The sequence below is a fragment of the Tachysurus fulvidraco genome, chromosome 19, assembly GCF_022655615.1.
Source record: "Tachysurus fulvidraco isolate hzauxx_2018 chromosome 19, HZAU_PFXX_2.0, whole genome shotgun sequence".
NCBI lineage: Eukaryota > Metazoa > Chordata > Actinopteri > Siluriformes > Bagridae > Tachysurus > Tachysurus fulvidraco.
The window spans coordinates 6,524,656-6,596,744 of record NC_062536.1 but is presented as its reverse complement, the minus strand read 5'-3'; the positions used below and the strand labels follow the sequence as shown (position 1 = coordinate 6,596,744).

Genomic DNA, 72,089 nt, shown 5'->3' with positions numbered 1-72,089 from the left:
ATCATGATTTGTTTTGCCCTTTCCTTGTTATGAATTTAGACTCAAACACTCAGACACCAGTCTGTCAGTTCAGAGGTTTTAATTTGAAAAAACTGAATTATACCTTATTTGTAGGTGAAATGCACAAAGGTAAAAGGCAGAAAATCAATGTACCATTTTTTTTGCCCCCATTTAAGCATCATATCGTGTTGCTGGCTTTGGTATGAGAGGAGTTGTGGAGATTTATATGCATCATTAGCAGACACCGATCCATTATATAATAATGCACTGATGACAAATGTATCTATCCTATAGCCATGGGCATGTGTATTATTTGAGGAAAGGGGTACAAGACCAAGACCAGTTTCTTGGACTACTGAATAGATTCACTAGTCTTTTTTTTTTTTTTTTTTTGCTACAGAGGAAATTTAATTGCAAAGAAGTGACAAGTGAACTTTAAAATATTGAAACCATATCCATTTAGATTGACAAATATAATGTTTATTAAAAAGGGGGGGGGTTTGATTGTGTTGCTCAATTATACTGCTTATTCCTATATTGTATAATCACTCTATTACCACTTTTCATCAAATTCTTCTAGTTCAAGAAGTATTAATGTGGCACATGGAGCTCTTAGACCACTTAAAATATTTATATCCATCAGACGCATCAAGGGATGACTACACTGAAATGCATGAATTAATTAAACTTGTGTCAACTCATTAAAACCGAAGTCTAGTTTTATATTATGTATACACACACATTATATATATTTATATACCCCCAAATCTAGAAATGTATGCAGTTAAGAAATCTGTTGTATCATGTGCAATGCAAAAATCATGCAGATACAGGTCAAGTAATATTCAATTTATATTCACAACAAATGCCAGAATGAATCACTGGCCTGAGTTTCTCTTGGGATTTACACACTTGACAGTTTCTAGAGTTTAAAGAGAATAGTGGTCAGAAAATGTATAAATCTGGAAAAAAAAATGTTATTGAAGCCAAGACAGAATACAGACAGAATTTATATTTATCATCATCATCACTGTCATCACTACCTCCACCACCATCATCGCCATCATCAGCATCAGCTCCATCCGTGGTTTCCTGATGAAACAGCATGTTTGTTTTCAGAATCTTCAAAACTAGGTTTTTATTTCTATTCAGTTTACTTTTATCAGTGGCACACTTCACATTTTTCTTCCTCTTCTCCATTCTCATCACAAAGTCCAGTTCCTGTTCATTATCTAGGTTCATATGCCTGAATGTTTTCTTGTCTTTAGCCAGTTTAATGTTTATTTTATATACAGCTACTGAAGGTGTGTTATCCTGGGATAAGGGAGAATGGATGAGCAGGGGAGTTAGAGGAGACAAGACATACAGTTATATTACCACACAAAATGAGTACCAATACATCATGTGTATTGAACAGATAATATGTCCTAAATGAATAAAAATACACACTTGAAAAATAGGTGGAGTATTTAAGCCACAGGGACTTGCTCTATACAGCTTGCTCTATACTACATGCACCTTTCTAAGTAAAAGATGCATGTTTTACTACAAGTGCAAAATCTATACCATTGAGGTTACCACACCAGTGACCCTGAAATGTACAGTTTATTATTATTTTGTGTGACAAGTGTATGACATCTGTACAGTACACTGCAAAATCTATGTGGGCTATAAAAAATGTTCAGCTGATTAGTAAATTTGATTTGAAAAAAAAAAAAACATATCAAACCCGATATCTTTAATATATATATATATATATATATATATATATATATATATATATATATATATATATATATATATATATATATATATATATCTGTATCTTTTATCTTCTAATTTAATGGATCATCTGGTGAATGTGTCATTTGATTAAAAAAATTAGAAATGATCAGATTAAATGTATTTATAACACTCAAGCTTTAACAGACAATCTCTAGCTTGCTAACATATATATCATTACCATAGTGTTGTAAGAAAAGCTGTCTGCTTTAGTAATGATGTGCAGTATTGCTGTAAATCATGGTGTTATTTAAAGAGGTGCCTAGTTACCAAGCTACAGAATGGTGCTTTATCAAGAACATTTGAATTTTCTCGGTATATCTAAAGCACCATCTATTACGGTGTAATTGAAAAGCCTGTGATTGAAAAAGCCTTTTCTTTGACAAAATATCTTTCTAAAAACCATTTGTTTCCTTTTACTCTGCCTGAAGGTTCCCTAAAAATGTGAAACAAATGGACAGGGAAAAATGAACTTTTACTAAAATAGGGCAATCTGTGGCGCACTTACTCGGTTCATATGTAATAACGCAAGAGCTCCATCAAAGCAGTTCGAGGGAAAATGTCAAGAGTTTCTAAAACTCTTCCCCAGGACTGTAGCGTCAATCTTTCTAAAATTGCTTGTTAAGAATGAGGACCTGCTGTAATGGAAAGTGAATAATCATTCATTTGTACTGAATGGTACTGTATGGTCTGAGAGAAACTCATAGAGTCCTGCTGAATCAGACTAGCCTAGAATTTCAAGACAGAACAGCTTTAACATTCCTATATCAGAAGACCAAACAGAAAACTCTTATTATATGTTGTCTGATTGGGTTTACTGTGGCTGTATTGATTTACGTGTATGAGCACAACTCAAATAATCATTTACAAATATCTTTTGAACCTCAAAATGTCTATCACGTTTTTTTTTCAATATTTTGAGTTATCAAAGCATCTTGTAAGCATTTCTTTATTCATCTTATTATTAATATGGTCATTTTAGTTTTACATCACATATATAATCTTTAAAGCCTTAATCTTTTTAATCTTGTAAGGTCCCTGCAGAGAAACTCAAACTGTTGCATGGACAGTGGACTTGGCATGTTGCTCCCACAGGCTGCAGAGATGTTAAATGTTTTACAGAAAAGACAAGAAGACTACGTGCCCTGCCCTGGTCTGCCTAAAGGTTGTGGTTGACCTGTAGAAAAATACCCTGCAGGATGCTTGAAAATTTAAACACAACCACATATTCCATTGAAAGACTGTTCCATACATGAAAGCCAACCCTATAAATACTGCATGTTTAGGACTGAATTATTTACGTTTATATGACAGAGTATGTTTGTCTCACTAGAACACAAAATAACAGACGGTGGATTCTCTGGAGCAATGATTAATATTCATAAACAGTATAGATGGCTATTCCCAGTAATATTATGATATAACACATTTAAATTGTATTGCATTTTGAATAATTTAAGTTCTCACTTGTCATATGTATTTTTATGTCTATTACAGTGCATCATGTACAATAGTTCATAGCATAGTAATGCTGACGTTGCTGAAAACGTTGATGTTACTATAAGCTAAAGTAATTGTATGGAAAATTTATAGCCGACCATGTCCTTGGGTGGTGGAGATGATCATGTAGGCTTGAAAATCTATAGTGATGGATCCCAAACAGTCTTCTGAGACCACAAGAGTAACAACAGCCAAAAGGTGTTAGAACCCATGTTTGGCGCATACCTCTAGGCTTGTATAAATGACAGACATTGGAACATGGTGCTCATTTCTATGTTTATCACCATAAATAAAACAAACCCGGCAGCAGCCGGATACCAAAAGGTGAGCAAAGCACCTCCTGGTCTTGTGAGTTCATGAGAATGACAATTCTGGCTCAGTGAGTTAAGATAACCAAAAAGAGCTGATTCATTTGTGTCCCAAACTTCTCCTTGCAAATTTCTGACAAAAATCAGCTAAAGTTATTTTTCCTGGCACTTAAATTGTTTAGTCTTGCTATACTATTTGATGAATAGTATAACACTAAACATCGCCTTGCATTTGCCATAAAGTGGTGGCTCAAGCAGTAAAGGCTCAAGGATTGTGGTTCAAACCAGAGTACTGCCACTGTCGGGCCCTTGATGTGCCCCAGGGGTGATGTATCATGCCTGACTCTGTACTGTGACCACAATCTTTGAAGTTGGGATATGTGCATTAAGAATTTCCCTGTGCTGTAATGTATATTTGACAAATAATGGCTTTTATTCTAAAGTCCATCCATCTTCAGTGCTTTGCTTTATTTATCAAGAGTGAGATTATTGCAGGTGATCTTTACTCTGCATTACAGTGAACCCAATTGTACATGTTGTGTCTGTTCATAAGTTTCATTAACACTGATTTCCAAAAAGATTCCCTATTTTTTATCCTGATATTTAGTTACTTCAATCCACTCCACAGAAATAAACTAGAAGAAGTGCATTCGAACCTTTGATGTTACCTCACTCACACAACTGAAATAAGAAATGTCAGTATTCTAGCTAGAACTGACTCTAAATATTTATGTTGATTCATCTTATGCATTTATGTCATGATTGCAGTATAACTGCTGTACAGAACCATGAAATGATTCACATCATGGAAATCAAAATTTTATTATTTATTCACCTATCGTGATTGCACATTTTGAACACCAGTGGTGAAAATCAGCACAACCCATGGGGAGCATGCTGGTCATGGAGAGCCTGCAAGATTACTGGGAATAATTTGTTCCTGTATTTGAAGAGAATGATAGCTCCAAACCACATTGACCAGCATGCATTATAGGTTAAAGGGTACACAACCACATTATAACCATTAACAAGAGACCTTTATTAGCTTTTGTTTTGCCTGAGAACCACTGATGCTTCTCCAGAGCACATTATATTTCAATCAATAATTTTCCCCCAGATAAGAATTGTTTTTTTCAGCCAAACTTATGGTAGAATGTATAAATATTTGTAATTATTTTTAAGATATTAAACAATTTTAAACCTTTGTTTCTGGCCATATATGATTTGTTCAGTTTCATACAAAAATGTATGCAATACTTTTACACAGGAATAAAGAATGAGTCTTTTCAGTTATACTTTTATCCAATTGAAACAAATGGAATCATGACCTGAGTATATCCTGCTTTTGGAAGGGGAAGTATTAGGCAGTAGGTCAATAATGCAATCCCATTGGTGGTGTGGGGGCACGAGGCCTCAGGGGGCTTCGACCAGGTAAGCATTAGTGACCTAAAGTGCTGAGAGTTGTTCCTGGTAGGTTGCAAATGCTTCATCTTGATGATCCACAATGGCTAAAATATCACTGTACCTTTCCCGAATCCTAATACATTTTCAGCCAAAACAATATACTTTTTTTTTTTTTTTAGATTTTTGTCAGCTTTCAATTTTCATGTAATAAGAGCCAGCTCAAGATGTCAAATAGTTTGCACAATGCACATTACTAGTTGGGTCACACAATTCTACTGTTGGGTTGAAAAAATATCACTATGACTGAGGACAGCTAGAGGCAGTTTGTAATAATCTTGGCTTTTCTGTGCACCATCTTCAGAGGGCTGTATTCTGTTCCCTAAACATCTGCTTTTCATGAGAACAGAAACAGTTGTAGAAAATTCTTCAACTCAACCAGACCATGATTGTCCCTTTATCTCTTCCTGGCTTCACGCTAATGAAAAGTGACATTATGAATTTGGTCTGTCCTGTCGTTGGACCTATTTATCATGATGTTTCTTGTTATTATGAGAACACAACATGTATAGCCATTTTATCTGTGCGTTATCTATAGCTATTTTGTGAATCCTCATTTAAATGGTCTTATCCCACCTGAGCTAAAAGAAAAACAAAGAAACAAAAAGTACTCTAAAATAGTTTACAGACCTTTTAAGTAAAAAAAAATTTGGCTGTTTCTAACTATTTTAGCATAAAGACAGAAATTAATGTTAAACAATAATATAATCATAAATAATGAGTTTGCTACGTGTTTATAATGTGGACAAACATTCAAGGATATGTAAACTTTTGATCAGGGTTGTTTAAGTGATTTCAGTTATCATTAGTTTTTAAAAAGAAGTCAAACAACTATGTGATAAATAATGACTTCACATGACCTCTATCCTTTAATAAGAAAAAAATATTTTGCATTATCGGTCATATTTTCCAAATAAATGTCAATGTTTAACAATTTGTTTCATGGTATGCAAACTTTTGAGCACAAATGTAATTGCAAATACTTGCAGGAATATACTGGAATTTATATTATGTAATATTATATTACATAGTCCTCAGACTCACAGTTTGACATAACGTCATTACAAATCAGGAAGTTTGATAGACAGAAAGTTTTTTCGACTCATATCCGCTAGTGAACTTCCACAGCTATTGACTCCTACAGTTCTACAGTTTACCATTTATTATAAAAGCACTTATCAGTCCATCAGTAAAAGCAGGGGATATTGATCTAAGCCATTTGTTAGTCAGAATCAAATGCACATTACAGGAGTGATACAGGACACATTAATGGAGTGATAATGGTTTTCAATAACAAAAGGATATTCATTCTCCATGAGTGTCAACTGTGCTGCTTAAAGAATCGGCAGTCACTTCAAATTTCCTTTTGACGTTGGCCTACTTACTTTGTCTGTAAGAAAACTTATCTGGGTTACATCCATATTGCGCCATCTCATACATCTACCATGATGTGATTCAGGGCCGAGGAGCCAATCCCTGCTGACAAAAAAATATATACCTAAGTAATCAGTAATGGTAAAAGTTATTTTACAGGCATTTTAGATTACATGTATTGTTTTGGCAATGATATCTCTTCAACTTGCTTTGGTAAATGATATCTCTTCACTGATATCGCTTCAACTCGATTAATTGGTCATATAAAGAATTGAAAATGATTCATAAGCCAATCATCATTATGAGCCAAAAATCCTTACGCTCCTAAAAACACACTCTATCTTTTGGTGGATTGGCATGCCCTCTAAGAGACCAACACATTCACTGTCAGCTGTACTAAAACACCAATGCATCACTTTTATAGCCACACTCTTGACTTTATTGGAAGGTACAGTACTTGAATTGTATTGACAAAGTATTACATCTGGGTGTTGATTAATGCCGAATGGAATTGTGAGGTCTTTTTTAATTGACTAAAAGTGTTCTACTTGAATCAGAACAGGGTAGTTTGATTAAAAAGCATAAATTAGTTCACACTTTTTGAAGATTGGATCACTTGGGAGATAGCTAGATGGAGGAGACCTTAGGAAGTGGCATCACAGGCAGTGTAGCAAGACAGTATGTGAGAATGCTGGTGATAGCAGTGCTAAAGAGATATGATGGGCTATTTTGGTATGTAGCCAAGGTTTCAGACAGTCTGCCAGAAGTGTGAATCCTTAAGTTGTCTAGAGGTTGCTGGTATGGATGCACACAGACAACCTAACTGTAGCTGTTCATGAATTTTTAATTGTTTTTTTTTTTTTTCAACACCCCTGAGGATTCCTGTGTCCTCGGTTGTAACCCCAGGCCTAGTGGTGAGGAAGCATTGCCAATCATTAATTCAGGTTTTTTTTTTATTATTATTGTGCACTGGGAGTTTTTAAAATGATTTGTATTGCATTATTCATTTATACAGGCAAAAGAGACAAACATTGCAGCTATATGTTTTTTGATATATGTGAGCCTGTGTCCATGATAGCCTCAGATCTACTGTATATGGCTGACAGTAATGGAACCAGATATGGTTTTCTGATGTTGTAGTGCTCTCAAAATTCAATGTGTTGTGATGCTTTTCTGCTCATCGTGGTTGTAAAAAGTGATTATTTGTGCTAACAGTGGTTTCCTGTCAGCATGCACAGTCTGCTGTCTCCCATGAAAAAGACATTTCCATCTACACAACTTCTACTGGGACAGTGGATTTGTTTAGCACTTTGTGTGTGAAAATCCCAGAGTGTGACCTATAACAATTACTCAAATTGCTCAATACTGTATCTATATGACTGATGTGATATGATTAGATGTACAAGGGTCTCTGTTAAAGAAGCTTGTGAATGTGTATAATTCATGTACTTTACATTGTTGTAAAACCCAAACAGTGTTTGCTCAATGGTTAACTTGTTGAGTTTACTTTTACATTTACGGGATTTGTCAGATGCCCTTATCCAGATCGACTTACAGCAGATCTGAACTACAGCAGTTCAGAAGGTGCTTACAGAAGTCTCATATCAATGAACACACCGTTACCGGCTCACTAGGTTACGGATTAAGAATACCGTCAGTCTCGAAACCCTGTTGGGAGGAAATACAGCAAGAAAGGCAAATAGAAATCAAGTTCGTTTTTAAATACTTCAGTGCTTGGTGGGTCTTTAGGCATTGCTCGGTGACAGATTGTGACTTTATTCCTTGCAGTACTTGAAAAGTGAGGAATCCCAGTGCTGACAAGCTGTACTTATTTATTTCTGGCCCTTAGTTCTCTCTGCTCCAGGGTGCTGTATAACAGATCCTAACTAACTAACAAACTAGGATAAGAAACTGTGCTGTAATGTATACATAAGTAAAGGCTTTTTCTTCTAAATGGTTTTCTGCTGTATTAAAAGTGTGAACTGGATATTCTCTGATTTGAGGATCTACAAGTACTCAAAACAGGAGACCTGTATGGAAATTAATGCACTATGTAGTGAACATGGCATATTTCTGGACACCAAGCTAGATTTTTGAGTCATCACAGACATTAAGATGTTTAAGCAAAGATAAACTTGTCAGCCATATACTTCATATTGTAAGGGTGTGCAATATGATGATCAGCAATAGGAAACAATGTGAGCAAGAAAAAAATCTGTTTAATTGTCTTTTCATATCCAAATAGTCATTAGTCGTATGTATCAAAACCAAAAATACTGGCTGTTCTTTTATATTTAGCCACAGTAATCACACAGAAGGTATCTGTTTTATTTGGGTATTGTCACTAGAACACCTGTACTGTATGATTTATCACCAAAACCAACACAGTAAACTCTACAAACAGCAAGTTTAGGGCAGCAACTTAGCACCAGCAGCAAACAAGAAGTAACGAGTCAAGTCTCTCTCTCATCGGTAAAAACAAAGGAAGTGTATCTTCCAAGCCTTTTGAAATACGTACCTATGCCAAGTCAAGACTGGCTTGCATCATTAAGCGTTTACTTAGCTAACCCTAGCCTTAACCCTTGTTTATGAAATATCTGCACATTTTACCTTTACTTTAAACCGAATAATTCACATCCCATCATTTTGTAACTGTGTGTCTGCTAAATATACACTCTACGTAACGATTACATTACCATTAAATGTTCTCACCATGACTGTGATCTGACTTTGAGACGTGTGTGTTTGTTTTGTACACAACTGTATTTGTGTTTACACAAGAAACATTATGTACTTCAACACACAGCATGCTCACTGGAACCTTTCCATAAGACTATAAATCTCAAGGACAGGACACTATTGTCTCCAAGGCTAAATTTAGATTCAATTCAATCTGTTTAAAGGATGTCCCAAACATCACCAGCCATTGTAGTAATTAACATATTTTAGAAAAAAAGTCTTCCAAAATGTGCTTGAAATCATTCCCATTGCTAGATCAAGAACATGTCACAAGTTTGCGATGGGCTAACAGTAAAAAAACAAGTCAAGCACATCACACATGACACTGTTGCCAAATCTATTAACAGATTCCAAAAGCCTGGAAGTGTTGAGACCAAATGAGAAGTGCGCATTCATAAACATCCACTGCTGATGGCAAATCTGGCATGGTGCTGGAAGACACAGTCCTCTACTGTATGTATGAAGACTTTTGGGGAATCAAGAATAGTTAAATAGATATTGTCCAAAGCAATCTTTAAGAATTCGTTACTATTTACATATTGCAATTCTGAGAAAGAAGACCATGGCTCATTGATTTATGTAATTAAACTGTCTAACATTTAGGAGTTGAGGCTTGCAGTTTACAGTTGAGGCTGTAAACTTGTACTGTTAGACATAGGTTTATACAGTTAATTGACAAATTAAAAGACAGGGCAATTAAAAAACATGGCTGCATAGTGGTACGTGAGGCATTTTGCATTGTGGTGGAATGTTTTGAGTCCTACTGTCCTCTCAGATGGAAGTGTCACTGCAAATCAATACAGTGGCAGTCTGACTGATCACCTTTATCCAATGATGAGATAATGGAAAAATATTGCGATCTCTTTCAATTTCTTAATCAACAGGGCACATGGGCTCTCTGAATGGATATTAAATAATATATTAATGATTTCAAAGTCATCAGCCGTCATGTCAGTTCAGCATTAGCGTTTTTCACTAACATTATCAAAACACCAGCTGAGGGAATATCTTTCAGATGAATTCATTCCTCCAGTGGACAGATTGTTCTAAGTCACAGTAGCATGAACTCCGCACAGGATCTCTAAAGGTGGTGCTGTGGTGTCTGGAGAAGTTAGCAACATATCCTTTACAGCAAGTCCTGTACAGTAAGTTGCAAGGTGGGGCCATTATAGATTGGATTTGCTAATTTAGCATATCCCACAGATTCTCAATCAGATTGAGATCTGAGGAATTTGGAGGTTATCACCCTAAAAACTTTATCATGCTCATCAACCATTAATAAATATTTTTGCAGTGTGGCAGGGTCCAGTAACCTGCTGAAATAAACCACTGCCATTAGAGAATATTGTTACAATGAAGGTGTGTACTTCAACAATGTCTTCAACAATGTTCTGGTAGGTTGGATGTCAATGTAACATCCACATGAATGGCAGGACAGACGATTTACCAGCAGAACATTACACAGAGCATCACACTGCAACATCATTATTTTATAAAACCCTGCCTGTTTTACCATAATTACAAAATCAAGCATTCAGCTAATTTTAAACCATTCCCAGGTTCAGCTTTCATAGTGTCCACCTGGCTGGCTCTGCTGAATTGAATGAATTTAAATAAATACTCTATTGCATATCCTCTCTCTGTTATGGCACACAGAAAGAGGGCACTGCGATGTGAGAGCCCTTTTGTGAAGGTGTGTTTGGCACTCGTTACGCTTTGCCAAGTGAGTTTTTGTGGCATTATCTCTGCATGCAGACCCTTCTATGACGTGTTTATTTTTTGTGCAAAATGGCCAATTCTTTTCACTCTACCTGCCAGTGTTATGGCAGGCATTATGTGCACATCATAGACAAGAATTGAGAAGACAGGCGTATTAATGGCTGTCTAAATAATATCAAGAAGGAGGACTATTATTATGACCAATACTGTTGGATAAGAGCAAGGAATGAGTGCCGGAGACACCTCTTAAAATGCTCCTCAGGACCTGAAATAAAATATCCCAGCGCTAAAGGTTTCCAGGATAATAATTGACCTGACATACTAGAAATGTCCATTTTGAATTAAATTTTGGTGCCCAATTAATAAAGTTAAACCACACAGTCATTTAGAATAGATTTTAATAACTTGCTCAGCATCACATAAGACAACGTCACACAGAAAGCAAGAGTGTATAATTCTATATATCATATTAGGTCCAAATAAGTTTGAATGTGAAAACAGCATCTACTTGTCTTCTACTCATCTGCATTTCATCCCAACTCCCTCTTGTCCAAGCATTAATATGAGATGCCTTTTAAGGTTTCCATTATTTCTACAAAGAGCCATGTATCACATTCACACAGAAAGACTAGTTAGCAAAATGTCAGCTCTGTATAAACAATTCTGGTTATTTTGGAAAGTGACATGCCAATGTGGAAACTTCCCAGGACAGGATAAATGATTCATTCCTGTCAACAGATTAACTTTATGATATGACTGTGACTGAAATTAGTTGAAAATATAATGTTAATGTAATAATAATACACTAAAAATAACTATTATTATTCATTAATTCATTAATACTATTATTCATTAATAAAAAAAAAATAATTAATGAATTTACAATGTTACAAAGTTCAATAAAATTAGAATAAATTAGCCAGGAGAAGTGGATACTTACAGTATAGATCCCAGGATTGGAAGATATACGTGGTCGGTAAACAGTATAATTAAAAATATTTGTGGTGGGTGTACCAGTGGGTATTCAACCAAAACCTCTCTTGCTAATATCCCATGAGTCTGAGTCACTTGATGGTCTGTTAGAGTGGGATAAAAACCTTCAGTGCTCAGCAACTTATCTGCTGACTTCTCATTTTAACATAATAACATAAATATTCTCAGAGCTGTTTGTCTCCCTCTAGGCACTTGACTGTTCTTTGTTGCTTTATTGTTCCTTTTTCATTTGCCCCCGAAAAATCCAGGATCAGTATTGACCTGTTCTTTCAGTACAGAAGAAAAATCAGAAAATACACCACTGAGCACCATTAATCATTGCATATATGATGATCATAAAGTGATGAGTCATCATAAAGAATGTTATATACACAATGAGGAGAAATAAGTATTTAAAAATATACATTTATGTGATATTTATATATATATAAATATTTTCTTATATATACTTCCAATTTATACATACAATGTAGGTATGTACTCATACACAAACAAAGATATGTTGAAATAGTGAACAACAGAACTCAGACACCACAAATGATCAATGTTTCTATAGTTGTTGAAGGGTTCAGCTTTGAGATGTAAGAAGTGATTAGCTTTTGCAGCACTGAGGGTCAACTTTGGCCCATACCTTTTCTCAAATTGCCTTCAATTCCCCAAGGTTACGATGGTCCATCTGATGGACTCACACTCCATAAATTTTCAATGCGATTCAAGGAAGGAGATTGTCCATACTGTGCAAGGATTTCTTGAGTTAATTTGGTTCTATGTTTGGGGTCATTTCCTTGTTGAAATTATTTTTTTCCTAGATCTTGTTCCCAGATCAATATCTCGTCAACTGAGTTTAAATTCTTCTCTAATATATCCCAGTACATCACTCCATTCATGTGTTCTTGTAATGCCCCAGTACCATTTGCAGAGAAGCAGTCCCATATCATGATGCTCCCACCACCATGCTTCACTATAATTGTGATATGTTTGGTTCCATAGGTGTAACATTTCATTCTCCGAACATAATGAGCTGAACATTGGCTAAATATTTCTATTTTGTCTAAGCATGCCAGAGAATACTTTTGATTTCTCTACATGCTTTTAGATGCATCTCTATGCTTCTTTTTTAAGTAGAGGAATTTTGCATGGTGTGTTGGGATGTAAATGATCATGGTGCAGGTTATTGTTCCATGTGTACCTGCTTTCAGGTTGTCTTGACTATTGGCTTCTCTCTTACCTGCTTTCTCATTAGTCTGAGAGCACATTGTGAATTCTTGCATGGTGCAACCAGACAGGGACAATTAGTTGTGGTTCCATGAACTTTACAATTGCATATCAGATCAATTATTGTGACAGAGGTGTTTAAAGACTTTGCTATAGCTCTATAGATTTTTACACTTAAGCGTTGTTTAAGAGTTGCATGTTGCCTGGAAACTTTACATAGCTCTTTGTAAAATCTGTGTGAAATCTGTAAACTCATAACAGTATAAATATCTGTATAATTGCATCATTCCTATCTTGAATTAGTTTTTTATTATGTAGCCATTCCATATTATATACTGTATATATACAGTCTGTATTTTTTCTACCAATTAAACTTGTAAATTTTCAAGCACAACATTTATGCCAATGAATACATATCTCAAGTCAAAACAAGCATGACTATGAGGTATGTCCAAATACTTAATTATTATTATTATTATTATTATTATTATTATTTTCAAAAACAGACAAATATCATTCTAGATTATTAATAATTTAGTCACAGGCATTTTGCATGATTGTGATTTGTTAGACGATGCTATGGTCCTTGTGTACACATGAGTAAATCGGTTGGACAAAGCAGGAGCCAGGTTATGGTTGCTATGGTTGCTGAGGCACACCACAGGATGGAAACAAACATAGAATGGACCCACATTTCTAGTTATCATAGACAATAACTCATATTCTCTGCAAGCTGCTTTGGTTAAACACAGGAGCACTTTCAATAACAAACTGATAAAACAACTGCAGAGGCAAAGATGCACTATGTGTGGCCATGTCTACAAACCTGTATCACTCTAGCACTTTATTGTTACCACTACGGTTCTAATCACTCAAATTATAAATATTTTGTATATGGAAAATAACATCTGATTGCTGACTAATCTTAGTTATTAACAAATAACCCCGTTAGTTACTTTTGCAAATTTCAGGTGGAGTCAAACCAGCCTCTATAACTTGGTACCTCAATTTCCTCTGACTTGAACAATTTCTTCACTGAATAAAGTATATATCTGTGTGTATTACAAATATAATGCTCACTGGGACCAGAAATTTATCTCACCTTACCTATACTCATTTAATTTTTTTTCCATAGCATGGAATAATAATTTGTGTAATTTCTGTATTTCTCTGTTTATTGGTTCTATATTTTAATATTTATTGTGGCAATGCCTGAGCAATTCACCTGGACAAAAAATAAGACCTAATGGAGGAAATATTAATTAAATGCAGCAGAGATTCAAAAGTGCTGACAGCAATCAGGGATTTCTCCTGTGCTTCCTCTCATGCACTGCTTGATTACTCAAGGGTGCAATTTCTGATTGCGCTTTAATTCCTCAACAGTATCCAGAAATACATTTTGACCCAACTACATACAGGTCCCCCAATCCCTTAATGAAATCTGTCATTGTGATATAGCCTGCATTCTCTCAGTATACAGATCATATGTCTCTGCTGTTATTGGATTGCTAAGTCTCAAAGTTAGATGTTCTGCTATTGGGCATATGAAAAAATTTGATTTTCCATGAGTATAAGAAGTTGCCATCTTTTCTTCTAAAAAAAAAAATCATTCTGCTTCTTTGGAAAAGAGATATTATGACTATGGATACTCACACTGTTCTTCCATTCTCAGTGGTAACATTTACTGACCCTTCTGTTGTCCTCTTTATCCAAAATGGCTGATGGTGACCTATTAGTAAATGCAATTTATGGGTCAATGATACGAGCATCATCAGCAATAAGGGCAACCCTGTATGGTACTAAGTGAGACATAAGGAGATGGGAGAAATGGAGGTAGACTTTGGAGAGTCTTCGCTTTTTCAACAAAGAAATATAATCTTGTGAAAGAATTGTACACTGGAGACTGTTTAGCCTTTAAAACTGCCTATCAGATTATAGCTAAGCTCAATGTTAATGGGGCACGTGCTGAAAGTTCTCAGTGTGTTACATATTTATGATACAAGTGAGAGGTTTGATTATGATTCTGAGGAGTGGCAATGTGATTGTGCCCTGTACCTGATGAGAGAGGAGAGAGTACGCATACGTAAGTGTTTAAATCACTCACTTCATCATGGGCTAGTGATTGATCATTAAGCTGTTCCCTGTGGATTGCTCACTTGCCCTCACTTCCTCTCTTTAATCACTCTGCCCTTTGTTCAAACACCCCCTCACACACCTTAGCACATACAGTATAACATTGGCATGGTCTGCTGATTACAGTGCTCAAGTAGAACAATTAAATAATTGTTCTGCTTCTCTGTGTAGTCTCTTTCACCCCGGTATCCTAAAAGGGATGATTTACAATTAGAGGCGATCTATGGTAAACTGTGGTTGTGATATCTAGTTCACATGGTTTGTGTTTTCTGATAGATTTCAAATAGGAACCTTTTAGACATAGCCTCAGATTCGCTTTGGGTTAATCGTTGTGTGTGTTTGTAAGAGGTATATGCTGTTTGTGCCAGCTAGAGAATGATTACTGTCAGCGTCCCCGGCAGGAAGATGTTGTGCTGTCGATATGCAGGGAGTCAAGCAGCAACAAGGTCATTCATTACAGCCATGGAAAGACACTGAGACATATTTTTCCCTAGACTGAATGTGTATTCCTTCAGGTTCTGTGTACATAACCTACATGACTTTATACAGTGAATATTATGGCAATTTGGTTATCTATCTATCTATCTATCTATCTATCTATCTATCTATCTATCTATCTATCTATCTATCTATCTATCTATCTATCTATCTATCTATCTATCTATCTATCTATCTAGTTGTAAGTAAGATAGATAATGTGTGGAACTAATATTTTTTAATTAACAACAAAATAATTTGTGAACTTAATTCCAAATATTGCAGATGATACCATACTGATCAACTTGGATTACTGAATAATGAGAAGGAACCATTTTTATGAATCTCCCTCAGCTCGCACTCTCTCTCTCTCTCTCTCTCTCTCTCTCTCTCTCTCTCTCTCTCTCTCTCTCTCTCTCTCTCTCTCTCTCTCTCTCTCTCTCACTCACACACGACAGAGCTGTCTCTATGGTAACACACATTCCGTCTGCCTGAGTGAAGAGTAAACAAAGATGTGGGCAGGTTGGAACCATCGGCTAGGGACGTCTACTGAATTTCATTGTCTATAAATTTATTTTCATTGATTTTCATTTATTTTTATTTGATAGATAATTACAGCCGTGAAAGCAAAAGTTCAACAACAGCAACGATCACAGATGTTTGTGAACTGTGTAATGTGCAGTGGTAATAATGATAATTTGTTGCCATTAATTGTTGCCATACAGTAAATCTTGTTTAAGCAGCAAGAGATTTTTTGTTGGTTTGTTTATTTTGTGATATTAGCCTATATCTATACTTATGGGCTACAGAGAACTCATATAGAAAAAGAGATCTCATAAGAAAAAGGTTTTTATATGAATATATTCTTATACTTATATGAATAGTCAAATTGTGCATGCAGTCCCAATGCTATTCACAAATCCCAGAACTTTAAAGCATCCCTTGGACCTTAACAGTTCGAAATATATGTAAGCATACTATACATATGGGTGACAAATAATAAAAACGGGAGCATTAACGTGTTTGGGTCAACACAAGCCACCAAAACAGCTTCACCTTGGAACAGATGCTACGAGTTCCTTGAAACTCAGCTGGAAAGATGAACACCATTCTTCCAAAGGATATTCTTTCAGCTGATATGATGATGGTGGTAGGAAATGGTGTTAACAATTAGTTTTGAATTTCACATAGGTATTCAGTTGAGATTAGCTGTTGTATGGGGGACAAGTGAACCCAAACCATGCTCTCTCGTCATAACCGAGTCTCCAGTTGTTATACCATTTGTTACCTACCTGTATACACAGTCCACAGACCTCATTCTGGTGAACCTAAGACAAAATAAGCATTTCAGATTTCAGCTATCAAAAGATACAAGGAACATTTTTATATACCTGTAAAGTGAAGCCAAAACAGCTGCTTTTGGTTAATGTCTGCTTTTGAACTCCTGTACTCCTTTTCCTGTCCAGCACCTGATTTGATCACTTTAACAAAAAATAGTTCCCATTTTAGATTCCTTTTGCCCTTGCGAAGGCTTATATTACATCTGTCTCTATATTTTATTTTCCTTCATCTTTTCATTTTTATTGGTAATTGTAAAGATTCCAATGAAAATTCAGTGGTGTGTGTGTTTGAGTTTAGAAGTGCATTTCTTACTGTGAATTCAATATTTTTCCCATCTAAAATCCGAAACATGCTCTCAATTAAACCAATTGTAAACATGAGAAAATATGTACAGTAGTAGCATACGGGGCTGCTGTGAAAATTCAGTTTGAAGAAAAAGGTCATGCACAGTCACACATTTCCAGTGTGTTTGAAAACTGTAATAGAGTGCATTACAGTTTACATTAATGGAATGCCTGTTCTCGCTTTTCTTTGTATATATCAGAATAAGTAGATGGATATAATAATGAAATATGGCATCCATTTATACAGTGTGACATTTCCAAAAGCTTTCCATATTCATAAATTTACCTGGTATTTACTGTAGCCTGAAAATACCAGGTATCAAAATGTATTTGGCCTTATTTTTCTAGCCTTGCAGACTGTTAGAACTTTAAATACTGTTGATTTACTGACTCCACATAAATCACAAGTTTTATGATGAAAGTGGCTACATGCCAAAGACCTTAAAACTATGAACACTTGTCTTTTAGACAAGATGATTTAGATTTGTATTTTCTGATCAGATGAAGATCCATGCTCGAAATTAAAATTTATCTGTCTGGCTGGTGGTGCCGCTTAGTCTAGATTGTTGTAGTCCAAAGATTACACACCCCATGTATGACAAAGTTAAACCTGCCTCATGAGAGGTTTCATTTGAACCCTGATTTTTCTGATTTAACATTATTGGCTATCATTGGCTTTAAAGTTAGATCTATACCTGAGTTTGTGGCCATATATTTTGGTGTGGAAGGATGACATTAATGACAACATAACATTTTGTGTCAGACTATTTATTCAAAACTAATTTTAAACAACTCCACTTTAGCATGAAAGCAACACTTTCGGTTCTGCCATTAACTGTTATTAACCACTGCTCCTCCTACGCTAAAAATGCTCTTAGTGGAAAATGGCACAATGTGATTCCTTCCCCAGTGGGATTCAGTTAGTGCTTGTTGTACATTTTTAACGACCACTCGAAAGACATTATTATTTCAGTATTTCAAATGTTGGAATTTAAAAAGTATGAAGTTAATTAATGAAGATTGACATTAAACATTCATGTACAGTAAATACAGTAAAAGACACCACTAAATCGTTTGTCTCTCAAATCTTCTATGTTGGTATCACAAGCTTTTTTATTTATAACACATGTTTACTTGGTACCAGCTGGTCGTGGTTTACATCATGACTAACGGGTTTATGTCACTTTAAATGTGTTTCTTTCAGTTTGAAGAACATGACAAAGAGTTCAAGGTGTTGATTTGGCCTTCAAATGCCCCAGCTCTCAATCTGATTGAATATCTATGGGATGTGCTTGACAAACAAGTCACATCCAAGGATCTGCTGCTGTCTTGGTGACATTACATTCAGTTTTACTTCTTTCATCCAACTCTTTTCATTTGATACCATTCATTCAACTAGTGGGTGTATAGATCACATGAATGCATCTGGGAAGGCATCAGTGATTTTTAATTCCTCAGCTTGTAAATATCATCCTATTGCATGTTTTATAGATAGCTATGGTGATGAGGCTTATGAAATGATGTTTGTCTTGTATTTGAACACAAAAAAAACGTTCTTGATACTTAGACGAATTATCTTTCTTTCCATTTGAGCAACTCCATGAGCTGACAAACATCTGAATGTTTATTCAAACCCCCAGTGACAAACTGATATTCAGACTCAACCATGCAATGATTTTATATCGCCTCATGGCTTCAGCATCACCATGGAGACAGCTCTCTGCTGATGATAACACCTGCTGTCAGCCAAAGTCCATCCTATTTAACAATCCCATCAAAGGCCGAATTGTGCTGTAGTTTTAATTACATACACAGCTTTGCTTTACTGAACCCTGGCCTTACCTACCTGTATTGATCTACAAAGTACAGCTTGAAATTTATAATGAAAGAGCTTCAAAATAGCAGCAATTATCACAGTTCCAGGTTAATTGAGGTCTTTCAAGAGAAACCCTGGTTAGAGTAAAACATTTTAATGGCTACTATAGAGAAAGAAAATTGGTCCTTTATGAAATACTCATTAATTCACCCATTATATTCGGCTAAGATATGAAGTATCGGGATCATATCAGCAAAACAGTCAAAATAATGCTGCATATTATACCAGAGTATCACAAAGACTTACATAGTCCAATTAAGATATATTAATCAACTGCAGCACCTTTGACGAAAACTACTTACCTTAATAGTAGATAAACTAAAAGAATATATACAGAGAGGTTCTGTAACTCTCCACTTGACTAGGAGAACACTAGGAGAAAAGATATAATAAAATGCTACTGCGTCTAGAGGTGAGAACCAATAAATAGACAACAAAACAGCATACAGACATTTTATATAAAGAACCAACATTCTGTAAGTACACTTCCTTAGACACACTCACAATACTCAAACCAATTTCAATTTAGCAACTGCACAACAGCAAAAACTGACATGTTCACACAAGGGATAATCTTCCTATCCTGTTTTGTTTTATGCTTCACTCTCCAAGTAGTTCCCCACCCATTGCTGTGTGCATTTGCAAAAACTCAGTAAAGACTGTAGCAATATCATAATATGTACAAAAAAAATTGCAACCATCTTTGAGTCCATTTTCCCTCATTAACTTTAGCCTACATTAGTGAATCACTCACCACTCTGTTTGCAGCATTGTCTCTAGGGGCTTATGCCATGTAATATTATTCATTGTTAAGCTGCACTATACTCTCATCTCTTCCCTGCTGGCTTGGGGCCTCCTTCTGAATTTTATCCTCTGAATATCTCTTCACTATTCTGCTACCAAGTGCTACTATCATGGATTGAGTGTTTTTAACTTTAACTTAATATTCCATGACCTGGTCATTGTTGAGTGTGCTAAATTAACTGGATTTCCACTAATCCACAGCCCTTATGATTGAGTCAGAACATACCTCTTTCCTCTATTCACCTGTGCCATATTTCCCCAATAGATCAACCAAGTGGGTAGAAAAAAATATCGATGCTGCATTTGGAAATGAAAAGATGGGAACCAGCTATGTGCTCCCTGCCTTTACACTGTCAATGTCAAGGTCACTGTGGCTGACTCAGACATTCTTAGCACTTGATAACACATCAATACCTATGTTAACTGAATGACTTCTTGTGACTTCCATCATTCTTGCCCTTTATTAGAGGAGCCCCAATTATGCTATGTCTTCGCTCATGTCTAGGAGATTCTAAATTAGCATTGGTCCCACTTTAAAGAGAACGGTTGTCAGAGAAAGGTACAATGGTGCAATGCAACAGGTGGCAATAAATACACTCTTTTTCTCTACACATTTTTATATGTAGTGCCAAGCTTCTTCCAAGTGGAGTCAAACTGAAACAGGAAGCTGTGGCCTCATCGCTTGATCCCTGATTCTACCCATACGTTTCCTGTGTGTGACAATGGGATGGCCAGCAAGACTTTGGTACCACTATTGCATCCACTAATTCCTAGCTCTTCCCCTAGTAAATCTACTGTTCCAGATGATGGTAAGAATTGTCAGATTTGTCGATAAGATTTGATAATAAGATCTAGTAGTTCAGGAAACTCTTATTAATACAAGAGTCACTTAAGTGGAGGCTGTTCTGTGGCTGGTGTCAACTATTTAGGTGAACCCTATCACATTAATTTGTCTCTTGTCAATCGGAGCAACACTAGTCAATAATGAGTGTATGTTTGCTGAGCAGGGCACTTAGAGTTTTCATCTGAGTCTGATTTGCTGTACTATGACATAGAATGAGTTTGAAAAGATGTGGTAGCCTGCTTCATGCATCTTAGAGGAAGCATATGTAAGCCATTACTATCCCCAGTTGGTAGCTGTCATGTGAAAGGGGAAGCTATCTAGTGGGTTGGAATTGAAAAATGACCAAATAAATTACTCTAAATGGCATTCATCCAATCCTCAGGCCAACTGCTGTGCCATAGAGGTAAAACATGAAGGCTGTATGACTGGATGGTTGTGATTGCACTGGTTATCTCTGAGCACCTTCCAGGGTTATGGAGGTTCATGTTCATTATGAGGTTATGACATGTTATCCAAATCTAAACGAATGACAAACCTAATCTATTATGTGTGGTTTTATGTTTTGTTTGTGCCACTGTTTGGTGCGAGTATTCTGTAAAATGTTGTGTAATATGCACAATTTCTGAAGTGTGTGTGTGTGTGTGTGTGTTAGAAAAAGCAAAAGACAAAACTGATACATTTGTATTCTCTTTGCTTCACACTCGACAGATTCAAAAGAGGTCTTTTAAGAATGCTTTTGCCACTCATGGGGTTGATACTTCATTATGCTGTTCCTTCATATTTGCATTCTGGAAAAAAGGCTGGGACTATACAATTTGATCCCTATTGAAATAAGATTTAGTGTTTCAAATTGAAGATTAAGTAAGCCAATTTAACCATCAAAAAAAGTTCACACTATGCTTTTATCATGGGAATATTCTGAAAACAAAAGGACAATAACTCAGTTAAAATTTCAATGTAAAGCTGCAGTGAGCCGCACTGATGTTCATTAAAGCTGAAGACTGTTTTCAGTGGATCCAGCTTTGTACTATACCCTAGTGAGTTAAGTTTGCAAGCTTGTCTTTTACAAAGTTCAAATTTCTCAGACATTTCTAACACAGATGCATGTAAAAAACGAATACAGGCATCCCAGCTTAGTAAAATGCAGACATCCCAGTTCTCCCTGAGACTTCCATGTATAATTCAACATGTCCTGATTTATCTTGATGGATTTAGTTGACGAACAGTGAAATTGGCCTAGCAGTATATTCTATTTTATTGTTATTTCTCATCACTGTCTTGTAAATGTGTACGTTTTCAAGGACACCCCACTGCTGTCTGGACAGCTTTACTGTTTGTTAGATGGGAGGCACAAGGTTTTCTTTTAGGCCAATTGCTTTTCTCCCTATATATGCAATTATTTGTAAAAATGGTATTAGCCTCCACTACACAGATGAAACACAAATACAAAAATGTTTCAGATAAGTCAGATATGAGACACCAGCTTATTAAAATTGAAGAATTTCTAACGGACATTAGAGTGGATGCTTACTATCTTCCTCCTCCTTAACACTGACAAGACAGAAGTGCTTTTCCTAGGAACACAGGCAGAAGTGAGCTTTCCTATTATAAAGTAACTCTGGATGGTCTTTCTGCTTTATCATGTGCAGCAGTAAAAGACCTTTGTGTGATTATTGACTCCAGTCTCTAATTATTGACTCAGCTCACATAAATCTCAGAAATATTGCTAAGATCAAAAATATGATGTCATTACATGATGCCGAAACACTAGTTCATGCATTTGTTACCTCTAGGTTGGATTATTGTAATGCTTTACTGTCAGGATGTTCCAGTAGAAGCATAAACAAGCTCCAGTTAGTCCAGAATGCAGAAGCTAGAGTTCTAACTAGAACCAAAAGATATGAACACATCACCTCTATCTTATCCACACTGCATTGGCTCCCAGTCAAATTTCACATTGATTATAAAATACTATTACTAACCTATAAAGCACTGAATGGTCTCACGCCACAGTATCTAAGCGATTTTTTTGGTTTTTTTAAGAACGCCTACTTCAATCAAAATATGCCTTAAGTCTAGGCTGAAAACACATTTGTTTAGTCTAGCTTTTTCTGAATAGTTTTTCTTAGGTGAAGAAATTCCTCTCAAGGATTTTTCTTCATAATATCTTGTTTGTCCGTCACCTCAGGCTTGCTCATTGGGGATAGATGTTAGAGACAAATAGAAACTTAATTTTAAAGTTTAAAATTTTTATTCTATGTTACTAGACTTCTGTAATGTTGCTTTGAGACAATGTCAGTTGTAAAAAGTTCTATACAAATGAATTAAACTGAATTGAGACACACAAAAGTACACTGTTAATAGACAGAGACAGTTCAGGTTTTATTACAGGTTGTTAAATAAAAACAACAGAGGGATTTAGCATAGAGTAATGCCTCGTGCATTTGCGTTTCGGGATTTGCGAAATTAGGGATTCGCAAAACTAATTTACATTCACGATTTTTTTTTCATGAAATTTGTGAAATCCTCGAAAACACTGCAGAAGTGTTTAAGTTTAATTTTTAGATTAATTTATGAGTTTTCATGTTAAGTGTAAAATCTGTAATAAAATTTATTTTTGCTCTCTCTCTCTTCCTTTCTCGCATATTTTTACAACTTATTATTTCTCTGTCTTTATGTAATTTTCAATTGATTGAATATCTGTACCCTCTATGTACAGTACATATTTTCTTTATTTTATTGAATTGTACATCTGTTATATGACTTTAATGACATATGAAGTTTACCTAGTTTACCTTCCTGACAATGACAAAGAAACATCAGTCATTAAGTTTACAGTCCAATTCCTTACTTGGCTTTACCGTGAGAGCTAAAGAAAATAACAGCCAATGAATCAGTATACTGTAGGGGTAACGTTAGTTTACCTTACTGTAAATGCGCTGGTGTGGCAAATAGCCATTAGGCAATACTGTACTCTGTTTTTACGTCAACTTTTTTTTTTTAAGTGTAATGTATAAATAAAAGTGCTTTGGGAACATGATTTGGGTCATATTTAGGGGTTTAAACTCTAGAAATAAGCATTTTTAGTGACTCGTACAAAACATTCGCGATTCCTACTGATCTGGAACCTAACCTCGCGAATGTTCGAGATACTACTGTATACAATTTGAATGCCTCTCTTACAGCCATACACCAAGCTAATACCTTCACATTAATCTTTTGTATGTACAGTAAGACGATTCTACATCAAGCCTCCAAGATTTCTATCAACATAAAATAGCCAGATATCCTTTTAAAGCATTATCTTCCTTCAGTTAGTTCAATTAAAGTACTTATTTTTAGTTTGGGTGACTCTCTCTCCCTCAAATCCTCACACTCTAAAACCTTACAGGATAACTGCACACATTAGAATTGTATAATTTAGTTTACACAGACACTCAGGCAGTAACTCGAGCTCAGGATCAAACTTTGAGGGCACATGGTGGTGCAGCATGTAGCATTAGAGCCTTGTAGTTTGATCCGGATCTCAGGTTACTCTGTGAAATAAACAGAAATATTCTAAAGAGTGAATACCTGGAGAGCAAAAGCAGGACAATAGGTATCCAGTGAGCAACACCTCTTAGACTGCACATGAAAAAAATCAGAAAAGATCTTTAGACTGTTGCAGTTCTACATATGTAATGTCACGTCAAGAGAAAAAAAATAATACTTGGGAAATATGCATATAAGATTGTTCACTATACTGACAAGTGCTAAGTATTTGAAAGCAGCCGTGAAGCAAATATTTTAGAGATGAAAAACCTCCTAAATTTTAATAATACTAAAATGTTAATGCAATATTAAAATATATTAATAATTAAAATTAATCTAAAAGTTGTAATTTATATTAAGTTTATATTAAAAAGTTTATTCTGTGACATCTGCTTTATTGAGACTGTAAAAAAAAAAAAAAGGAATTTCCCTGTTACATAAGTGCACTATTTGATCATATACAGTATTACACAGTTCTAAATGGTAAATGATTTATAATCAAGCTGTAACACATGAGGATGAATTCCCTTTTCCCCCTTTTTTTTGTTAAGTATTTCAATCAGTGAATAGAACACTATATCTTGTTAGATGTTATAAGAAAATTGTTCATGATGGTGTGGTGTGAAGTGAAATACAGTTACCACCTCAAAGTGTTTTATTTCTCTTACATCATGACAGTATGGAAGCAATCACAATTATTTCGTTTATTAATTTATTATAATTCATAATTTTCAGCATTTGTAGTTTCAGTTCATTTTGCAGATCATCTGAGAGACGAGTTGATTCCTGGTATCACTTACAATATAGCACTGTATCGGTGTAATTATAAAAACTTTCCTTCCAACCTCTTTATTTTCTCTCTCGAATAAAAAACTGAATCTGGTTGGCACAGAGCACCTGGATAGTGTAAAATCCTCTACTGAAATATCTCTTGTGACAGAAAACATTTTGACTGTTACAGTATCCTGAAACTAGAGACGTCTTCCAATAATGTTAAACAACCGGGTCTTCACTGAACTCTTCACCATCGCAATATACACTCAATTGTTCTTTGTTAAATAACAGCAGGTTCTCAACACAATTCATTATTCATCATGTATTATGTAGTTACTATAGTAACAACAATGTACGGTATTAGATACATAGCATTCATATACACCTGTCATTTGAATTACAGTCAGCATTACTGTTGAAGCTGGTGTAATAGAACATTAAAAAACACCTAACCAATCAGATGTGAAAGTTCAACCGTGCTGTGGTATAATGCGCATTATAAACTTGATTCTAGTGCTTATAAGTCTTAGTAGTGCTTTATCATTTTATTTGTGATAAGGCTGGAGTAAGACACAAACAGGCTCATGCTATGATCTAAAAACTGTACACTCTGACACCAACATCACACACACGAACCATACGTGATTCATTGTGAACATCGAAAAAAAAAAAGCAGCTGGTTCAGATGAAGACGTTTGTCCTGCTGCTCATTATTTTATGGGCGTTTTTAAAGGCAAAAGCATTCAGAACATCAAACCATGAGAACATTATCCATCCCACTCCACTTTTGGGCTTGTTTTCTTAAACTGCTTTGGTATTGTTTTTTTTTTAATCCATCTGACATCCCTTTTGTGTCTGCCTGCCTATACTACAGCATTTATCAGATGCTTTAAAATCTCTAAGAGAAACATGTCCTCTGATGCTAGCACAAATAGATTGGGGTCAAATAATTGAACAGGTTAAGAGAGGACTTAGTATGAGTTAGTAGAGTGTCTCAGTAATAACTGTTTTTTATTGCTTATTAAAGTACCTGATTAAGAAGACATCCAGTGATTGGGTGGTTTGGACGGTTATGTCATTTAACCACCTGGTTGCCAGGACATAGGGGATGTCTTATTGTATGCTTGGGGATTAATACTTTTCTATTTCTAATGACTCTTTCAAATTGTTTTTAGATGTTTGTAGGTCAATCCACACGCTTATGAAGATTTTACGTCTTTCAACAGTGTCTGTCTTTGATTATGTCAGACAGTAAGCAATAATATGGAATCATGGCCTACTCTGCAGGAGAAAATAAACTGCCTTTGGAAATCATTTATCATGATGTAAAAGCACAAAGGATTAAAGTTTTTGCCTTGTATTTTCATTTCAAGCCCTAGGTTTGACCCACTGTTGGAAAGGGAGCTCCTGTCTGCAGCAGCTACTCCCACCTCAAGCATTATCTAATCGTTTTACAGAATTTCAGCATTTTCCTGACAGCTTTTTTGCTTTTGTCTAATCGTGAATTCTTTGTTCTTACTTTTTTCTTTGTTTCTTCATCACTCCTACCTTCATCACTTCATCACTCCTGTACTTCCTGCAGTGCAGCCATACTTACTTAATGAATTAATGAAATAAGTGCCCAATTAAGGGAAATTCTTAGCAAGTCTTTGGTATTACAGTTTATTATCCTTACTAGTAATTCTCTAAGCTCTCTGCAATTGCTCAAGCTACTTTATTAAATCTGTATTTGACCCATATTTGGTAGATAGCGGTTTACATCATACACTCTCATACACTCTACCTCAAGGGCACTTTTTTCCTAAAGAGCTTGTACTTGAAATGGAAAATCTTTTATGGTTCTACACAAAAACCAACAATCCTTAGGGTACTATAAGGAAAACTGAGCTGACATGGTTTCGGGCAACAGAAAGGGAGTGTGTGTATACACACACGCGCGCACACACGCGCGCGCGCACACACACACACACACACCACAGGTTGAAGTCCGCAGTTTGTCTGTGAGATAATTAGACCCCTATCCAAGAGGATAAACCAAGGAGACTCAGGGCACAAGGCAGGGGACACCTTGGAGAAGGTGCCAGCCAATCGCAGAGCACAATCATACGCACTCAGTCACACATTAGTGACGATGATGACTACAACATGTGTCTGGACTGGATGAGGGAACTGGAGGAAACCCAGGGCACAGAGAGAACATTCAAACTTCACACAAACAGAATGAAGGCAATAATCAAAACCCACAACCATGGAGGTTTGAGGTAAACATGTTGACCACTATTAGTAGTAGTAGTAGTAGTAGTAAGAATATTATGTATTCATATAATGCATTATTATTCATTGCAGTTTCAGGAATAAAATGGGATTGAGATAGAAACCAAATCTAAATGTTCCCACACAAAATCATGACTGTGATGACAATGCATGGACAGCTTGATGTGTTTCATGGCTGGGTATATTGCTGAGCACCAGGATGTGTGTAGAGACATTAATTTCAATGACTATAATGATTTTTAAAAATGAGGTAAAGGTTAGGGTTAGATTTAATTGTTGACATAGAATTAAACAACTGTGTTAATAATTAGGGGAAGAGGTTGTCACAAGAATAGTAATACAAGTGTGTGTGTGTGTGTGTGTGTGTGTGTGTGTGTGTGTGTGTGTGTGTGTGTGTGTGTGTGTGTGTATGTGAGTGTGTGTGTGTGTGTGTGTGTGTGTGTGTGTGTGTGTGTGTGTGTGTGTGTGTGTGTGTGTGTGTGTGTGTGTGTGTGTGTGTGTAGAAGAGATGGAGTGTAAGGAACAATACTTATTGATGTATTACTTATTCTGAACACAGTGGAACACATTGAAACACACAAACAATTTTGTCTTGAGGTTTTCATCCAGGATCTCCATCATAGCCATATCCAAGCATTAAAACGCTTACACACACACACACACACACACACACACACACACACACACACACACACACACACACACACACACACACACACACACTGACGATTCCTCTCCCTCCTCTCTCACGTTCTCTCACGCTCTCTCTCTGTCTCTCTCTCTCACACACACACACACACACACACACACACACACACCACACACACACACACGTGTGCACACTCTCTCTCACTCTCTGTCTCTCTCACTTTATCTTCTCAGTTATTCTCTCAGGATCAGTCCATACCTCTCTCTGTGTTGCCAGAGTGAGTGCAGAGGAAGGGTGCAGCTCTCCTCCTCCTCTCTCTCCACTTGTTTACTCTGTATGTCCCACACACTCCTAACTGGTTTGTACTTCACAGCTGCGGCAGGAGTAGAATGTGTGTGTGCGCGCGTGGAGCAGTGGACTGTCTTTATCAGGGCTGTATGAAGAACACATTCAATATGCTGCACGAGGCTGCAAACTGATTCTCCCTGAAAAACAAAAAACCAAGAGGAATACAGGCTCCAGCATTATTCAGTTATGGGTAAGAACATGTTTCTGCTTTATATTAAAAAAACAACTTAAAAAAACTTTGTTTCACTTGAATTTTGATTGTTGTTTTTTTCACCTCTGCTTCAGGCTGATTTCATTTGTACCTTAGATTATAAATGGTGATGCATTGTTTGGTGTATTGTTGACAGGAAGCATCAATTGATCTGCGTTATAATCTGCTTGTTGGATTATTTGCTTGCTTTTGATCCATTGACTTATCTACACAGAGATTATGTTTAGAGGCTTTACTACTTAACATTTATTAATGAATTACACATACTGTATAATCACGTACAGTAAGGCTGTGTTTGATTTTTCATATGCATGTAGAAACATAACTTTGCATATTGCTGTCTTTGTGTGTCTGTGTGCGTTTTGGACATGGATTTAAACTAGTGGTAAGAGTAGTGATCAATTCAATGGTAGAAGGAGAGACTAAGGATGAATGAAACCTCATCACTTTAAAGCAGTTCTTCCAGTAGAAGAAGAACTGTTCTACTTCATGCATACCAGGGATACCTGAGGCACTGGAGATGCACAGCATGGCTGTCTGAAACCCTGTAAATGCGATGTACTGTAGCGGATATGTCATTTATCAACCAGTACCATGATCAACCTGACAGGGTATTCAGAAGAACACGACCGGTGTTCAGAAAACTCTGTCGTTGTCGCCGTTCTGTAGATTAAGTAAAACTTGGAACATGCTCAAGTGTAGAATTCTGAAGTCCAGCGTTTGATCTGGGCTTTAAATGGCTTTAAAATAAATTCTCTGTTTGATCCCAGTTTAATCACTGCCTCTAATGAAGCTAAGACTAAAGATCTATCCTGATGAAAGAGCTGTTCCAGATAGTAGCAGCAGAGCCTTTTGTTTTTCTGTGGTTTTAATGTGCAAATAAGAGGAGAAGAGCCTTCTGAACTAACATCAGATGACAGATGACTGTAGTTTCTACCCTCTCATGTGATACGCTTTAGAGCTCATCAATAAGGCATTGGCATTTAGGTTTAAAGGATGAAGAAACCTTTTGTTGCCATCCTCTTTCTCTGATTTTGCACGCATTTTTCACAGGAAGATTGATTTTGTGCTCTGTTTGAATAGTGAAATAAACATCTGTACCACCATGAAGATATCAAAACCGATTGTACGATCTATATGATTTTACAGAACTCAAATGACACTTAACATTCGGTCACAGTTATCTGATCTGTGGCGTGTGAGGAGATTTTCTGATTTCTATTTAATTAACATAATAATCAGCGCAATCTGGTCATGTTGGACCAGCTGTTACATGGTAATTCCTTTCTCTCCTGGATCTGATTACATTCTGAATAGCATCTCTGTTGCATCTTTTTTTGTTTGTCTGTTGTTCTGTTTATTAAGTACTCTTCTTGTTTTGGCAGTTGAAAAGTCGGTTGTGAAAATAGCCGGATTTGAGCACAGTTGAGATTTAGCCTGGGGTAAAAGAAAATTAGAAGAAAATCAAACATTAGAAGAGAATATCAGTATTGCTGAGAAGATCTGCCATTAGCATTTACAAACAGACTCCAGCGTGTTCTTGGGAGCACTCAGGGTCATCGTGCTGAAGAGGACGCACTTCAAGATGAAGTGAGGTTAGTGCCTTCTCCTGAGGGCTATTTCAGACACTGTAATTCGGGTTCTTAAAGCACCGGCAGATCCACTATATACTTTTGTAAAATGACTCCAAGCTCAATTTTTCTTAAGCACATTTTTTCATAAGACATTTATTCAGACCTTTCTGAAACTGAACAGAACTAGTGAAAAAAAAAAAACTCTTAAAATTAGGGCCCAAATTTAGGTGACTCATTTTATGCACGGCACGGCACGGCATGGCACGCCATCCCTCTTAGGTGAGAAATGCGTTTAGGAATAAAAAGTATGGCAGATTAATAGGAGTAATATTGTAGCCATCACACCAAAACACTTGTAGTTTTGCCTCCAGGAAAGTGAAAAACTAGTGACAAAAATGACTGGAAATTCTCTAAGCTCTCTGCAATTGCTCAAGCTACTTTATTAAATCCGTATTTGACCCATATTTGGTGACAAAAAAGTTCTTCATTTCAAACCCTTTAACTTTTTGAAGCCTACGACTTCGGTTTTCAGAAAAGAATTGGAGACAAAACCAATTTTTGACGTATAGCCATTAATGCATAACAGCAGCTCGGCATACAACGGTGAAGACGGCATTTTCACAGACTGACCTACTGTGATCAGTGTAATAGAGTGTAATCAGAGATACACTTTGGGTCACTGTAGCGCAAAGCTGACTCTTGAACAGCTTCTGTTAATGTGAGACGCATTAGAGTTAAGACTCCATCCATTTTTCTTACATTACTAAGAGCTGATGAGGTGAACAGTGGGTGAGAGTAAACAAATCCACTCGGGCAGGCAATGAAAAGTCATTTTGATGTGTGTGTGTGTGTGTGTGTGTGTGTGTGTGTGTGTGTGTGTGTGTGTGTGTGTGTGTGTGTGTGTGTGTGTGTGTGTGTGTGTGTGTGTGTGTGAGAGAGAGAGAGAGAGAGATGTAGTAGTTTATCTTGATTCAGTACATTACTTTCAGAAGTTTCCTTTATACTTTTTAGTTTAAATATCTTAAGCCTCTTCTACCGGTCCTGATCACACCACACAACAACTCTAACCCTGGAGCTCTAAAGGTAAGCTTTTAAGAAAGATTTGTTTTGCCTTCTGAATGAGAGTTCTTCGGCTCTCTGTTTTTGAAGAACCATGCAATGGTAACAATAATATTTAAAGAAAGGATGACATGACATTAAAGATGTGCTCCATCAGATGGTTTTTCGCTAGTTCTGCCTGACACTTATTGTGAACAGATACACATCTGAGGGTTTTCCCAGCGTAATCCCTCCTACCGAAGACGCACTGTTGATGAAAACCAGAGCACTAATATTAGTTACGCGCTCCACAGTGCATTTCATCGGTGCATGTTGATCAGTGTTACCCTTTTAAGTGTAATGGGGCAGAAGATCCAGGAACTGCAATTAGAAGTAGAGAAGACTGAACAGAACAGAACAGAACAGAACAGAACACAATAAATATGAGCAAAAGCATGACGTTGATAGGAAAAATGTGTGTATTAGATTGTTTGTAAGGTTTATATAATAGTCATACTGTAGATATCAAGTACTGATTAAGTGCTCATGTTTATCATGACACATTCAAGCGTTAATTACATACGAATTCTGATGAATGCATGAAAAAGCTCAATTTACTCTCGAGTGCTTCGTGTGTTTCAGACAGACTAGAGACCACTGCGTACATCTATCCTAGCCCATTAAGGAGATATATCACTTGATCTGGACCATATCTGTGTTTGGCAGAATGACAGACGTGAAGCTTTTAAGTTTTGAAGTGTAGCAGTCTTTGACTTCTTCTTGAAAGCAGAGAACATCCATTATACTGTTTTCTCTCACTTTGCTCTCATTCTCTCATTGTTGTTTCAAGTTTAGGGGGTAAACAGTGACTTATTCAAATTCAGAGAGAGTTTGCGTGCAGCCCTGCGGATGTTTTGAATCTAGTTGGGCTTCTTTGAGCTGCGAGCATGTGGCAAAACTGTGGAGGAGCTATTTAATAGGAAGACACTGGAGGAGCAGTGTTTATGTGTTTAGAAGCACGAGCGTTGCCTTGAGAGAGAGAGAGAAAGAGAGAGAGAGAGAGAGAGAGAGAGAGAGAGAGAGAGAGAGAGAGAGAGAGAGAGAGAGAGAGAGAGAGAGAAAGAAAGAAAGAGAGAAAGAGTTTGTTCCCTAGTCTTCTTATGATAATATAGCCTCTTGTTTAAACATGATAATATTAAATGTTAATTTAATTATCAATTAATTTATTCTCTCTAGCGCAATTGCATTTCCTGCGCTAAGTATGACAGATAAGGAAGACTCTCTAATGAATGGGTGTGTGTATGTGTGTGTGTGTGTGTGTGTGTGTGTGTGTGTGTGTGTGTGTGTGTGTGTGTGTGTGTGTGTGTGTGTGTGTGTGTGTGTGTGTGTGTGTGTGTGTGTGTGTGTGTTCAATCTCCTGTCTTCCTAGTTCTCATCCCTTTCACTCCCTGTTTCTAAAGTTCTTATCGTTTCTTCTAGTCTCTGTTTTTATTTTCTCTGTTGCTCAGCTCTCTTTCTCTCCTCATGCATTTCTTTCTATTCTTCACTCATGCACACATTTCCAGTTTGGCCTTGAGAGAAGAATTAGGCAGTGTTTTGTCCAGCATATGAACAGCTCTCTATGGAACTCTCCATAAATGCCATTTTACATTCAAGGACACGCTAATGAAAGACCAGAGTTCCCTTTTCCCTGAAAGCTATTTTCTTGGATGTGGATCATCTCAATATTCTGATCACCTTCAACAATAACTAAACTTTAGATCATCTGACTCTGTAGCTTAAATAAAGTAAATGCTAAAATTAGACAAACTTATCGTTCTTTGCTCCATCTACAGTTTTTGGAAAAATGTTTTTCTTAAGGAATAGTTCATCTCTCTGTAATGAGAAACCCTCTGTTGTTGGGTTCTGTGGAAAACCTTACAAGTTTCCCTGAGTGGAAAATGAAAATAATCTTTTATTTCTAAACTAGGAAAAACTGTTTATGTCTGTTTATGGCATATTTTAAACATTATATTTTTTTTATCATGGCATATTTATGCAACACTTATGAAAGTTTTAACACATTTCTTGTTGTGTTTCTGTATTGGCAGATCACCTTTCTAATTTTATGCATTTATATTAGAATATGCTGTGGTGTGAAAAAGTGTTGGCCCCCTTCCTGATCTTTTATTTTTTTTACATATTTGTTACACTTTAATGTTTCAGATCATCAAACAAATTTAAATATGCGGTTCTTGCTGCTTAGGTTGTCCCGACCAGTTATTAGGTTTAGGGGGCAAGCACTTTTTCACACAAAGCCATGTGAGTTTGGATTTTGTTTTCCCTTAATAATAAAATGAATTAATTTAAAAACTGCATGTTGTCTTTACTTGTGTTATCATTGACTAATATTTATATTTGTTTGATGATCTGAAACATTAAAGTGTGAGAAACGTCCAAAAAAAATCCAGAAGGGGGCCAACACTTTTTCATACCACTGTAGCGATGATCTGCCATGAAATTTAAATTAATGCTTGAAATGAATCAAGGATGAAGATGTAGAATAATTAGAAATTTTAGCTCAATTTGCCCAACTTGTTAAAATCCGATTTGTTTAATAGAGAAAAAACATTTAGTTGTCTAAATCTTTATGCAAACAGTACAGTTTACATAGAGCCAAGACATTCCATAGTTGGAGGTTGAATAGGGAACAATTACTTCAGTGGAGTTTAAATGAGAGTTTAATGTAATTCATTTCTGTAGTGTGTAGTGCTACAGGGAACCTGGAGTCTATCCCAGAGGACTCAGGGCATAAGGCAGGGCCAACTAATCACAATGCACAATCACAAACACACACACTAAGGACGATTTAGAGCTGCCAATCAAAGTAGAGGCTGTTAGACTGAGAGAGGAAACCAGAATACCCAGCGTAAACCCACAATGCACAGGGAAGATCTTGCAAACTCCAAAGTGTGAGGCAAATATACAAACTAATAAGCCACCATGACCTGTATCTATGTGAAACACTGGATTCCTGAAGCAACATTTCACTGTTAACAAAAAAATTATTTAACCCTTGCTCATAGAGTCAAATCTGATTTGTATCCAGAGTTCAAACTTCAAACGTAAGCGTCTCATGTCTTCATCACTCTCGAACGAGATCAAAATCACTGTAGTTAAAAATAAAATACTTTGCTTCTTTATCTCTCTGTGTGTTTCCAAGGTAACAGCGTGGAGCATGCCTCGTGTGCGTGGGACATTATTGTGTGCCATTTGTTTGTGTTTTCTCTTTTTAGCATATAAAAGCAGAGGGTTGGGTTGCAACCGAGACACACAGCAGATGTCCAAATTCACAGCGGACCACAAGGTACTAACAGGCCAAGAACAGATAGATATAAACACTACCAGAACTCCTCATTTGATATGATTACGATCCTCAAAGTTATGTTGACGTCTATATTTATTTCATTTAGTTTTTTAATCAACAAGTAAGAAAAAATCTACTTGATTTATTAGTAATGACTAGATGCATAACTTCAAATCATTGTTTTGTTGGGTTTTTTTTTTTCAATTCATTCTGATACTTCTAATGCTGGGACCATTTTTATTACCTTCTGGTTCTGATGAGACACATCAGTTTTGTGAAAAATGATGATGCTGGTTTGAGTGTGAGATGAGATGATTAGCATGAGATTTTGTATGTTCTTTATGTTTATTTAGTGCTAATCTTTAAGAGCTTTAACAGGAAGATTTGGCTTGGTCATGCGTTATGACTGACAGTCAACTTGGACTGCATGGGTTGCTGGCGTAGCTGTAAACTGAACATGGATCTGCTGACAGTGCGGGGTTAATGGAGGGAGTGATGGGGAGAGGGAACTGAATGACATTTACGGCAAGAGAGAGAGAGAGAGAGAGAGAGAGAGAGAGAGAGAGAGAGAGAGAGAGAGAGAGAGAGAGAGAGAGAGAGACAGTGAGTGATAGAATGAGATAGAAAGGTCCTTGGAGCTGCACTGAGAATACTGCTCATTAAATCTATTGCATCATACCACATCCTTTTTGTCATACTTTCTTTCTGTTGTACACACACACACACACACACACACACAAACACACACACACACACAAACACCTTTTCAGAGTGACATGAAGCATACAGCATGCATTAGGCAGTAGATGTCTCTTGTGGAATCGTTCACTGTCGTAGAGGAACACACATCTGCTTTTCTCACTGAGATGTCTCCTTTCAAGCATTTGTGCTCCACATGTATCTCAGGACAACAGCTCAGACGCTTTTTATTCACTCTTACTACTACATCAAATTCAGAATCCTAAGCCTGCTCATCTTCTGTCTGATGGTTCAGCCATGTTATGCGTTATCTCATGTGTATAAAGAGTTTAACAACAGTAAGCTCCACTTCTCTGACACAAGCATTCCATACTATATTCTTTTCATTATTGAAATTCTTAATTATTCATACACATACTAGTAACTAATAGGAACACTTGTATACCTACACATCCGTGGGGTTATCTAATCGGACTGTCATTTGACAGCGGTGCAACACATAGAACTATGCATATACAGGCCATGGGCTTCAGTTCAAGTTCACATCAAACATCAGAATGACTAGCGTAATATAATCTCACTGACTTTATCCGTGGCCTGTTAGTTGGTGCTAGTAGTATGAATATTTTGGCTTTTTTTTAATTAAGTGTTTCATGGACATCAGTCTACAGAGATATGGTGCAGAAAACAAAAAACATTCATTGAGCAGCTCAATGTGGAAGATTCTGGCCTAATTCTATATAATAAGCTGAGCTAGCATGATGATTGGGAGGGATTGACAAATTTGAATTAAAAAATGTTGACAGAATATAACTACCTTCTATTCTGGTGATTAATTCATTTAAATACAGAAAAGCCTAAAAATGCATGATGTTAAAGGTGGGGTCTCCGTTGTTTGAAAGCCAATGTTGACATTTGAAATCACCAAAACAAACACGCCCCTAACCTAAATGGTTCCCACCCCTGTATTGATAGCTCCACCCACACATACATACGTAACCCTGGAAAATAATGGAAATAAATGTGTCTTTATCATAGCTGAAGGGAAGAACAATACGATTGTAGATAAACAAACAAGCAAAAATGACACACAAGCATAATCATGTAAAGGACAAAGGCATATATTAGTTCTGTGTAACAAAGCAAAACCAACGTTACTCACCTATCGAGAAGGAAAAAAGCGCCTCGGCGTCTTAAGTAAAGTCAGCCACATATTCACAGGTCGGAGATTCCCGAGTTAATAACTCCTGAGCTAAACGCTGTTACTACACAAAACGCGGTTGTAGCTGCCTCTCTACATTACTACGATAGAAAAGAGGTGTTATTTGTGTAGTAACAGCGTTTAGCTCAGGAGTTATTGACTCGGGAAACTCCAACCTGTGAATATGTGGCCAACTTCCTGCTCCTTCAGTTCTCTCCAGCACTGGAAAGCTGATCCTATATTAACACGTCCTACTTCTTGCCTTATCGTAAGCCTTTCTTCACTTTCTTTCTTTGTTTTTATCCTCCATGTCAATGTTAAAACCGCTTTCTTCTAATGTCACACATGCGCACTGAACACTCTCTCCGCCGCATATTGATAAGCCCCGCCCCTTTCTGTTAATTGGCTACACGTTTGTTTTGATTTTTGTTCTGATTTTTGTTTTGATTTTTGTTTATTATTCGGCCCGACTCAGATTTCTGAAGCATTTCTCAAAAATCGGAGACCCTGTCTTTAAGTGTTAAGATTCCAAAAAGTTAAGAATTCCCAGTTAAGCTCTGTTTGAGTTTATAATTCTTACTAGGTTTCAAAATAGTAATGCTGTTCATCTATATTTTAATATTTTCTATATTCTATAATTTCATTTTTAATAAGCTTTATTGGCATCACTATATACATGTACAGTATTGCCTAAAATACTTCTCCCTTTCTTACCTGTATAGTTCATTTACACTTTAATTAAATTACATTCTTTGTCTAGTTTTTTCTCATTTGAGTTTAATGACACAGACAGTCAAAAAGAGCATTTCCTTGCATTTCGGACTGTACGTGATTGAGTATGTGTACATGAATTTGGAAATGAATTTTAAATAAAATTTTAGAAAGGAAGAAAGAAATCTTGCATTTGCTGAATAAAGCTCTCAGACACAAAGCTTTAATTCAACATGATATACTTGCTGTTATTTATCTCTTTTTGCTAAAGCATTTATAGTGGTAATAATAGTTTTCTGTTGTATTCAGAGATTGAGGTTTCCTTTGAAACGATTGAGTATAAATGGAACAATAGCTGTGTGTGTATGTGTGTGTGTGTGTGTGTGTGTGTGTGTGTGTGTGTGTGTGTGTGTGTGTGTGTGTGTGTGTGTGTGTGTGTGTGTGTGTGTGTTGCAAAAGGCTCATAAAAGAAAATCATCTTTTATATTTTTCTCCACTCCCTCACTGTCTGGGAGTAATGTGTCTAAAAGGTAGGAGTTTTTGTTGTGACTGGAAGCATTGTTCTCTGTTTACAGTTTCTGTGATTTCCGGAGTATATCAGCTCAGGGAAACCACTGATATTCTCAGCATTATTAACTAAAAGCTCAAATTTACTTTAAAACCGATTTAACTGTCATGCTCACTACATAGCAAGGGATGAACAGAGGATCCAGTGGTATCACTTTATCTCTTTTAATGTTAGAAGATTTACAATACAGTCATATAAATGTCATTTTAAAATATACACTCCATCATATTGTCCCTATCGTTGGCTTATTTTCCTAAGCAATATTTGAAGAAACAGCGCTTCACATGGTTGTGGTGTACGAGTGTGTATCTGTGAGTACGGCACAAGTGAATACAACTAAACCTTTTGACACTTTCTTTCCCCTGGTTTCTAACAAGCACAAAAGCTCTGAACAAACATACATACGTACATACATACATACATACATACATACATACATACATACATACATACATACATACATACATACATACATACATACATACATACATACATACATACATACATACATACATACATAAATAAATAAATAAATAAATAAATAAATAAATAAATAAATAAATAAATAGACAGACAGACAGACAGACAGACAGACAGACAGACAGACAGATAGATAGATAGATAGATAGATAGATAGATAGATAGATAGATAAATAAATAAAGCAGTAAAAAAATTATTCTTGTTATTATTGTTAATATATTGTTATTAGATTATTAATACAATATATTTTTATTTATTATTTAATGTCATATTTATTAGAGAAACGAAATCAAAAAAGTTATAGATTGTATATACCACATTGACAATTTACATAGATTATTTGTATAATATAGTAAACAATCATTCAAGGGAATGAACAATTTTCAGACTAATACACAATAATAGCAGAATATTACTATTATTTTACAAATAAAATTCTCTGAAGGTCTTAAATGAGAATTTTGAGAATGTACAGCATTCCCCCCCCATTAAATATTGTCACTACATGGCTAAGGCTACTCTGCTCTCTATTCAGGTCTACAAAATTTGCAATAAGTAAGAACTTCACAGCTGTTTTAACTCATATTAGTTCAACAATATCAAAGAACCTTTTATCAAGCTTATTCTCTCATTGCTGAAGCACAGTCAAGTTAGGAAGAAACGTATGTCCATGTCTAACAGACTTGTCCTTTGTTTGTCTGACACCAAAAGGAAAAGCAAACACTAAAACTAAAAATACACCTTCCCAATGTTGCCATATAGTCACGTAGACAAAAGTACAAGGTAATCAGATCCCAGGTGTGTTGACTCTGTCTCTGTCAACTGCAACAGTGAGAACATAAGACCATAAGGTGGAAGGATAAAAAAAAAAGAAGAGTTGTACACAATATGATTGATTTATTGTTCTAACAAGCCTTGGAAATTACTAGCATTTGCTGATAAGCTGAATCAGCTGTGTATCTACTAGTTACTAGACATAATCTAACTTAACAAGTTAATCGCAGCAATTTTCTTAACACAGTGAGAGCAAACAGTTTGGGAGAAACTTCAGTTTTGTGGAAGCCAGGAAACTGCTTCAAAACAATTCCACCTGTGCGTGATAGTGTCCATGAATGCTTACAGTCATCAAAGCATCATAGCAAAGGAGTACCGTCAGTCTCATCTGGTGTTTTCTTTTCTTCTCTAGGCAACGTTTGTCAAATGTTAACCTTCTAAACTCTTTGGCCTTTGGTGCTGTTTGTGTAAGCACTATTAAAATAAAAAATTAAAAACATAAGTCCTTTACACATATTGTCTTCATCTCAATCCCAGACAGTACAGATAACATTTGTGATTGATGGTTGCAATTTCTAGATTACATTTAATCAATGAAAGTGTCATTCATTTTTGTGACTTATAATTTGTGCAATAAAATATACAAAAATAAAAATGCATAATAATAATTTGAACTGATTTATCAAATACAAGTGATAAACAATAAAAGCACAAAAAACAAGATTATTGCAATCACAGGCAATGAAATACAGCTTTGATCTGCATCTGATTTGATCCAAACAACACACAAGGGTTAGTCAGTGTGTGTCTCTGTAATCTTGCCATCCTCCAGGGATTTTAGATGCATCTTAAAACAAAGCTTTAGTCAGTGATGTAAATATTCCACATGTTCATGTTTAATATCAAACGTACAGAAAAATAATTTAATTTACGTATTGACTTAAACGTTGTTTGTTAACTGGATGGATTTGCAGAGAAATGGGATTCTGTAGTATTTGTTGAGCCTGTATAATTTTTTATTTTTTTTGTATGGAGAGTGGCATATGGAGTGCTCGTACAGAGTGGAAGTGAAGACCGAGCAGGGCCTGTTATCTGATTGGATCAAGAGGTAGGAAACTGAGGACAAGGAGCCGGATCAATAGTCCGGAACAGAAAACGCAAGCATGCAAAATGCCAAGTAATGACTTCCATAATAGCGAGTAGTAGTAGTAGCAGTGTTATGGCGAGAACGAGACTCAAACCGACATAGACGTGCTCCGCATTCAGAGACACAAAGCGCTGCCCACTATGCGGTGTACACGTGGAAGCAATAATTGGAGTACAACAGTGGAACAACACACTACACTGGCCAACACTCTTGACAGTGAAACAGAGAATAATCCTGTTTCTTACTAAAATTTACACACCGCACCACTAAAACGAGGAGGAGGGAAACACTGTTTATGTCTAATTTAATGGTCCAGCGAGGAACGTCACTTGGCAAACCAGACTCCCTAAATAGCTTTTCGAGGACAGAGAAGAAGAGTTCTAACTCTTGGCCTGAACCTCAATAAAACTTCTCTAAATCCTACACTGGGGAAAAATCAGGCGGGATTAGAAATATTGGGGAGATTAGCTCTCAAAGACAATGACCTCTCAGAGTACTTACCGCTCTGAGATGTGGTACAGACTATACGTCAGCACACCAACTGAAACACTCCTGGGGTTAAAATAGAGGTGTGTTTAGGTGCCACATGTCAGCTCTGATTACCTGCACGGGACTGAGGGGCTGTAAATGAGTGTGCATATGGCTGTGGATTTGCCTGAGAATGCACTCGTGACGTTTAACAATTACGGTATTTAATAAAACTTTCTAATATAAATTATAAATGCTCAATAAATAATTTAAATACACATAAATGCATTTAACAGTTATTCCTTTACACTGACAAGGTTATTATTTGAATGATCTGTAAAATAATTTTCTTGCAATAATTGTTTTTTTCGAAAAAAAATAATAAAACAGTGGAGAGTCTTACTCTCGTCTGATCTGTGTACTTTTACACTCTCCTAAAAACTATTTGAAGTCTATAGCAACATCAGCAACAGAATCTGTAGCGACATCACTGATAACTGTTTTATATCTTTTTTTATATCTTCATATCATATACAGAAGATCACCACTGTCATTGTCGTGATGAAAAAAATATAGCTAATACTATTTTTCATTGTACTTTAAAATCCTTTTTAAACCTATTCATATTCTTATTTTTATAACACCGTTGTACAAAGCTTTTACAAGCTTTTGCGAGTCGTACTGTGTACAATTGTTTGTGACCGATATAATCTGAATCTGAATTTGATTATTGCATTAAGGTGTAGATATGTGAGCAGGAATTCTTCGTGTGTCTGGTTGGTACGTTCTCAGGACAGCCAGCACTAATAGGAAATGCTCAGACACTGCAAATGTGAATTGTCTGAAAAGGTCAAACAATTATAGCCCTCCATTTTGGTCAGGTAGACAGAATAATGGTTGTTTGAGCAGAAGAACTCAAAAAAAGGCTTCTCTTAGAAACCTGACAAAAAATACCTAATGCCATGTAGTTGTAAGTCGAAGCACATGGACTTGGGGCGTAATCTTTTTTACTCTAAACATTTTACCAGTCATCTGAGTTCAATAGTTCAGATGAGATGCAAAAATTGTTAGAGTTCATAGCAAGTTTCAGTCACATTGACTTACAACTATTAGACAATTTAATGACCTGGATGACTGAGCTGGAGTACCTTTATTTTCTTGGCAAGTGCACAGCTGAGCAAAAATGTTGGCAGAAAGCAAACTACAAAATATATTCCTGGACTAAAGTAGAGAGACAGAGAGAAAGAGAGAGGTAATGATCATACAAGAATGTTACATATAAATATAACAGGGATAAAACAAGATGCAATTGTAAATTTATATATAAAAAAGCTGTGTAGAAATCTGTTTATACTTAAACTGTTTGGGTTTCTGAGATCCTTCACCTCGTTCATCATATTCTTGATCTCCTTTTTTTGTTAAGATTCGTTAGGTCACGAATCAGGAGCAGGTCATTGCCTGTACACATGCACATATACTGTATGTCTTTGTTTCTTTTTTTAACAGTCTGCAGCATGACGAGTGTAAGCAGACGAAAGAAAGCAATGTGTGTGTGTTAGGTCACACTTCCCTCTCTCTCCTGCGCCCTTCTTCATGAGGACAGAGTGATGACCATGCGAGGCAACTGGTCCTCCAACACACTGGCTGTCATCTTCCTCCTGCTCTCCACTGCAGGTGAGCTTCACCGAGGATTTTGTAAAGTAAATGAGACCACAGGGATGCAGAAAAAAAAATCTAATTATATTTAATATATTATAATTATAATTTAATATATTATCATTATATTATATTAAAAATCTGATCATATCTTAGGTGAAGCTCCTAACATGTGCACACCCTTAATGCAACTGCATACACATATATGGAATTAATTACTGTTTTTCCAGCAAAAAACATCAAGCTACAAGGTTGTTTATATTTTTTGGAAGCCAAACCAACTGCATTCATTAAAAAATATCACTGCAGGTACAAACACAAATAACAACTTTGTGAGTGGGATTAAAAAATAGTCCCACACACATCTGTAGTTGAGCCCAATTATGGACTATCAGAATCAGAATTCACAGACCATGCTGACAGTGCTGGCATTTCTACCTGTTTTTTTTTGTTGTTGTTGTTTTTACCAGTTTTATTAAGAATGTTCTAGTATTTTCTGAACATATGAATATCTTGGTGTACTAAACAGATACAGATACACTAAAGGCGCAAAAGTTTGTGGACATCTGATCATTATACTCATACGTGGTTCTTCCCCAAACACAAGTATATAGGATGTCTTTCTACACTATAGCTTTTAGATTTCCCTTTACTTGAACTAAGAGACTAAAACACTGTTCCAGCATGACAATGCCACTGCACACAAAGCCCATGAGCTCCATGAAGACATGGTGTGTTAATGTTGGCGTGGAAGAACTCGGGTGTCCTGCACAGAGCCCTGACTCTGACTCAACCCCACTGAACACCTTTGGGATGAACTGGAACACCGACTGAACCCCAGACCTCACTCTTACACCATCAGTGTCTGATCTCACTAATGCTCCTGTAGCTGAATGATCACTAATCCCCACAGACACACTCCAACATCAGTGTCTGATCTCACTAATGCTCCTGTAGCTGAATGATCACTAATCCCCACAGACACACTCCAACATCAGTGTCTGATCTCACTAATGCTCCTGTAGCTGAATGATCACTAATCCCCACAGACACACTCCAACATCAGTGTCTGATCTCACTAATGCTCCTGTAGCTGAATGATCACTAATCCCCACAGACATACTCCAACATCAGTGTCTGATCTCACTAATGCTCCTGTAGCTGAATGATCACTAATCCCCTCCAACATCAGTGCCTGATCTCACTAATGCTTCTGTAGCTGAATGATCACTAATCCCCACAGACACACTCCAACATCAGTGTCTGATCTCACTAATGCTCCTGTAGCTGAATGATCACTAATCCCCACAGACACACTCCAACTTCAGTGTCTGATCTCACTAATGCTCCTGTAGCTGAATGATCACTAATCCCCTCCAACATCAGTGCCTGATCTCACTAATGCTTCTGTAGCTGAATGATCACTAATCCCCACAGACACACTCCAACATCAGTGTCTGATCTCACTAATGCTCCTGTAGCTGAATGATCACTAATCCCCACAGACACACTCCAACATCAGTGTCTGATCTCACTAATGCTCCTGTAGCTGAATGATCACTAATCCCCACAGACACACTCCAACATCAGTGTCTGATCTCACTAATGCTCTTTAGCGGAATGAACACTAATCCCCACAGCCCACCACAGCAGCAGCAGCAGCAGTCCAAATGCACCTCCATGGTCCCATATCCCAAAAAATATATGTAGGTGGACTATGCTAAATTCCCCCTATGTGTTTATGAGTGTGTGTGCATGGTGCTCTGCCATCTTATCCTGGGTGTATTCCCACCTCACATCCAACGTTCTTAAGGAGAGGCTCCAGTTGACCAACACTGTATAGCAGAAATGTGAGATGCCCATTTATCCTGTTCATTGCAACAATCTGTCCCATAGGTTTATCAGTGAAATAAACCACTTCCAAGACTTACAGTCCTTCACTGGCATGAAAAGCTTCACAATATCACATATCCGCCTATATTTTTCCAGAGGCAGACATGGTAATTGGAACATAGATGGACACAATTACACCAAGTCATTTAAGGACGAGGAGAACTTTCAAACATCTGTGATTATTTAATATCTTTTAAAAGAAAATCTCTCTCACAGTCAGTCAGCCAGTTATTATGAGCAAAAAAAAACACAATATGCTATTATTATAAAATCATAACCAGGTTGATTCACACACCCAAAGTGTCTTGCCAGGAAACACATGCTGAGACTCTGTGTTGGCCAAAACTCTCATGAGAAGATTTTAACCTCTATAAACCTGGTAAGCCAACCAGAACCTTGAGTCTAGGTTTAATGAAGCAATAGGCCCGTCCAAATGAGTCTCTTCCTGATCCGTATAGACATTAACATACATAAATAAAAAATGTTTGGCAGATTAAACATACTCCCAAACAATCCAAACCCAAGAAAGTTATATACCTGTTGACTAAATTTGGTGATTTCTTTCCCTTTCCTTGGCTTTATTGCTTGGATAAGGGGGATTAAAAATACCTCATAATACCAAAACACTTTTAGATCTGAGGTCAGGTTGCCCTTTTTTTGTGATCCAGTGTAAGCAAGATGACCGTACGAATGACTGAGGTAGTCCAGAAATAAATCTCACTATATGATATCACTATTATTTGATAAAGTATTTGACAACTATCATGAAGAGTTTATAAAGTTATAACTGCTGAGTTTACGGTAAAGACAGAGGTACAGAGCTTATGCTTTTTTTTTTTAACAGTGGTGCTTGTGACAATTCCTACAAATTTTGCGTGAGAGGAAGTGGATCGAAGAAGCAGGACGTGCTCCGGTGAATGTGCCAAATTCAGTTTTAAATAGATGGGGGAAGGTACAGGAGGAGGTTGTGTGTGTTGGGGTGAGTGGGGGGTTTGGAAGTGTGTGTTGTTACCTCTTAAATCACTTCAGCATGTGTCTAACTGCTCTGCGAGCCAGCTCTCTGAATGAAACACACATCAGTGCGGTTACCATGGAGAGAGATAGAGACAGGAATTCGAGCTGGCTGTCAGGCAGGTGTCTCCGTACCCAGGCACCCGCTGGAGAAACACTCATTTAGCATTCGCTCCATTGTGTGAGAAGTGAACAGGAGTGCCGGTTGTGTTGATATCACCAAAACACGGCACAATGTTAATAATGAAGCAAACAAAAATCAAAACACATTGATTGGTTTTTGCTGCCATAGTAGAACAAAAACAGGGCTCAACAGGTGGTTTTCATTTCATATGCCTGGCTTTTTCCTTCTGTTCTTTTTTCCCCCCTAAATATGAGAACCTTGTATTATGGCTTGACTCTTTGCCTGTTTGGGTTGATGGATACACAGCTAAGGAGCTGCCAAATATCTTCCACTGCTATTCATGGCTCTTTATGGGGTCAGAGGTGCTCCTGCAGGGCTCTTTGGCTCTTTTGTCTATCAGTGCTAATTTATTACAACCATTAACAACCCCTCCGTCTGCCCAGGCAAACAGGTATTGAGCTTTAATTGTCATTACACAGGGGTCAAATGCGGACGTTAAACTTGTTGTATTGTTTCGTAATGTAATCATTTCTTCATTGTGCATTCATGTAATGTAATTTTGGGAATATTGCACTGGTTTGTTGTCATTCTCTAAATATGTGTTTATGAATAATCTGTTTTCATTTCTCTGTGTATTAGCAGTTGATTTTTATTGTAGTTAGGTAATGCAATGCATTGATTTTTATATTAAATTACTTTTTACGGATGCATCCAGAGACCTATGACTAGCCACATAGAGTTGCCATCTATTTCAAAAGTACTTTTTTAGTTATCTATTTGCATGGTGTTCATGTATAAATATATAATATAATTATAGCATAATTATAGTATATATAGTATAATTAAGTGGCTTAACTCTTCATAGTTAATGTTTTTTTTTATGGTATTACAGTACTGTAGTGACTGAATTTTTCAAGAGGGACATCGCTTGTACCACAATTCAAAAACATTTAGCAAGGATTGGTAATTAATTTTATACCACAGTGCATTGAATTCTCCATTCTGATTGGTTAGAAGGTGGACAGAATGTCGATTCATGTTGAAGCTTTTACAGTAGTGCAAGCTGCGACACAAATCTCAGATTTACATTAATGCAGTTATGCTAATTTGTTATTGTTTCTATTGCACCAACATAAACAGGGCTTTATATATTCAGAGGACACTCAGTATAAATGTTTTTTTTTTTAAAAACGGGTGCCATTGACGATACGGTAATGTTTCTGTGAGAAGACATTTATTTAACATTTTTGGAAAGTGTCTACTGTGTCAGCACTTTGTAACAGACAGAGGTGTCTCTGTGAAAGGTTTTCCAATAGGAGACAGTATTGACAGTGGACTTACTGGTTTCTCTCTAACATGACACACTGAATTTTGGTCTTATTAATATCAAGAGAGGAAAAAAAGAGGGGTGCTGCTATAATCTAAGTGATAACAAGAACTAATTTCTTTTCTGGATGTTCACAAGCAGTAATTGTAACAGGTAAATAAATATGGCATTGTAAAAAGTTGCCAAATTTCTGTGGTGTAAGAGGAATAAAGCATATGCTGTTATGGAAAGGCATGATCAAGACCATGCCACAAAGTATTTTTATTCTTTACTTAACAGATGTGTTGTTGTTTTTTTTTTACTATATTAGATAATCTTCCTTTCCAGTCTAAAATTCAGTTCGGTTATTAGTTTATCTGTATAGTACTTTTAGCAAGCTTTAGTGAAAGATATAAATATATATTCAAGATAGACATTTATATTTTTATTTCTAATGAGAATTTAAGAGGTGATTTTGGTGAGGAAAAACTTCCTGAGAGTATATGAGGAAGAAAATTTGAGAGGAACCAGACTCTATAATACTATATGAGAGTATAGTATAATGCTATAATGCTGTAGCTAGTTTTAACATAAAGCCTATCTTGTTGAAGTGATCAAGTGTTCGCTGATGAAGACTTGAGTGCTAAACTGTTCAGGACAACTGCAGTCCTAAAGCTATTATAGCAACCGTAGTCCTAAGCCATTGCAGCAGAACTGTTTGTATCAATTGCAGTCCATATCCATCTTCCTGGTTCCTAAGCAGTAATCTCAGTATCTTTAGGCTGTCTATGTGAGGAAAATCTCGGCAGCAGCGAGTGGTTTCTTAACACAAAACACATTATTGTAAAAAGGCTCTCTGGACTGGAAGAGGTGCCTGAGAGAGATCTTCTGTCTATCCAATTTATCTGTCCATCATCCTTTTACAGCTCTAATCTATATGCAAATGATGGCATGTCTAAACTCTTCCTGTTAAAAACCGGATATGATCTTATAGGCAAGCAGCTGAGGTTGCAGTCAGACTCAGTAGCAAACAAACAGTATATACCATATACGAAACAGCAGAATTGGGAACAGAAAGAGGCTCGTCTGTGCCATTTGTCAGATATTACAACTTTTGACAGGTCATCAAGATATGTCAGTTTTGTGCAATTACTGATGTCAGGACTACTTTATGTTTGTCTGGAAGGGCTACAATAGGGGATGGCGGAGGGTAAACAATACATGATCATTCATTACATGAAACAATACATGATATCCTCTGTATAATTACACAAGATCCTATGTTACACATCATACAGTATATAATCCAAAACCTTTCAAATGTGATATAAAAAAACTATGCATGAGCTTGTATTGAACACTGAGTTGTAAGTTTACCATCCATTATTTAGTAAAAGACATCTGAAGAACACGTGCTGTGTGTATGCGAGGCAATCAGACTGGCCATTTATTTTAAAGTAAACCATACTTATCACATGTTGCACATTTACTGTAATAAAGACTGAACACAGCTCATTGGTTTGTCTAGGCCATTACATAATGCTATGTGTTTTATGATCTGCTAAAGAAAACAAGTGCTATCTTTAATTTATTTAATATTCACTTTTAATTTGCATATATTTAGTAAGATCTTTAGCTAACCTGCTTTATATTCTCTTTCTCTGAGCAGCTCTTTCGGCACACTTCAGAGTTTGCGAACCCTACTCTGACCACAAAGGGCGCTATCACTTCGGCTTTCACTGCCCTCGACTCTCTGACAACAAGACCTACATGTTCTGCTGTCACCACAACAACACCGCCTTCAAGTACTGCTGCAACGAGACCGAGTTCCAGAGCATCATGCAGCCCAACCTCACCAACACCTCTGATGGTTTCACACACAAGTAAGTAAGCAACATATGATGCAGCAAAAACATGAAGCCCTGCTAAATTTGTGGGGAAAAAAACTATTTCTTACCTAATCTTGAAATTTCATGTAGCGATGTAATGATAAATATAATATCAAATATTGTGATGTCTCAGTACGATATATTATCCCTATACCAAAGTATAATGATTAAATGTAGAAATACAGTACAAAAAGATGTGACACCTTTCTTTTGAAATCTATCTTAATTTGACAGTAAAACTAACACTGTTGGCGTCAGTCTGAATGAGGCTTGACTGAAGTCCTGTAGCTTTCTGTAGATCCAGTGTGGTTTTGAAACATGGGTTCTCCTCTGCACTGACTAGAGTCTAACATCTGCAGCTTTTAAACATTTCAATCACAGCATATTGAAGTGCTTTCAGTTATAGCTGATGGAAAGGCAAGTTATACAGTAGGTAAAAAAAAATTCAATTTTGTGTCCATAGAATCGTTTCTTGTGTAAATGTAGAGCATATATTCTGTCAATAATTTAAAAAAAATTGGAAGCAAAATTTTTTTTTTTTGTTGACAAAAATGGCATTCACAATAAAAAAAATCACATAACAGAGTTTCTGAATTTTACATCAAAAAATGGCTTTGAGATTAATTATAATTGTAGCCATCCATCAGGGGCAAGAACAGAAATGTGCATTCTATCCAGTATATTGTAAAAACTGGCTCCTGCGTGCCTTATACACATAAATGGAAAGTTCAAAATGTAGATGGAAACTGGGTGTTGTTTAGCACCATTTTTTTATTGTGTAAAACAATGGTTCCTTTGCTGTGATCAAAACAGCTGCAGAGAGAGAGAGAGAGCGAGAGAGAGAGAGAGAGAGAGAGAGAGAGAGAGAGAGAGAGAGAGAGAGAGAGAGAGAGAGAGAGATTTTATTTACATGATATCAGTACAGATACAATAGTATTTACACTGGCTAGTATGGTAGTATGCTAGCTTAATTAGCTCGTAAAAACATTGCTAAATAATAGCAATATAATAGCAATCTACTTTTTTCCGTTGAGGGAGCGTGAGCCTGATTGAGTTGAAAATGTCTAATATATGTCATATTTTTTGACGAATAGCCTGCCTTATTCTGCTGTTGACGGTATCTGTAGAAATCTGCAGACATCAGAGTTCAAATAGAGGCCCTTGAATGATGTATACATAACTATGATACATACATGATCATATCTAATGATGAAGGAACTTTTTCTCTTTTTTCATGAAAATATTACGCGGAGGCTAAGAAAACTTTTCAGTTGGACATTTCCGATGATATGTGTAAGACCGTGCAGCTCTGTCTGGTTTGTGACCTCCATTTGGCGTTGTTATGATATGCATAATATGCAAATGGAGTAGATTTTCCCATTTAACAAGTTTAAGAAAATGTCCACATGCATGCCTGCAGGCTGAGTGGCAATGAAGCTGGTGTAGAGGAAGATAGATGTTTCTCTTCTGGATGCTATTGTAACTTGTTTATCCTGCCAGCTGTCTAAACAAGGGGCATCTATATGTATGCAAAGTATGATTTCTTTTCACATAAAAATTATTTTCAGAACATTAACTGTATAGTGGAGAATGTTTTTTTACTGTGACTATTCATAATTTGCCCACCTAACATTAACTCTGTTGTCTTCCCAAATATCATGCCCCAGTTTGAGCTTTGTGAAGAGAAACCCTAGACAAATTGTTTATACTCCCTAGAAACAGTAGTCATCTTTTCTATTCATGATGGAGGTTCGACTCAGTGTAATCTAATTTTGAATTGCACAGTACACAAGACTAAAATTTTTAAATCAGCTGTTTGTTTTATAATGCAAAACATTTTGCACTGTATGTAGGAATCAAGGTCTGAGACATTAAGTTCTGAAACAAGTAAAAGGGTGTCATAATTATCATAACATATATATGTTATATGTTTGGTGTGCCAAAACATTTGCATACAAGCGTGTGTGCGCATAATACAGTACACTGGATAAGTATTCACTTACTTACTCCACATTTTTTAGTGTTACACCCTGGAATTTTAAATAGATTTAACTGTGATTTTAATATAACAAAAAGGTTAATTAAAGGTTAATTAAGCAAGTAAGCAAAGACTTGTTGTTTGCATAAGTATTTGCCCCCCTGGAATCATACATGAATTACAGCTGCAAGTGTTATAGGATATTTCTCAGCTGAGACAACTCAATTCTGATATTTTCACTCCTCTTCTTGGCAAAGTTGTTCAAACCCTATCTGTTGGTGAACAACTATTTTCCATTCTTTCCAGACTTTTAATTGGATTAAGGCATTGACGGTCATTCTAACAAGTGCAGGTTTTATTTTGAACCACTGCAATCTAACTACAGCAATATGAATAGGAATGCTGTTCTGTTAGAAGGTGAAACTCCTTTACAATATCAAGCATGCTGGATTTCTTCTAGGATTTTTCTAGGCTCTGTTCAACTTGCCCTCAAGCTTGTCCACTGATAAATCTCATTCCTGTGACATGATGCTACCATCAGCATGCCTCACAGTGCGGATTTTCTTAGAATAATGAGACGTTTTGTGATTCTACCAAGCATCACATGCCATGAAAAAGCCAAACTGGTTTAAAATATTTTTGTTTGCTGAGTCCCGCTGGCCTTTTAGCAAAGTATAAGCTGGACTTCATATTGATTTTATTTTGATAGCAGCATTTTTCTTGACACTCTTCTATTAAGTGAAGTTTTGTGGGGAGTGTGGGCTTTGGCTGTCCTGCAAACAGCTTCTCCAGACTGAGCTGGGGTTCTCTGCTGCTATAGTGTTATTCTTGGCCTCTTAGTTGTTTCTCTGAATGATGCACTTCCTACTGTACCAGATCACTGAATTTTGGTGGACTGTTGTCACTATGCCATGTTTTTTTTTTTAATTTATTAGCAATTACTTTGTTTTCTTTGTTTTGTTAGATTCTTGTTCTTCATGATATGGTTTGTTTAGATATGTTCTCTAACAAACTCTGATCTTTTAGTTCCACACGAGCCATCTTACTTTGAAGCCATGAAAAATCACCAGCACTTATCCATGAAAATAAGATAAAGGACTTGTTCATTAAGCTAAACATGTAACTCTGTCATGGCATTAAGCAGCTGTGGAAATGTCATTTCACACTTCAGGCTTCAGCTGAGCCTCCTGGGCTTGCCATTTCACAGACCCGTGTGTCTCTCCCCAGGCCAGCTGTATTACTCTGTGGTACTTTCTTTGTAGAAAAAGACTAGGACCTCTGTTGTAATTGTATTACTAGATTTTTTTTGTATATTCTGATAGATTCCTGATATTAGTGGCCAGTTTTCTTCTGCTTAGGTGAATTTAAACTCACTGAAATAATTCATTTCTATGCCGTATTCCCTAAAACCTAAAATCTCAAAATATCCTTCATCCTATTCATTATCTGTTAAATCTTTTTATATTATACTGTCAGAACTTAATATTGATTTAAAGTTCACCATTATAAAGTATCATTATTTAGTATATTATATTATTTACTGCATTTTAATGTTTTTTCAGCCCTTAAAGTAGAACTGTCAAAACATCTCTTTCCTAAGAAGAGGTCTGTAAATAAATGCATAGCTTTAATAGTGCCTCAGTGATCTAATTAAGTACTAACATTTTCAAAGCATATGTGCACAGCTTAATATTACTTGTATTTAGCATCAGGTTCCAGCGGACACAAACTGCAGTCTATTAGTACTCAAGATTAAATCTTAAATGACTCAAAATGCCCCCAATAAATACCATTTAAAAGGGCAGTTTGAAGTGCAGTTGAGTCTAATATGAATGGATTCATATATTTCCAAGTATTTGCATTATTTTCTTAATTCTTAATATTCTACAATACACTGTTTGACCACTTCATACTTGTGATCATTGCTATACATAATTTATCTGATATTATTCAGTGTCTGAATATTCCGGAAATGTCAGGACATTTTTTAAAATTTGAATAAAATGAAAACTAAGACTTTCAAATCACGTGAGCCAATATTTTATCTAGCAGCTAATTAAGAAAATCTCTGTGCATTAGGGACAAGGCCGAAGACCTTTATGGGACGCCGTGGTCTTCAGCCCCTCGGACGACACTGCATCACTAATCGGCATGATTGTGTCAATGACATTACTGAATAAGCCCAGGAATACTTCCAGAAACCAATGTCTGTAAACACAATGCACCATGCAATCTGCAGATGCCAACTAAAGCTCTATTATGCAAAAAGAACATTATATGTGAACATGTTCCAGAAGCGCCATTGTGTCCTGTGGGCCAAGGCTCATTAAAAATGGACTGTTTCAAAATGGTAAAGTGTTTTATGGTCAGATAGTCCAAATTTAACATTCTTGTTGGAAATCATGGGCACCGTGTTCTACAGAGGAGGGAGGGAAACCTTCCAGCGTGTCATCAGTGTTCAGTTTAAAAGCCAGCATCTTTAATGGTCTGGGGGTGAATATGTGCATACTGTACATCATGGGCAGCTTGCATGTTATGGAAGGCATTATGAATGCTGAAAGGTAAATAAAGGTTTTAGAGCAACATATGCTTCCCTCCAGATGCCATCTATTTCAGTGAATGCCTTGTGTATTTCAGCAGGACAATGGAAAACCACATACTGCAGATATTACAACAGCAGGGTTTCTTTGTAGAAGAGTCCGGGTGTTGAATTGGCTGCCTGCAGTTCAGATCTTTCACCTATAGAGAACATTTGGCGCGTCATTAAATGAAAAATACATCAAAGAAGATCACAGACTCTTCAGCAGCTGGAAACCTATATCGGGCAAGAATGGGACCAAATTCCAACATGAATAGTCTAGAAACTTATAACCTCGATGCCCAGACGTCTTCAAACCGTTTTGAAAAGAAGCGGAGATGCTACACCGTGGTAAACATGCCCCTGTCCCAACTTTTTTGAGACTTGTAGCAAGCATCAAATTTGAAATGTGCTCATTTAGTGGCTATAAGTGTAAAACTTCTCTCTTTAAAAATTTGGTATCTATGTTCTATTGTGAATAAAATATTGGCTCACGTGATTTGAAAGTCTTTTAGTTTTCATTTCATTCAAATTTAAAAAATGTCCCAACCTTTTTTGGAATTTGGGTTGTATATCATTATATGCTCTTGCATGATACACTGTGATCCTTAGAGCACACACACACACACACACACACACACACACACACACACACACACACACACACACACACACACACACACACACACACATATATATATCTGCAAATTATTTACATTATAATGTATGAATTTACCTGAATACTAATGTTCTGTCCTGTTCTCTGATCTCTGATTGCTGCAGTAATTACACAGCTCTTGTTGGTGTGTGGATTTACGGTTTCTTCGTCATGGTTCTGCTGGCATTGGACTTCTTATACTATTCAGCCATGAACTATGAGGTGTGTCGTGTCTATCTGGAGAAGTGGGGACTGGGTGGTCGATGGCTGAAACAAGCCAGGAGCCAGTGGCACAGTGCCACCATGGTGCAGGAGGGAGAGCCGAGCACAGGGACGAGTCTGAGTCACGGCCCTCACCAACAACATCATCACAGACAGAGTTTAAGAGGAGAGGTGGAGAGTCCTGCGCTCCTGACCATCCAGACCTCCACAGCATGGTGAGTCTGCCACTCAGGCAGAATTCTTATATTTTTTGTACTGCTCTGGTTCATTTTGTAACCAAACAATAAATTATATTGTTTTTAATAATATCCAACATTAATGTTGCTAGCTTAAATCTGTATAATGTTTAAACATACAGCATGTAGTAACTTAACTGAAAAAATAAGAATATGGAAACTATGAATGTACTTTCTAAAATATTCTAAAAAAAAAATAAAAAATAAAAAAAAGATTCTTAAATACTTTTACATTTCACAAATAATAGGCTGGGCCATTAACCCATTGGGTCCTAAAATTTAGTGTTAAAACTGTTACAACAGAGATTATTTGCACAGATTTGCAGATGAATTGTTATTATTGGTATTAAAATCCTTAGCACACACTATATTCTTTGTGTTTGTCTTTAACATGCAAAAATATAGACAAAGAATTTAGTCATCGCAGATCTCAAGCATTAAGATGTGAAGCCCCAAGTAGTGAGTATCTGTAGACCATCTGCTGCTGAGCATGATTTATCAGCCCACCTCCTACATGTCCATCAGTGAAAAGAGACACACAGGACCCCTGCTGATCAAATGTTATTTAAGTGGTGGACCATTCTCAGAACAGCAGTGACACCTATGCCTGGAGAATTTGCCAGTGCTAAAGGCATTCTTGGCTGCTGTTAGAACATAAAAGGTGTTACCATCTGGGATACACGATCTGAGAGTGAAAGATCCATTATTATGTGTTGTATGCTTCATATGTTTGGCTTCACTTCACAGAAGGTTAATGATGTTAAAATGGATAACTCTAAAGCTAAATTAAGAATGGTTTTGAAATCATTTTAAATGTAGTTCTCTGACAGACAGCATGCACATTTTACATATATGTAAAGTATATTTAATATATAATTAATACTCATGGCAGACTACCAACAACTTATGATTGTTGTGGTTAAGGTGTCTGGACTGATTGGATGATTGTGAATTTAAATCCCAGGACCACAAGCTGCCACTTCTGCATCCCCAACAATTGCACCCACTAGCCTCAAATCCTCATTAATTACATCCATATACCTCCTCTTTGGCCTTCCTCTTTGCCTCCTGCCTGGCAGCTCCATGTCCAACATTCTCCTACCGATATACTCACTGTCCCTCCTCTGAACATGTCCAAACTATCTTAATCTGGCCTCCCTAACTTTGTCCCCCAAACGTCCAACATGAGCTGTCCCTCTGATGTACTCATTCCTAGTCCTGTCCAATCCCAAAGAGAACCTCAACATCTTCAATTCGGCAACCTCTAGCTCTGACTCCTGTCTCTTCTTCAGTGACACTGTCTCTAAACCATTGCTCATTTGTTTCAATACAAGTCGCTCTGGATAAGGGCATGAATGCCAAATTTTTTAAAATTCAGTCATACTGCTAGTTGCTTATTGGTGTTTAAAAAAGGGATTTCAATACACAATATAATACAAACCCTATACATATTTAATGAAATAGTCACTCTATGGTAAAATGCATTGCATATGCATTCTAATGCTTAGAGTAAAACTACTAGACAAAAAACTGACCACAGGATATAAAGTATTTCCAAAAATAAAAGGCCACCACTGGCTTTTCACTCAGAACGGGTCTGAAAACTGATCTGACGCAGAGAAGTGGAATCTAGCGTGAGATGCGATGATGTGTCTTGGCATATGAAGACTGGGAAAAGGTGCACACAGTGCGGAGAGAGATGAACGCACTTCTGAGCTGCATTTGTCAAGAAGAAATGTGGAGCCTGTAATATTAGGCCCATATTACAGACAGTGTTTTTTATTAAATGTTCTCTGTGTCATCATGAGGCAAGAAGCATTCCTGTTTCTGGAGCCATGAACTAGAATAGGATTTTTATCATCGTTGAAATCGGAGAAATAGGGTCAATTAACAAAGTATGAATATTATTATACATTGCACAAAGATTGTGAGAACAATATTAAGGATCAGTGCAGGGTATTCTTCACCTCTGGGCAATCGAGATTATATAAGCAAGATGAGACCATCTCATTAGTGTGTAAATCTTTGTATTAGATAACACAGGATTTATCTGATCTGAAATAGCCCAGCAGTGATGTAGTGTTACTACCGTGGCCCGCTTTTAGGACAGTTTTTTTTCCAAACCCGAGGCTGTTTGCCCGAGAGATTGGTATGTGTGGTCAAGTTTGAAACCTGTTTTAAAATTTGGGTGGATTCCAAAGAAACAATTTCTAGTCATCTTGAAAATGGTCATCTGCTGTTTGCTTTTAACCATGATGTCTATTTTAAGGAGCACTTTTCCAGTACTCTAAGTACTCTTCCATACATAAAATATCAAGTTACAATGTTTTCATGTAGAATAAAGATGGGTCATGTCATGGCTGTTACTGTATGTAGCAGGTTATCCTAAGTTTATAAGCCACTTGGAGTTTTTTTTCCACCTTTCTTTCGTTCTAATACTTAGGGCTAGTATATATTTAATGTAAGTATAATACTGTATGTTATAATACTGAGTAAAAACTGGGAATAAAGGTGTGCAGCTTACTGCGATCGGTTATAGACGTTTTCAAAATTTCTATCGTGCTTATTCCTGGACAAAAGATTTCAATACACAATATAATATGAATCTTTCCAGGTTCATTGTGATTACACAATACTGATCTCCACCTCAGTCTCACGCAGAGTTGTATTTCAGAACATCTGTTAAGCTGCATTAAAAATTAAGTTATTTAACCAGACAAAGTCTGATATTTCAGCTTCTCTGCATGAACCGTGTGTAGCTCAGGGAATGTTCTAAAAAAGAAGAGCTCCCCTATCACTAAACCTGTCTGCCCTTCGTACCACACCGGTATTGCTTAAAAGCTCTGCACTATGCAATATAAATGAATGCAATATAAATGAAGACTGAGTCATGTTTCAAACTAGGCTAGAGAGGTAAAGAAGTATAGAAAGGGCAGTGTTTTACACTGAATTAGACATTTATCATCATTATAAAAAGAACATTTAAGGTTTAATTAGGCAAGATAATTGTCTCTCGGTCTCTAGGTCTATATACAGTGCCCTGTGGAACTGCTGGCCTTTCTTTATGAAAATTCAAAATTCTTTATGAAAATGAATAGAAATGTTTGTATGAAATACACGTTTAATCATGCACTCATTTTTACTAATCACTTTATCCTGGTTAGGGTTACACTAATTAGTCATTACACACCTCAATTACATTTTTACCCTCAATCAACTGAAGAAACTATTTATTTTGGTGTTTATTGAAATAATGTTTTTTTTTATATATATATAGACAAAATGATTGGCTTTTTTTTTTTAAATAAATACAAACAGTCTTTCCCTGTACTTAGTTATCCATATGAAACAGTTTTGCAGGCTGATTAAATTATGCTGATGTATTACTACTGATATGTCACAATGTATTATAGCTTTTAGTTTCTAGAAATAATCATAATCATATAATATAAGATCCTGACAAAGTATATAACATAATAATGCCATTTTCTTCATTCACATTATTAATGCATAGAAACATGTTTCATGTGGCATTTGATAAACATGGGGGTAGAAATAGTGCAGAATCTTATATAATATATTAAATATAGGGTACTGGTTTATTTCTTTGTTTTAAATATTTCTAAATTATAATATACTCGCCATCCACTTTAATAGGTACGACTGCATATCTATGCACTTTTAAATGCAGATTTGTTTACTTATCTAATCAATCAAACATGTGGCAGCAACGCAATACATAAAGGTAATGTTCATGTCAAACATCAGAAAGATGGAGAAAAAGTCTGATCTCTGTGCCGTTAACTATGATATGGTTGTTGGTACCAGATGGGCTGGTTTGGGGATTTGAGACACTGCTGATCTCCTGGGATTTTCACAAACAACAGTCTCTAGAGTTTACGCAGAATGGTGTGAAAAGCTACAACATATTGAAGGAGTGACAGTTCTATGGGTGTAAACGCCTTGTTCATAAGAGACATCAGAGGAAAATTGCCAGCTGCCTGAAAGGATATAGTAACTCATATAATTACTTTTTACAACCGTGGTGAGTAGAAAAGCATTTCAGAATGTACAACACATTGAACCCTGAAGTAGATGAGATACAACAACAGAAAACCATATCAGGTTCCACTCCTGTCAGCCAAGAACAAGAATCTGTGGCTGATGATTATTTAAGATGATCATTTACTATAGACTTCCTGTCGGCTCAGACCAGTCTGATCATTCTCCTCTGATCTCTATCTCATCTACAAGGTGTTTCATCCCGCAGACCCTCCACACACAGGACATTTTGTGTTTTTGGCATAATTCTGTTTTAAACTTTTGAGAATCTTCAGAAAATCCCAGGAGATCAGTTGTTTCTGAAATCCTAAAACCAGCCTGTCTGGAACCCATGCCACGCTTAAAGTCACAGATATCACATTATGAAGTTTAACTGAAATGAACATCAACTTAAGCTCTTGACCTGAATCTGCCTGACTGCATGATTAGATAAGATGAATGCGCATAGTGTATAAGAGTGTATGAGTATTTCTCTACGTGTCAAAGTGATCCTGGACTTGCAGTGGTTCGGGGAAACTCGGCTCTGTAGTTACTAACATGGAAGTAATTACACTGTGATTATTTACTAATAGATCCAAATATGAATGTGGTAGAAATTGAAGTCAGACGGGAAAAGCTCAAGACAGTTCAAGACGGATAAGAAAATCAGCTATAAATCAGAGTATGAAAACAATCATTCTTCTGTAAATATCTTTTGTACAGTAGACAATAAAACAATCTTAAAACAAATTTGTTTACCTTCCAGATCTATCAGATCGGGTTAATGCTTACAAGAGTGACCAAATGAAAAAAGAGTGAGTCCAGCTGCGGTAGGTGTGTGAAGCTGGCTGTAGAGATAAAAACCTGGACCAGTCGTTTGGTTATTTTGAAAGTTGGCATTGCAAAGAAAGGGTTATGTCACAGCTGTCAGTCAAATGTTCTGCACACAAATAAACTACTCTATATAGGCTATTTTTCCCTTTCCGTCTTTATATATATATATATATATATATATATATATATATATATATATATATATATATATATATATATATATATATACATACCTTTTTTTTTTTTTACAAATCTGAATTTGTAAACTGAACTGTTATAAAGAAATTACAGAATGTGTTTTTGTTTTTCTCCATCTAGATACTTGAAGCTTGACTCATTAGGATGTACTGTGCAGGAGAAGCCAAGAAGAAAAAGTCACAGAAAGCTCACTGACTTTTCACAGAGTAACTCTGCAGGTTTATCTCCCTTTTTGAGATGTGGATTTTTTTTTCTTCACTGTGATGTTCGGTGAGGAAACTTACTCAACACGGTCGTCCGATCACCTGATCCATATCCACGCGACAGGATGAGCACTTTCTTTGACCTTTCCACCGCAAAGTATCCTATTGTAAACAGTAAAGGGAAAAGTGTGTACTCTTACTATACTCTTATACTCACAGCACAAGGTGAGACAGACTTCAGTTTCTGAGACCGCTGTAAACTCAAACACAAGGCAAACTGTAGATGAATGTTCTCTTATACTTCTCAGCAGGAAAAGCAGAGAGATCTTAAAAGATCTTTTATTCATTCAGTGATTGTACCGGTCCTGTGGAGCTTTTTTAATAAGTTCAAGGACTTTAGCTGGATATATGATATTTGAGACTTAACCAGACAAAACCAAAAAAAAAAAAGCACATTTCATCTGAGATAAACGTTTTTTGCCTCTTATTAGAAGACAACCAAAATACTAAATACATGGGATTGAAAATATTGTTTGAAAATATTGTGTATATGATCAGTATTCACCATCGCATTAAAATCACTGGTTGAAAGTGATGTGTGTTCTCTTGCAATACAGTGAAGTACTTAACTACTGAAGTTGACAATGTCAGATTAAGCAATATGTCATGCTAGAAAGTCCTGAAGATGTACGATGAAGTGTGATTGTTCCAAATGAATTACTTGATTACATGGAAATACTGCCTCATAGAGCTTCTTTTTCTTTAGGGTGGCCTCCTGGTGCATTTACATTGTCACGAAATAGTCTGATGTGGACCTCTGCAGAGTAAATCTATAGTATCTGAGCGTTATTGTTTTTGTTTTGTTTTTTGTTAGTTTTTTTTTACAAAATGAAGAAAACAGTAAGAAACGCTGAAGAAAAGCTTATTATTAATATCACTTCCCTCTCACTGATTTCAGCTATTCTAATATTAACTGTAGACATGATATGAACCCTTTCGTTGGCAGCAATGTGAATGCACCATTGGTAGAAATCCTGCCGGTAGCTTTATTTCCCGTGTGGAAAAAACGTGCACTGACTTGAGGTGAGTTGATAGGAATAGTCAAAGCGAGTAGTTAATTAACCTGCAATAAAGCACAGTATTGTGTTGCATTACATTGTAATAGAAAGAAACCTTTCTGTGATATCGTTATCAGTGTTTTAGATGAATCTATTCTCTTCTCCTAGCAGGCAGAGACATAATCTGTGGTACAGTAATGGGTACTGGTGATGGTGATAAATTGCCTTATAGTAAAACTATTGTACACCTAGCACCAGTCGCATTGTAGTGGCACGTGTCCTTCACTTCAGGTGTAGCGTGGCAGTGCACCTGTTCTTCATGTGGGTTTTAACGAATGTATAGTGTTTGGATTCAGTTTTTGTTGTAATTGCACTTGGTAACTTTTTACTGTCACAAGTTGAAAAAATGCAAAATAAAGATCTATCTTTTGCAGTGTGTTCACTATCTTCTGTGCGATTTTTCTTTTCAAAACACAGTGGTATAATAAGTGTAAATTAACAGAAATAGGAATAAAGCAGACTACCTGCCTGATATCGTGTAGGTCTTTGTGAAAGTCACTTAGATCAATACACTTCGGCATTTTTCCTGCTTCCAAAACATCGACTTTGAGACATGGCTTCACTTGCTCCCCTTCCTGTGACAGGTGACAGACAGGCACAGGTGACAAATAATTAATGTTTCTCATTTCACCTTTAATTATCATGGACCTTGGATTTGTTCTTGTGGCTGCTTTTGTAATATTTTGCCTGAATCGCTCAGAAACATGTTGCTGTCGAAGTCATATCGACCTCAGACCACTCTGGTCACTTCTAGACTCTTATTCCTTTTTTCCCTGACACCCACACAGCTGTCTGATGCAGGTTAAAGTGACCCAGCTCTCTCTGATTGTTAAAAGCTTCTCTCTTGCACCACACGAGTGGTGCTTATTACTCCTGCGGAAGTCCAAGTCACACCTGCTTCTATACTTCCCAGTTGGAGACGCCTCAGGTGGGTTGAGATGTGAACAAGAATCCAGCTCTAATTGGTACCAGGGTTTCTTTTCTTTACTTTTCTTTTCTTTTCTTTTCGTCACATCGCGACTCAACAGAGAATGCCTGGTCCTTTCTCTGGAACTGAACAGCAGTAGATAAAGCTCTAAGCAGATGAACTTACTGACACTGTGTGTGTTTCTTGTGTCACATCGTTAAAACTGAGCAGAACTGCTACACAAGGGTTAGCGCTCAGACCCTTGGACAAGCAGCCAACAGTGAGCCACAAAATGATCGGTTCTTAGAGTAGGAACAATGAATCGTGTTTTCATGGTGGACTACAGGGACTTTACTGTGGTGCAGAGACACGGTGACAAAACAGGACAGAACCACAAAATGACAAGCATGGAATAAGCCAAAAGATCTTTTGTGAATATATGTTGAGCAAAATCTACAGAAACATCACAGCAGCTGAGAAAATGTGCAGTGTTTAAATGTAAACCTGTAGAGATAATGTTATAAATAATAAATATAGAGTTATTTATGTGCACTTTCTCCCCATTTGGTCTGTGACTTTTTGAACCCTCTGCATGTTGTCAGTCACTTTTTTTGGACATTTTTGGATCTGAATCTTTTGACATTGCATTAAATGGCTAATTGACTAAAATTGCAAAACAAAATATGATATAAATAACATTTGATCATGTTTAATCACATTACAACGATAATAAATAACATTTCACGAGCAACAATGCGGTTACTTTTGAATATGGGAACGGTTATGATTTGCTGTTACTTAGACTCACATGAGGGCTTGGTGGCTTAGTGGTTATCATAGGCACCTTACACATCCACTTTTTGGGGGTGGATTCCTGAATTTGGAGTTTGCATTTTCCCACCATGCTTCATGGGTTTCCTTGCAGTACTCCAGTTTCCTCCTCCAGTCCAAAAACATGTTGTATTCTGATATCACTGATGGATTGGCACCTGGTCCAGTGTGTTTCCTGCCTTGTCCCCTGTGTCCCCTGTTGACCCAGTCTCTCCATGACCCTGTGTATGGTTAGTAAGTGGTAAGTGGTCAGATAGCTGGATATCTGGATATTAATATCTCTAACCATTATTTTAAAATGTTAGTTTTATGTTTTATTTTGTGAGTTTTTGTTTGGTGGGTTAAAAGTTACGGCAGACAGTTTCTATCATCTGTACTGGGTCGATAATTTTATCGTTCTACCAATGCATTTATCTTTGTTTGTGCAAGCTTGGTAATGGCAGTACAGTAGACTGATGCTGCCTGAATTAAATCTTCACGCAGTTGTCTGTGGTATGATGAATTGCCAGTGCTTAACGCCTTTATATTTACATAAGTTATATGTAGCCTATAGTCTTCTGTCATCTCTCTCTTGCCACTTACAAACCTACGTTTGGAAAGATGGCTGTACATCTACAAAAATTGCAGTTATTTGTCACTGCTTGGGGAAGTCGTTCTTTCAGCTGTTGTGTCTGCTTCAAAACAGCACAGCAACAAATCACAGAAACCTAATTAATCTATTAGGGACCTATTTATATCCCCCTGCTGCTGTCTGCTGCCTGTAGAGAGGCATAAAACTATTCTTTTGGTGACACAAAGTTAGCATTAAACAAATGATCTCATTAAGCTTAATCGGGACTCTTTACACATGCATTACTGTTTAGATCTTACTCTCACCCAAAAGTACACTCCACACATAGGGAGGATATAAAAGCATTACAGCTCAATTTTTCTCACAGGAGGACACGACTGCGCAGTGTCTAATATTCCTTTGTAATACTTCAGATGTGCCGATGGTGTTTCAACGGTAAGAGCAACCTCTTGGTCTAGCTTGAGGTTCATAAACACTCCTTAATGATCAGCCACATTAGTGACGCTTTTTCTCTTTATAGAACTGGTAATATAACTGTTCTAAAATTCATTCATTCATTCACTCATTTTCTACCGCTTATCCGAACTACTCGGGTCACGGGGAGCCTGTGCCTATCTCAGGCGTCATCGGGCATCAAGGCAGGATACACCCTGGATGGAGTGCCAACCCATCACAGGGCACACACACTCTCATTCACTCACACACTCACACACTACGGACAATTTTCCAGAGATGCCATTCAACCTACCATGGATGTCTTTGGACAGGGGGAGGAAAACGGAGTACCGGAGGAAACCCCAGAGGCACGGGGAGAACATGCAAACTCCACACACACAAGGCGGAGGTGGGAATCGAACCCCCAACCCTGGCGAACGTGCTAACCACTAAGCTACCGTGCCCCCCATACTAAAATTAAAAATAAAAATATATATATATTGAAATAAAAATATGTTAAAAATTGCCCCACAAAGTGACCCTAGATGATATTATATTCCACCCAGTGGTAAGTAATAATGTTACCCAATTTAATATTTTGAATTAAAAACAGACTTGTTAGCAAAACATAGCATACGTCATAAAGCAACAGTAAAAATCTATGAACAATATAAGGGTAAAACTTTAAGCATCTAATCCATGTTTACTGAAACCTTGTGGATGGGCTTTTCCCTCCATCATCTGTTCAAGAAAATGAGTATCAGCTAATGTACAATACCTACAGTGTGAATCGTATTCGATACAACACACAGGTGTTTGTTTGTTTGTTTGTTGGAACCCCATCATAACTGTTTAAATAGGTGCAGTTAGTCTTCACTACTCACCCTTAAACTTGACTTTAGGTTCATAACTTTGAACAAACACCACCTGCTTAATTTGTGCTGCCAAAGCAGTTATGACCCATCAAAACATGGACTCCGAAGGACCTCTGAAGGTTTGCTGTAGTATCAGAGAGCAAGACCTTAATAGTAGATCCATTAAGTCCAGTAAGCTTTGAGTTGGAGTCTCGATGGATCTGACTTGTTTGTTCATCACATCTCACAGATGCCTGATCAGATTGAGATCTGGGATCAACACCATGAATTACTTGTCATGTTCCTAAATACGTCCTGAACAATTTTTGCAGTGTGGCAGGAAAAATTATTCTGCTGAAAAAGGACAACGCTATTAGTATGAAGCCGTGTACTTGGTTTGCAACAACGTGTAGGTTCTCAAAGTTGCATCCAAATGAATGTAGTACTCAAGGTTTCTCAGCAGAACACCTTCCAGAGCATCACACTGCCTCCTCCAGCTTGCCTTCTTCTCATAGTGCATCCTGGTTCCATCTCTTCCCCAAGTAAGCAACCCAAAAGCGAAAAAGAAAACTTGAAAAAAAGAAAGAAAACGTGATTCAACGCCTTTTTCCATGGCTTCATGTTCCAGTTCTGATGCTCTTGTGCCTATTGTAGGTGCTTGTGGATGGGAGTCAGCATGGTCACTCTGTAATAGCTGTAGTACCATTTCCTTGAAACATGCAGTAATCTCTACCAAATACATAACCTATATATAAAATGAGGCCAAGTATTCTCAGGACATCAGCATAAATTTTGATTTATCTTCAGAATTTTCTCTTTATTAATCTGATTTGATATGCCTATATGTGTGCAATCCCCATCGTTAAGGATTATGGGTATCAAACTAATCAAATGTGATTGTGAAGTGAAGCTAGAGACTGTGAGGAGAGTGGGATCTACAGCTTTGCGCTATAATCCTTTTAGTGTTGCCGCAGATTGCAGATAATGTACATGAGCTCCAAAAACCATATTATTATCTGATAATTCCATCAGTGATGTAAATGAACGTTATTTCAATCGTGTGCAATTTCACTTTATCATCAGGAAGTACAGTTTATTAAGAAGAGAAAAAAAAAAGACGGAAATAATGATCAGTCGTAAATAAGTTCTCTCTGACGCTAAAGTCTTTTTTTAATGCGTCAGAACTTATCATTTTTCCCATCTCACTTGAGCAAATGTAAAGTGCAGTATCCTGCTAGCACAAGACAGGGAAAATGTAGATGCTAGCCAGACACGAATCAAAACTTTTACACACGAAACAAGGAGAGAAAATCACCTCAGCTCCTAGTCAAAACATTACAAAAAGCTACATAAAAGACTGAACTGATCACACTGACTCCAATATTCATTCATCTTATTTCTTTATTCCATTTAGTCTGTGTTAATGCACTTAACTAAAGCAGCTTACTTATATAACAGGTATATAACAGGTAACGCTTCTACTTCTGCTTTTTAACCGGGTCAATTTTCTCCCAGGAAACTAAAACACAGGGCTGGGTAGCAGAAGGAGCGTCAACTCGGCCTTGCTAATAAAGCGATTATTATTCCACCCCTGTCAGTGTGTAAATAAATACATGCCTGCCATCTGCTTTACTTCAAGCATATAGTATAGCATTTCACCTAATAATACAGCACACTAGAATTGCATTATAGACTAAATCAAATGCAATCGCAGTTACTTTTAGAGTTAAACCAGACAAAGATATCTTGAAATCATGAAATATGAATCCATGACTAAGTTCCATGCATTTCCAAACACTTAACAGGACTAAAATTAAGACCATAACCTTCAGAAATCAAGACCACTCAACTTTAGCCTGCCAAGATGAAATCCAGACCAAGACAATAAAGTAATAGACGATGAGTAAATACAGACAGAAATCTCCAAAGCTTTCCAACAGACTAGTTCAGGACCAACAATCAAAGACATTTCTATGGTCTAGGAACATCGAGAAACCTCTGCTACATAATGAATAACCACCGAAGCTACTGTAAATGTCTTCTGTTATCAAGTCTACCGGTTGATGCTGTCATAGCACATTTGCTACACTTTGTAAAATAAAAATGATGCCAAAGAGATATTAAAACCTAGTCTGCTTGAGCTCGTCCTGTTTAAAGCGCAGCCCAATTTAGCTACTAATCAGCCTCATTTCTTTCATTTGCATTGCAAAATCTTGCACACATTTCGAACCCTTCACATTGTTCAGTTCCTTGTATTTCTCATGTTCCTAGTTTTCAGCTTTGAAAAATTCATAGTATAAACATACACCACATATGAATTTTCACCCTGGTCAAAAGCCGGGCTGATTTTCCACTGAAAAATCAGTGTGTTCTTGCTGATTAACATATTTTACAGTATAGCTGGTTTGAAGATGGAGTTCCATACCGCAGGAGTCTCATTTCCTCCCGCCAGAACATGGCACGCAGTAATAACGTCTTAATTATTGTCCGCTTAATCTACAAGATTTCAGATCGATTCGGAAAACCAATCACTCTGAGCATGAGAAAAGTATGGATCTGTAGGTAGACATGTGAAGCTTTTTAAATAAACTTAATTAGTGTTTTTTTCACCTGAGCTTCATTGAAGGGTGAAAAACAACCATGGATGAATTTTAACCCAAGGAATGTTGCTTACTAGATATTTCTTTCATCCCTTCTAGAGTTCAGCATATTTCCATACCGTACAGTGTGAATAGAACGGGGCATAGAAGCCTTTACTATCGCCACATATACATTACAGCACATTCTTTTCTTCACATACCCCAACTGAGGAGGTTGGGGTCAGAATGCAGGGGCAGCTATGATACAGCTATGATACGGGTTGAGGGCCTTGCTCAAGGGCCCAGCAGTGGCAGCTTGGCTGTGCTGGGGCTTGAACCACAATCCTCCGATCAACAACCCAGAGCCTTAACCAGTTGAGCCACCACTGCCCCCAGAAATGGCCAAAAAAAAAAAAAAAAAAAAAAGAATAGTGAATATTAGTGTTTACAATGGTAACTCCTAAAGCAGAGATGGTTTATGAGTTTATTATATTCCATCTTTTTTTTTTAAATATCTATTTTTATCCTTGAAAAAACAAACCTTGTTGGATGTAAAGCATTGCTCTTTCACATAATTAGTAAAATCTGTTAAGATTTAAAACACACCTTTCATTTTGTTTTCAGAAAAAAATGTTTAATAAGAGAAAGATCTTTAACAGAAAGAACTAGTTCAAATAATTTACTATGTGAATATGTATTTTCCCTTTTAAACTAGGCTCAGAATTGCTAACTATGGTATTTTCCTGTTTAGAAAAAAAAACACATCAAGCTAAGAAGGTTTCCTTGGCCTTTAAAAAGGCAGTGGGGTCTTCGCCCCAAGCGGAACTACTCAAGAGAACTCAGTGGTGGTGCGTTTGTTAACCGATGTGTTTAATGTTTAATCATGACTGACTGACTGTAATTCCCTACAACAAAATCGTAATTAGTACCTTTACATTTTGGCTTATGTAGAGAAAGTTAATCATACAGCTTTGCAAAAGGGCAACTTCTATCCACAGCTCAGTGTAGAAGGTCAGAGCACAGCAGCAGGGCACTTGAGCCAATCTGCTCTTTCTGCTCACACAGCTGGACTCCAGAGTTGAGAGTCAGAGAGGCGGAGCAGGGGAACACAGTCCAGACCCCCACAGGCATCTGCCCTTTTGTGCCTTTGTGTTTTGTGGGTGTTGTATTGATTTTTCTCTTTACTGCACAGAAATACAGAAAGCAGACTACTCTTCCTACACCCCCAACCACACCTGATTTTTTTAAAGCATTTTTTTCCAGGTACTAAAATCAAAATACACTTAACTAATATATTTTGCTATTAATATTCAGGTCAGATTTAGAGGATGACTGTATATACTGTATATACAGCCTGAGCTTGATGCACAGAGATTCGGGAACATGCTTGTGGACAGGTTTTAATGAAACACTGCTGACATCAAGTGGACAAATAAAGAATGGCAGTTCTTCAGCTGCACCTTTTTACAGGAGTCTCTTCATCTACTTCATTAGGAACACCTAAACATTTCTCACACACAGCAGTCTCAAGAGTTTACACAGGATGATGCGGAAAACAAAAGATTTCTGGTAAGCAGGGAGTCTGCAGGTTAACCTTATAGATGATAGATCTGACTGGTCTATGCCTCAGATCATGCTTGCTTGCTCTTACCTGGCAGGTGTGGAACCTGATGTAGTCCTAAACTGTTTGCGCCCTTTCGCTTCGACGTTTGATGCTGAGTTGCTCTTCTGATCACCCCGGTAAAGAGTGTAGAAAGGGTGATTATACAGTGGGTGTAAAAAGTATTTTTCTCAGTAATTTTTAAAAAAAATATTTCTAAAGGTGCTGTTGACATGAAATTGTAATCAGATGTCGGTAAGTAATACGATGGAACGACGCAGGGAAAAAATATTGAACGCAATTACTGACATTTATTTAATACTTCATACAAAAGCCTTGGTTGGTAATGGCAGCTTGAAGATGCTTCCTGTATGGAGAAACTAGTCGCACGCTTTGTTCAGGTATGATTTTGGCTCAATCTTCCACACATAATTTTCAAATCTCGAAGGTTCCTTAGGCCAGTTCTATGAACTCTGATCTTCACCTCCAAACATTGTGTGTAACATGGCATCCAAAGAGTTTTGATTTTGGTCTCATCTGACCAGACTATATTCTTCATATTTCATAAAAATCTCAAATTTTCCATTTTCAACATGCTTTTTCTTCAGCAGTGGAGTCTTGCGTGCTGAGCGTGCATGCAGGCCATGGTAATTGATTGCGTTACATGTTTTCTTTGAAACAATTGTGCCTGCTAATTCCAGGTCTTTCTGAAGCTCTCCAAAAATGCTCCTTGGCTCTTGGACAACTCTTCTGATAATCCTCTTCACTCCTGTCACTTGGTCGTGGCCGGTTTACGGTGAAATGATGCTCTTTTCACGTCCAGATTACAGCCCCAACAGTGCTCACTGGGACATTCGGAAGTTAAGAAACCCTTCTGTAATCAATGCCATCAGTAAGTAGTGAAGGTCTTGAAAGTAGCCTTTGCCTTTTCCCCTCTTAAGATGTTTCTTGTGTGACACCTTGGTAATGAGACACCTTTTTACAGGCCATCAGTTAGGACTGAACCAGCTGATTAATTTCCACTGACAAAGGGTCAGAATAGCTTTCTAATTACTGAAAGATTTCAGCTAGTGTCTTGGCTTTCCGTGACTTTTTGCACCTAACTTTCTTCACGTGTTCAATACTTTTTCCCTCTGTCATATCTTTTTATTACACATAACTTAATTTCTGAACTCATTTGTCCTGTTTTCTTTGTACGTATGGATTACTTTGGTTTTTACCAACATCATGGTGAAATTTTCACATCAACAGCAGCTTTAGAAATATATTTACTGAGAAAAAAATCTGACGGTGTTTGACCAAATGGTCAGATCGGTCAAACCGATCTGACCATTTTCCTCTAAACTCTTTTATTAACAAGTAATTTTTATACCTACAAACTCTCTAACCACTGGTGACTGTTGTGTGAGAAAATTTCCGATAAGCAGTTTCTGAAATACTCAATCCGGCACATCTGGGTTTCCGGCTCCATGTCACAGTCGAAATCACAGAGATGACACTATTTCCTTCTGATGTTTAACATTTACTATTGACCTGAAGCTCTTTTCCTGTATCTACACGAACGACTGATTGTATAACCACATAAATATGCGGTTGTTCCTTATAAAGTGGACAGTGAATGTATATTCCATGCTACTTTTGGAAGAACATTGGGTTGTGTATGTGTTAAATAAAGCTTCTGTCTACTTTCTCTCATAATGCCCTCCAGTTCAATTCCAAATTGAAGCTACTGCTCGTGTTGGGTTTCACACACTCTTCATGTCTGTATAGGTTGCTCTTGGGTTCTTTAGTTAGTCACCTCCCAAAGTGGTGCACATTCATTCATTCCCTACCGCTTATCCGAACTTCTCAGGTCACGGGGAGCCTGTGCCTATCTCAGGCGTCATCGGGCATCGAGGCAGGATACACCCTGGACGGAGTGCCAACCCATCGCAGGGCACACACACTCTCATTCACACACACTACAGACAATTTTCCAGAGATGCCAATCAACCTACCATGCATGACTTTGGACCGGGGGAGGAAACCGGAGTATCCAGAGGAACCCCCCGAGGCACGGGGAGAAGATGCAAACTCCACACAAGGTGGAGGCGGGAATCGAACCCCCAACCCTGGAGGTGTGAGTCCAAGAGCTGTACTCCTCTTCCACAGACACAAATAGAAGACAGATTTGGCTGAACGTGTATTGTGATGACAATACAAACTATGTGTCTTGACCCAGAAAATCTGTGGTAGTTTTGAAAAATTGTAAGATCATCTGAATAATTGTGAAATCCTGGAGGGCCTGAGGAGTGTGTGTGTGCATGTGTGAATGATTAACTGTGAAGGACTGACATGACGTGGTTTATTCTTGCCTCACACCCCTCTTGAATTCAACTAAAATATGTATAACGGTTTATGGGCATCTCCAAAACACTGGAGGTTATTATAACTGCATGACATGAGATGTTCCATAAGCACAAATGAGTGTAAAGATCATCTGTCCACAAACATTTGGCCATATAATATGTCCTCCTTATCTAAGGTCGCATGATTAGTGCGATGTTAGAATATAAGGCATGTCTGCATTCATGAGTGCATTTTCTTAATGCATTCAGACAGATATAGATATACAGAGCTGTTGAATGTTATATATGCATGCAATAACTCCACCTGCGGTTGCTGACCAGAAAAGCAAATTTATTTACTGATTTGTACTGAAAGTGCTTGTTTTGAAATGAAAATCTATCAAAAAATAGCTGGGTTTGTTATTATTAATTCCAAAAAAAAAAAAAAAACACCACTCAAAACAAAAGTCCTCCATTAAACCCTCAGTTCTTTCTCCAAATGGGTGCGCCAATGCACTTTCAGCACATACGCCTGCCTAAATCTCTTGCCGCACTCCTTGCACTCGAACGGCTTCTCGTCGGTGTGGATCTGCATGTGTCTCTTAAGACGGCAAGAAGTGAAGAAGCTTTTGTTGCACTGGGGGCAGGTGTAGGGCCGAACCCCCGTGTGGTACCTGGTGTGCAGCTGCAGGTAGCAGGCCTGTGTGAAGCTCTTGTCACAGTGTGAGCACTGGAACGGCTTGATCCCCGTGTGGTAGCGCTGGTGTTTCAGCAGCTCCCCGAACGAAAAGAAGGTTTTGCCACAGTCTGAGCAAAGGAACGGCCTCTCGCCTGTGTGTGTTAGCTCGTGCCTGGTCAGGCTCGCTTTATATGCAAACGTTTTGTCGCATAAGGAGCATTTGAAGATTTTGTCTTCTGTGTGGCCGGCGACGTGTGCACGGAGGATCCTCTCTCTCTTAAAGCTCTTGCCACAGTGCGGACACAGGTACGGCTTCTCGTCCGAGTGCGTCCTTTCGTGCTTTCTCAGTTCTCCCGGGTAAAGGAAGCATCTGCTGCAGCGAGAGCACCTGTAGCGTCTCTCGGCGGTGTGAGTACGCTGATGGGACAGCAGGGCGCCTTTGTAGGTGAAGCCTTTACCGCAGCTGCAGCGGTACGGCCTCTCAGGCTGATGCACGAGCATGTGGCGCTTGAAGCTGGTGGTGCACACGAAGCTGGAGCCGCAGAGCAGGCATTTGTGTGGCCGTTCACCCATGTGTCCTCGCTTGTGCCTGATCAGCGCAGCCTGACAGCTCAGTCTCTTTCCACAGTCGTTACAGCGCTGCAGATCTTCCTCGGG

At 37.1% G+C, this 72,089-nt stretch overlaps 2 protein-coding genes across 3 annotated transcripts in view; one reads left to right on the top strand and one right to left on the bottom strand.

The window, feature by feature from the left end:
* Window positions 1-28,301: 28,301 nt before the first annotated feature.
* Window positions 28,302-61,015, top strand: shisal1a (shisa like 1a). Of its 2 annotated transcripts, XM_027153872.2 has the most exons (5): window positions 28,305-28,676; window positions 42,211-42,378; window positions 48,364-48,577; window positions 53,923-54,234; window positions 59,449-61,015. In XM_027153872.2, coding segments are annotated over exons 2-5 (594 nt in total). In that variant the 5' UTR covers window positions 28,305-28,676; window positions 42,211-42,311; the 3' UTR covers window positions 59,450-61,015. The 2 variants fall into 2 exon arrangements, with proteins under 2 accessions (XP_027009669.1, XP_027009673.1); XM_027153868.2 differs by lacking the exon at window positions 59,449-61,015 and having other exon boundaries at window positions 28,302-28,676; window positions 53,923-54,238.
* A 10,069-nt stretch (window positions 61,016-71,084) lies between these two features.
* si:dkey-14k9.3 (C2H2-type zinc finger protein) overlaps window positions 71,085-72,089 on the bottom strand; it is a 16,397-nt gene continuing 15,392 nt past the window's right edge. Inside the window, exon 18 of the mRNA XM_047803715.1 lies at window positions 71,085-72,089. This exon is cut by the window's right edge and continues 440 nt beyond it. Coding sequence (XP_047659671.1) covers window positions 71,229-72,089 — 861 coding nt within the window. The 3' untranslated portion in view covers window positions 71,085-71,228.

What these genes read in the sequence shown, in the direction of transcription:
- shisal1a (XM_027153868.2), top strand. Translation starts at nt 42,312, where the DNA reads ATGACCATGCGAGGCAACTGGTCCTCCAACACACTGGCTGTCATCTTC. An exon ending in CCTCCTGCTCTCCACTGCAG is followed by an intron (nt 42,379 to 48,363) that starts GTGAGCTTCACC and finishes TTCTCTGAGCAG; the next exon opens with CTCTTTCGGCACACTTCAGA. An exon ending in TCTGATGGTTTCACACACAA is followed by an intron (nt 48,578 to 53,922) that starts GTAAGTAAGCAA and finishes TGATTGCTGCAG; the next exon opens with TAATTACACAGCTCTTGTTG.